Source organism: Crinia signifera, chromosome 1 (genome assembly GCF_055691185.1).
Source record: "Crinia signifera chromosome 1, ASM5569118v1, whole genome shotgun sequence".
In the NCBI taxonomy this organism is placed as follows: Eukaryota; Metazoa; Chordata; class Amphibia; order Anura; family Myobatrachidae; genus Crinia; species Crinia signifera.
The window spans coordinates 13,195,859-13,267,947 of record NC_139217.1 but is presented as its reverse complement, the minus strand read 5'-3'; the positions used below and the strand labels follow the sequence as shown (position 1 = coordinate 13,267,947).

The window sequence follows — 72,089 nt, the reverse complement described above, 5'->3', positions numbered from 1 at the left end:
CAGAGAAGCTACTATTTTGTTTAGCTCCTCACCGAACAGAACCTCCTCTGCAAAGGGTAAGATCTCCAGGACCTTTTTTGATTTGGTGTCCAGCTTCCAGGAACGCAACCAGAGTATGCGTCTTGCCAGCACTGATACTGGCCAGACGCATACAAACACCAGTGAATTATTGTAGTTCCAGAAAAGGGGGCAGTTATAGGCCAAGGACTCAGCTAGGGGTCTCTGTAAGCTTAAGATCGCAGAAGGCAATTAGACTAATGGGATGTTGGCTAAAGAGAATAGGTTACTGCAGGAAACCCGGGTATATGATGGACAGGGTTGTGTTTCTGCTTTACCACATACAGCATGATGGGCAGACACCAGCTCTGCGTTTGTCGATCACATGGACCCATATATAATCATTTCATTTGGTCTGGTCCACCAACCCACAGCACCCCTGCAGATGCCCCAGTATGCCAAGGCAGCCAGTTTTGGGATGTCTGATTGATGGCACTCTGAGTTACTGAACCTCATGTAGAAAACCAGAGCCTGCAGCCAGGACATAGCATCCATCCTGGGATAGAGGAAACCAGAGCCTGCAGCCAGGACATAGCATCCATCCCAGGATAGAGGAAACCAGAGCCTGCAGCCAGGACATACAGTAGCATCCATCCCGGGATAGAGGAAACCAGAGCCTGCAGCCAGGACATAGCATCCATCCCAGGATAGAGAAAACCAGAGCCTGCAGCCAGGACATAGCATCCATCCCAGGATAGAGAAAACCAGAGCCTGCAGCCAGGACATATCATCCATCCCAGGGTAGAGAAAACCAGAGCCTGCAGCCAGGACATAGCATCCATCCCAGGGTAGAGAAAACCAAAGCCTGCAGCCAGGACATAGCATCCATCCCGGGATAGAGGAAACCAGAGCCTGCAGCCAGGACATAGCATCCATCCCGGGATAGAGGAAACCAGAGCCTGCAGCCAGGACAAAGCATCCATCCCGGGATAGAGGAAACCAGAGCCTGCAGCCAGGACATAGTAGTAGTAGTTTGTTTATTTATAAGGTGCCACAAAGTGTCCGCAGCACCGTGCATAGCAAACAAAAAACTAATTACAAGGTAACGTACAGGGTATGGTGATAAAATACAGCATAAATAGGGATATAGCTGGTAGAACTAAAATCAGCATCAGTTCTGAAGTAGGTGCCGAAATTGTCGAGGAGACTGAAGATGAAGTAGAGGAAGGGAAGAACAGGACAGGAGGACAGGTGAGGTAATGAGGTAGGGTGAGTACGTGAAGAAGGAGGACCCTACTCATAAGAGTTAACATACTAAAAATAGGTGGGTGGACGAACGAAAAACAATAGGATAAGTAGGAACGGATGGAGGGGTAGGGTAGGCAGGATAGGAGGAGCGAAAGAGGTTAGGAGGAGGAGGAGGGATAGGCGAGTCGGAAGAATTGGGTTTTGAGGGAGCGCTTGAAGGAGGTAAGGGAATCAGAAAGCCTGATGGGTGGCGGGAGGTTGTTCCAGTGCAGGGGGGCAGCGCGAGAGAAGTCTAGGTCACGGGAGTGGGAGGAGGTGATTAGGTGAGAGGTCAGGCGGTGGTCATAGCATCCTTCCCGGTTTAGAGGAAACCAGAGCCTGCAGCCAGGACGTAGCATCCATCCCGGTTTAGAGGAAACCAGAGCCTGCAGCCAGGACGTAGCATCCATCCCGGGATAGAGGAAACCAGAGCCTGCAGCCAGGACATGGCATCCATCCCGGGATAGAAGCAACCAGAGCCTGCAGCCAGGACATGGCATATATCCCGGAATAGAAGCAACCAGAGCCTGCAGCCAGGACATGGCATCCATCCCGGAATAGAAGCAACTAGAGCCTGCAGCGAAAACATAGCATCCATCCCGGGATAGAAGCAACCACCAGGACATGGCATCTTCTGAACTTCACTGTCTTTCCACCCTGGAGCTTTTTGTGTGGTCCAAAGAGACTGAAATCAGTTGGTGCCAGGTCAGGGCCATAAGTCGGATGGTCCAGCACCTCCAAATGGTATTGCTGGAAAAACCCAATGATCACCCTGTACACCCAGATTCAAGCACTAAGATTTATACATGTTGATTTCGTTGTTAGAAGTCACACTCACTACAAGAATGGCACATCTACAAATAAATACACAATGACATGGTTTTATTCTATCATCTGCACAACTTAGCAGTTAGTGAGCTGAGGTCACATCACTAGAGCAGAATGACATCACACCCTAGTATGACATCAGCCGGAGGTCACATCACACCCTAGTGCAGCATGACATCAGCCAAAAGGTCACGTCACTAATGCATGACATCAGCCTGAGGTCACGTGCAGCAGTGAGCAGTGGACCAGGAATGAAGGCAGCTATCCAGTGGCACAGGTGGCACAGTACATGAAGACGCTCCTAGCTGTATCACAGTGCTGTGTGTTCTAACATCCAGGCCAGGGGTCCTGCCGGTTCTTCCGGCTTAGGAAGGAGATCTTCCGTGCCATCTCCGAGTTATAGATGCGCTTACACGTCTCATATTTTATCCTCCTTTTCTTGACACAGGGCTTCTCATAGTAACGTCTCTGCTTGACTTCTTCTATGATCCCATCAGTGGTAAGGATCCTGTGTGTAAGACAGATATGATCAGCCTATTACAGCTGATCTCCACGATAGCATACGTCACAGGACCTATAGTACAATACATTATATATAGGGCCAGTGACTTCCCGTAACTATAGCACTAACCCCGCAGGAGGGTGTGGGATATGGTCCTGAAAGTCATTAGTCCGACGTCGGGATCCCGACTGGCCGGACTCAGACAGCGGGGCAAGCGAGACAAAGCCCCTTGCAGCCAACTATTCTATTCTCCCTCTATGGGAGTCAGGGTATTGACTGTCAGGATCCCGACGTCGGGGTAATGACTGTTGCGATCCCGACTGTCGGAAAAGTGTCCGGCACCACCGCAGGACACCCCTCTCCTGGCCACAGATGGGACGCTCCCTGAAACCATTCATCTGGCTGTGTGACTAGCTTTCCTCTAACTATTCATGTCACTGGCATGGAGGAGACTACATAGACGGCATTCCGTTACCCTGAGAGAGGGCTGGGGGCCCCCACAGAGCGATACAGATTCCCCCTAGCCCTCTGGGACAGGGTTAATACATTCCCATTCTACTGTATGAGACGTACTGCGTGTGTGGGTCCCTGCTGTCATAGCTCAGTGCTGCATATACATCTGCATAAGGACTACGTTCCTTATTGCATAGTGCCCCGGAGCGGACACCCAGGGTGAGATTTAATAGGAAGAGATATTCAAAAAGTGAGAGATTTGTTAAGAAATTTCCAGGTTTTTTTTTAAAGCGGCAATCATTTACACAGCAAAATTAGTTTGATTTTGCAGTGTAAATGATTGCCGGTGTAAAAAAAACTTCTTACCAAATCTCTAACTTTCTGAATCTCTCATCTTATTAAATTTCACCCCCAGCATTGTTACACTGTATGACTGGGATCCCAGTCCTCAGCACGGAGTACTTAGTCCTACAGCCTGGGGGAGTGCTGTTTGCTCCCCGGTTTAGGTGCCCCTGGTATTATTGTGCACAGATGCACTGCAAAAACCTTCGAGAGGGCCAGATGTGATGTACGGCTACAGCTGGGTATTACTGGTAGGAGAGTGCTGTGTGCACCTCGGTCTATGTGCCCCTGGTATTACTGCGCACAGATGCACTGCAGAAGCCTGCGAGGAGGCCAGATGTGATGTATGGCTACAGCTGGGTATTACTGGTAGGAGAGTGCTGTGTGCGCCCCGGTTTATGTGCCCCTGGTATTATTGTGCACAGATGCACTGCAGAAGCCTGCGAGGAGGCCAGATGTGATGTACGGCTACAGCTGGGTATTACTGGTAGGAGTGCTGTGTGCGCCCCGGTCTATGTGCCCCTGGTATTACTGCGCACAGATGCACTGCAGAAGCCTGCAAGGAGTTCACTACATATCGTACTATGTATGATTTTTGTATGTGACAAATAAAATTTGAATTGAATGGAGTTCCTGGCCGCACGGGATACAGCGGATGGACGCTGCGGTAGGTATATGTCCTACACTAATACCCCTTTCACACTGACATTTCTTGGGGTAATTGAACATGAACGCGCAACAACCTGGGAAATTGGTCAGTGTGAAAAGGTCCTGAAAGATTGTCCCAAGTCCAATATTTGGGATTTCACCATGGGTCTTGAACGGGGCTGGACCCAGAACAGTCACAGGACCAGTGTGAATGGGTAAAGGCACCGCTTGGAGATGCTGCCGCCCTGGCCCTGCTTCCTGATTATGCCACCAGCCAACTTTATGCCGGGTCGGGTGGCTAGTGTAAGAGCGATTGCCAGCCGGGTCGCACCCGGGATTTTGTACCCCGACTTGCAAGCGCTTTCCAGTGTGAATGGGGTATTACATCATCCGCTCATTATTCTGCTGTACAACACTAGGTAACGTTAGAAGCCAGTGCTAATGGATAGAATTAGCCTGAGGTGCCCATTACCCTGTCTTAGGAAGTATAAGATACCCCAGACATGGCAGGGTAACACACATTACCTGTTCAGCGCCTTGTAAGCTGCATCCACATTCCCATTCTGTACCAGCACTGTCCGGGCGATAAATCTCAGATGGTTCGCCATCGCTGACACTGGGGAAACACAAGTAATGTCACCAGCCTTACTGTACAAGCTCCAGCACTGCTGACACTGGGGAAACACATGTAATGTCACTGGTCTTACTGTACGAGCCCCAGCACTGCTGACACTGGGGAAACACAAGAAATGTCACCAGCCTTAATGTACAGGCTCCAGCACTGCTGACACTGGGGAAACACATGTAATGTCACGAGCCTTACTGTACGAGCTCCAGCACTGCTGACACTGGGGAAACATGTAAGGTCACTGGTCTTACTGTACAAGCCCCAGCACTGCTGACACTGGGGAAACACAAGTAATGTCACCAGCCTTAATGTACAGGCTCCAGCACTGCTGACACTGGGGAAACACATGTAATGTCACCAGCCTTACTGTACGAGCTCCAGCACTGCTGACACTGGGGAAACACAAGTAATGTCATCGGCAGTGGCGTGCGGTGGGGTGAGGCAGGTGAGGCACAGCCTTTCCTGTCATACTAGCGTATATGCCGGCATTTTAAATTGATAAAGTATGTAAAAAATTCAAAACTATGGAGTAAAAAGTCTATGGCAGGTGAGGCAGTGCCTCACCTGGCTACCTTTTCTGCATATCTCTTATCAAAAGTCATCGAATCTCCAGCAGTGTATACTGCTGCACATGTGTATAATGCTGGTATGTACCCAATGGCTCATATATTGTGTGCCTATCTGGCTCTGGTACTTAACAGGGACTCTTGAGCAATTTACCTCACCGCACGTCCCTGGTCACCGGCCTTACTGTACAGGCTCCAGCACTGCTGACACTGGGGAAACACATGTAATGTCACCATCCTTACTGTATGAGCTCCAGCACTGCTGACACCGGGGAAACACATGTAATGTCACCGGTCACTACTGACACTGGGGAAACACATGTAATGTCACTGGTCTTACTGTACGAGCTCCAACACTGCTGACACTGGGGAAACACATGTAAGGTCACCGGCCTTACTGTAGGTGCTCCAGCACTGCTAATACTGGGGAAACACATGTAATGTCACCAGCCTTACTGTACAGGCTCCAGCACTGCTGACACTGGGGAAACACATGTAATGTCACCATCCTTACTGTACGAGCTCCAGCACTGCTGACACTGGGGAAACACATGTAAGGTCACCGGCCTTACTGTACACACTGCTGACACTGGGGAAACATGTAATGTCACCAGTCTTACTGTACAAGCACTGCTGAAAGCATTCACAACCACTGTGTAACATATGGAGGAATAGCGTACGCCAGGGTCAACTGCAGAGCGGTCTGTCGACAGAGGAGGGAGGCACTGAAGCCTAGTACACTGACAGCAGAGCAGGACATGTGCTGAGTATCAGACGTCTCACAGGCCAGGCTTTACATAAACAACAGCATATAGACTTGACACAAAAAATCCTGAAAACATGACGTGTTGGTGGCACTGAAGCATTAAGGCTGGGGACCCCTGATACAGATTACTCAGGGTAAATTTACTAAAACTTCTAATAACAAAAAATATTGGCCATAGCAACCAATAACATTCTGTCTATCATGGTCTTGGATGCAATAGAGAAAACAGGATTGTGGTAGTCACCTTTAAATCCATTTCTATGAATCCACAGGGGACAATGGAATGTAGGGTATAGAAGTATAGTAACTGGGAGCGAGCACATTAAATAATTTGGGTAGTGTGTCAGCTCCTCCCCTCTATACAACTACCCCCGCAACTCTTAGTAAACCGTGCTGAGGAGAACTCGAAATTCAAGAGAGGAGCAAAGAGACACAGACAGGTGTAACCAGAACAATGACATGGAAACTGAACAAAAGCACAACCGCAGGGACAAACCCATCCCCCAGACAAGACAGGAAGAACTGCGCTGGCATCCAGTGTCCCCTGTGGCCACATGGGAATGTGCGTCTGATGTCCAAGGACACCAAAAACACGTCCTGCTCCAAATCTGAAATCACGGAGCGTAGGGTTTCCATTTTTAAAGCTTTCAAATATGGGTTGAGATCCTACATATTAAGAATGGCCCGTACCAGACCACCCGGGTTTGGTACCATGAAAAGGCTGAAGTAATACCTGCGAGTACTGGGATCAATACTCCTGCCAGAAGCTGTTTTGCCCCAGCCTCCTTCAGATCAACACACTTGTCATCCAAAAAAACACCTCGGAGGTGGAGGAAAATAAAAATCTAGGGTACTTGTTTCCTTAGAACGGCGCCCAATTTCACTACGTACGGTACAGTAGTGAAATTGCATCGCATTCTGTTTTTGCATGGCATGCAATGCGATTTTCCTATGTAATTTATTCACTGCTCTCTGGCAGTGAATAAATTACATATATCGCATCCGATATAAAATTGGATGCGCTCGCATCAGATATTGGATCCAGTTTTACAGGGTGCAAAGGCATTTTATGTTCTATACAATTAGATGCATACAATGTCATTTATTAATGTGATTTAGGTCCCCCACTATCCGCACCACCCCGAAGCGTGGCGAGCGCAGCGAGCCCCGTGAGGGGCGGCGGAACACGTCCTCCTGACCTTTTGATACCCCCACGTCGGCGTGGAGTTTATTTTATATAATGTGGCGAGCGCAGCGAGCCACCGAGCCCGAAGCTGCGCTCGCCACACTATAGAAAATCAATTCCACTCCAACGTGGATAGTGGGGGTATGAAAAGGTTGGGAGGACGCGTTCTGCCGCCGCTCGCCACGCTTCGGGGTGGCGTGGATAGTGGGGCCTAAATCACATTAATAAATTACATTGTATGTCATTTAATTGTATAGTACATTAAATGCCATCGCAGCCTGTAACATTGGATCTGCTATCGGATACAATATCGGATGCGATGTATGTAATTTATTCACTTCCAGAGAGCAGTGAATAAATTAGATAGGAAAATCGCATCGCATGCCATGCAAAAATGGCATGCGATGCGATTTTCTTACACAGAATAGCCCACTAAGCGATTTGCTTAGTGGGCGCCGTTCTGGGAAACAAGTACCAAATGCAGCTTGTACCTGTGAACGATAAAATCTTGTACCCACGCATCCTGGCAGGATTGTGTCCAGCTAGCGCGATACACCTGCAGATGGGTTCGCACCCTGGGCTTTGTGGCGGACTTAGGGTCCTGTTGTGAAGCTGTTGGCATGGCTCAACCACTGGAATCCACGAGAAGGTGCTAAACTACCACTGGAACGACCTCTAAGCCGGCCCCAGGACCGAAAGGATGCACCTGAAAAGGAGCATCTAGGGGCAGGAGAAGGAAGAAAAGCAGAATCACCCCCCAGTTGCCTGAGATATCCACTTATCCAATTCCTCTCCAAAAATTACTGTTCCAGAAAACGGTAACGCCTCTACACCCTTCTTGTATTCAGCATCTTCCTGTCTGGAAGTCAGAGTACAGACATCTTTAGAAGCCTCCCCTAAGTAAGCTGCTGACTCTTGTATATGTTCAGCCAGGTAAATAAGCTCTTCAACCGACCTTCCACCAATTGAGATGCCTCAACAGCCTTGTACACCCAGCAACCAAGTAGATTAGCGAGAAGGATTGGCACTGGTTTGACGTAATCAATTGAAATTTACTATACCTAAATAATCGAAAAAACCAACATAATTACTGCTTGTTAGAAAAGATTTTTTGCAGTGTTAGGTTGGTGGTGCTCCCAAAAGGATGTTCAGTGATTAGACTGAAAAAAAAAACAGCAACCAACCACAGCTGGACGCAGTCACTCCTTTTACCATATAAATGGATTTCAAGGTACTGTGAAGCTTTCTGTCAGCAACCTCCTTCAAAGAGGTGGCTCTTGGTACAGGAAGTACTGTCCGCTTAGCCAAGCGAGATACAGAAGAGTCCACCGAAGGAGGAGCTTCACAAAACGTTCTGCTACCAGAAGCAAGAGGATAAGTCCTCTAGTACTTCTAACTCAAAAACACAGAAATCCTTTAATCCACCTCAAGCCCGCAGAAATATTAATGATATTAATTTTCAAGTACTCTCCTCCTCACTGCAACAACAGCTTGCTCCTATTTCTGCATTCACTACTCCTGAAATGGCGGTATCACACCTAAACCTAACCCTCAAAACAGCCCTGGATGAAGTGGCTCCAGTTACCCACCACACTCCACGTAGGCCTAGACGCCAACCGTGGCACTCTAAATTAACGAGACACCTACAAAATATCTCACGCAAAGCTGAGCGTAAATGGCGTAAATCTCACAGTCCAATGGATTTCTTTACATATAAGAATATCTACCAGTACTATAGTTATGCCCTGGAAACTGCCAAACAAACATATTTCCAAACTCTGATTTCTGCTCAAGCTTCTAACCCAAAACGTCTTTTTAATACATTTAAATCCCTTCTCAACCCTCCCTCACCCAAGCCACCAACCACTATCCATGCACAAGATCTTGCTTCCTACTTCAGGGATAAGATTGACAAGATCAGAGATGAATTGGTATGCTCCAACTCAGTTGGTGATATGCTCAATTCCATACCTGAGCCCTCTGAAGCATTTGCTTCATTTGATCCCACAAATGAAGATGAAGTATCTTCACTTTTCTCTGCCTCCCACTCTACTACCTCTCCTCTTGACCCTATACCCTCGCAAATAAGTAAATCTCTGTCTCCTGTGCTCATTCCAATGTTAACTAAAATCTGTAACCTCTCTTTCTCTACTGGTGTCTTTCCTTCATTGTTAAAACAAGCAGTTATTACTCCGATTCTGAAAAAACAGAATTCTGATCCAAGCTCTCTCTCAAACTACCGTCCCATTTCTCAACTTCCATGCACCTCCAAACTACTTGAAAGACTTGCTTATACCCGCCTCACACACTTTCTTAACTCGCACAACTTAATGGACCCGCATCAGTCAGGCTTTCGTGCCCAACACTCCACAGAGACAGCACTGACTAAAGTTGTGAATGATCTGGTCACTGCTAAGTCTAAAGGCCACTACTCACTACTAATTCTTCTAGATCTCTCTGCTGCTTTTGACACTGTTGACCACACACTTCTCATACAAACACTACAATCCATAGGTCTTAAAGACACAGCCCTCTCTTGGTTCTCATCCTACCTCTCTAACCGCTCCTTTAGTGTTCGTTTCTCTGATTCTACCTCCTCTTCGCTACCTCTTTCAGTTGGTACCTCAGGGTTCAGTTTTAGGTCCCCTGCTTTTCTCAATCTATACCTCATCTCTTGGCAAACTAATCAGCTCCTTTGGATTTCAGTATCATCTGTATGCGGATGATACTCAGCTCTACCTATCCTCCCCGGACCTGTCCCCATCTGTATTGAGCCGTGTCTCTGAATGCCTTTCTGCTGTTTCATCCTGGATGTCATCTCGCCACCTCAAACTTAATATCTCAAAAACAGAATTAATTATATTTCCGCCAATAAATAGTAGTTACCAACCTGATATCTCTATCGCTGTTGAGAAGATGACAATCACTCCTACCTCTCAAGCTCGCTGCCTAGGTGTTATCCTTGACTCAGAACTTTCCTTTGTACCCCACATTCAATCTGTCTCAAAATCATGCCACATGCACCTAAAAAACATATTTAAAATTCGCCCTTACCTTACACAAGACACTGCAAAAACTCTAATCCATGCTCTCATCATCTCACGCATTGATTATTGCAATAGTCTCCTTATTGGCCTTCCCCAATACAGACTCTCACCACTACAGTCCATTATGAATGCAGCTGCAAGGCTAATCTTCCTAGCCAGACGTTCATCGTCTGCAAAGCTACTCTGTCAGTCACTTCATTGGTTACCTGTATTCTACCGTATTCAATACAAAATTCTTTTACTTACACACAAAGCCATAAACCAAACTACACCAACATACATATCTTCTCTTATCTCAAAATATCATCCAACACGACCTCTACGCTCCTCCCAAGATCTGCGTCTCTCATCCACACTCATTACTCGCTCCCATTCCCGACTGCAGGACTTTCTTCGGGCTGCACCCACTCTGTGGAATGCCCTCCCAAGCACAATAAGACTCTCCTCCAGTCTCCAAACCTATAAGCGTTCCCTTAAAACTCATCTCTTCAGGCAAGCTTATCAAATTCCAGAACCAGTCATAGAACCTTGCGTTCTGGTGGAATCGATGTAATAAAGAATACAGTATCTATCCTTATGTATCAATGCCTATTTCCCTATAGATTGTAAGCTTGCGAGCAGGGCCCTCCTACATTTTGACTGTCTGTAAATACCCTATTTTGTTGTATCACTGTCTGCTATTGTAAAGCGCAACGGAATATGCTGCGCTATATAAGAAACTGTTAATAAATAAATAAATAAATACAGTTATATAAACGGGAAACGGTTACAAAAGGAAAATATTGGCCCACTAAAAAATAAGCAGGGTCCCCTGGTAATAGAAGGAAAAGAGAAAGCGTAATTATTCAATTAATTTTTTGCTTCGGTATTTACATGGGAAGAATCTTCAGAAGATCTCCCCAGGTTAAAAGCTATCCGGGCCAGGAGATTTGTTACTATTTAGGTTCTGTAATCTATTTGTGACTATTTCCTCACTCAAACATACAGTTTGGGAGCAATCAAGAGCCGAGCATTTAATCTGTGGGAGATCTTCTGAATATTCTTCCCGTGTAAATACCGAAGCAAAAAATTGCTAAAAGGATACTAGGATACTAAAAGAATTGAGGGTACTTGTGTATTATCACGGCGCCCGATTTTACTACGTACGCAAATGTAGTGAAATCGCATTGCATGCCATTATTGTATTATTGAAGCGTGGCGAGCGCAGCGTATTATGTTAATTGTATTACGCGTCTGCTCGCCACGCTTCAGGCTCGTTGGCTCGCTGCGCTCGCCACACTATATAAAATCAACTCCACGCCGATGTGGATAGTGGGGAAAAGGTCGGCCGGACGCGCTGCGCTCGCCACGCTTCGAGATGACGTGGATAGTGGTGGAGGGGGGGCCTAAATAAATGACATTATATGTCATTTAATTGTATAGCACATTAAATGCCATTATTATATGTCAAATTGGAAACGATATCTGATCGCATCGCATGCCATACAATAATGGCATGCAATGCGATTTTTTATCAAATCCGATTTTTGTAATGTATTCACTGACAGAGCAGTGAATACATTACATAGGAAAATCGCATCGCATTCCCTACAATAACGGCATGCGATGCGATTTCACTACCCTGAATAGCCCACTACGCAAATGCCGTAGTGAGCGCCGTGATAATACACTAGTACTGAATTAAATTCTGTTATAGCACTACCATAATATCTGATATTAGAGGAATCAATAAACTCGGAGATGGTACCAAGGGACTGGCACATAGCTAACGTAGTACCAATATGAAAGAAAGGTAGCAAAACTAACCCTGAAAATTATAGACCGGTCAGCCTTACATCCATTGTGGGGAAAATATAAGAAGGAATAATAAGAGATAGTATCCAAAATGTCTTAGAACAGGAGAAGGTGATAAGTAAGGCTCAGTATGGGTTTGTCAAAAATAGATTATGTCAGACTAATTTTATTCACTTCTATGAGGAAGTCAGTAGGGGGCTGGACTTAGGGAAATCTGTTGATGTAATACTGCTTGAATTCGCTAAAACTTTTGACACGGTGCCTTATAAAAGGTTATTAATAAAACTAGGCAATTTAGGGTTAGGAGATAAAAAAATTATTGGATTAAAAACTGGTTGCACAATCGGAAACAGACAGTGGTGGTAAATGGCATACATTCCAGCTGGGGTAAGGTCCAAAGTGGAGTCCCGCAAGGTTCAATATTGAGACCCCCCTTGTTTAATACATTCATTAAGGATATTGGAAGTGACATAGTGAGTAAAACTGCAATATTTGCAGAGGACACAAAATTGAGTAAGAAAATTAACTCAGAAGAGGATGTGGAAACACTACAAAGTAATAATAATAATAATAATGATATTTATATAGCACTTTTCTCCCAATAGGACTCAAAGTGCTTCACACATTGTCTTTACAGCTCGAAATACAAAACAAGCTTAACAGTAGATGTCAGTGAAATGCTTGAGTAAATAAGTATGTCTTTAGTCTATTTTTAAAGGATTCTATAGTGGGCGCTTCTCGCACTGTGCGAGGAAGAGAGTTCCACAGAGTTGGAGCAGCAAAGTTGAAAGCTCGACCCCCAGATGAATTCAGGGAGATTCTGGGTACTGTTAGTAGTCCTTCTTCAGTGGATCGTAGTAATCGAGTGGGACAGTAAGGGATCACCAGCTGTTGCAGGTACCTTGGGCCCTGGTCATGTAGGGCTTTGAAAGTGAGTAAGCCAATCTTGAAAACGATTCGCCATTTTACAGGTAGCCAGTGAAGGGCGTAGAGAAAGTGAGGTAATTAAACTGGAAAGGTGGGCGGAAAGGTGGAAAATGCAATTTAACGTTGATAAATGTGAAGTAATTCATTACTGGAATAAAAATAAACAAGCAACTTGTAGGCTAAATGCTGTAGAGAAGGACTTGGGGGTCACCATAGATTAAACATTTGGTAATAGTGCACAGTGCTCAAGTGCAGCAGCAAAAGCAAACCGGACTCTGGCATGCATTAAAAGGAGTATGGATGCCAATGTGATAGTGCCTCTTTACAAGGCATTGGTGAGACCACACTTGGAATGTTGTGTTCAGTTCTGGGCACCGCACCTTAAAAAGGATATAAATGAATTGGAACAGGTACAGAGAAGGGCGACTAGTAAAAGGTCTTAAATCACTAGAATACAAAGATGGGTTAACAAGGCTGAATATGTTTTCACTGGAGAAATGGAGGTTGATATGACTACTATGTCCAAATACAGGATTAGGAATCGTATGGAACTGGGAGATGATTGGTCAGTAACAGGCCTATACTTAGGACATGCGGCATGTACTGAGGCTCGAGGAAAAGAAATTCCATACTGAATTAAGAAGAGGATTCTTCACCATTAGAGCAGTAACATTATGGAACTCATTGTCGGTGGGGTGATTACAGCAACTACTATTAATTAATTTATATCAAAACTGGATGCATTATTGGCCACTAAGGGAATCCTATAGATATGAATTAGTCAAGTCAGTAGTTCAGGGTTGCCTACCCTCCCAGACTGGCCGGGAGGGTCCCGGAAATCGGGTCCCCCTCCCGGCGCCCCGGAAAGGTGGGCAATCCTCCCGGATTCTGTCTCACCCTCCTGATCTCCCCAGCAGTTGCCCAGCCGCATAGTTGTTGAATCACCGCATTTTGCGGCTATTCACCGGAAGGGGTGGGGCTAAATATGCAAATAGCCCAGTTTAGCCCTGCCCCTTCACGAGGTATATAGTGCGGGGGGGGGGGGGGGGTTATAGAGCGCAGGACAGCCCGGGGGGGTATATGGTGCAGGGTAGCCCAGGCAGGGGGTATAGAGCGCAGGACAGCCCAGGGGGGTAGGGTATTTGGTGCAGGGTAGCCCAGGCAGGGGGTATAGAGCGCAGGACAGCCCAGGAAGGGGGGGGGTATATGGTGCAGGATGGCCCAGGTATAGAGCGCAGGACAGCCCGGGACGGGGGGGGGGGGTATATGGTGCAGGGTAGCCCAGGCAGGGGGTATAGAGCGCAGGACAGCCCAGGGGGGGGAGGGTATATGGTGCAGGGTAGCCCAGGCAGGGGGTATAGAGCGCAGGACAGCCCAGGGGGGGAGGGTATATGGTGCAGGGTAGCCCAGGCAGGGGGTATAGAGCGCAGGATAGCCCAGGGGGGGGGAGGGTATATGGTGCAGGGTAGCCCAGGCAGGGGGTATAGAGCGCAGGACAGCCCAGGGAGGGGGGGGGGGGTATATGGTGCAGGGTAGCCCAGGCAGGGGGTATAGAGCGCAGGACAGCCCAGGGGGGGGGGGGGGTATATGGTGCAGGGTTGCCCAGGCAGGGGGTATAGAGCGCAGGACAGCCCAGGGAGGGGGTATATGGTGCAGGGTAGCCCAGGCAGGGGGTATAGAGCGCAGGACAGCCCAGGCGGGGGGTATTGAGCAGTACAGCCCTCACTTACCAGCCCTCAGCTGTCACTAGGCACACACACCATGCTCCGGCTTGCGCCTCAGAAACTGTTCACGATGGGACAAGGTCACGGGGAATAACCGTCCAATCATAGAGCTTTTTTGCGTTGACGTCACCGGGAATGGACAGCACAATGTGTCGCTGTGACAGGAGGCCGCCATGTTGTTGGAGGGAAACAGGCGGCAATGAGTCGGGAGTAACAGGAGAAAGGCGGACACGGTACAATCCCACGGCCAATGAGAGATTGGGGGCGTGGTAATCAGATGCCGCCTTCAGGCGTCCCGACGGCAATATCCGGCCACGTGATTATATGCAGCGCGCTGATTGGCCAATTCATCACCAGGTTTCCTGCACCGCTACAACAAGGTCAGCAGCAGCAGCAGCAGCAGCAGCAGCAATATGGCGGCCTCCTAGTGCCTGGAGTGTGACAGGGGAGAGGAGGCAGCGGTGTGTGATCATCTATATCTCTGTATCTCACTCGTCCTTTATCTGTGTCTATCCATCTATGTATCCTGCTGTAGTATGTGCTGTGTGTATGTGAGATGGGAAGCACAGGGCAGGACCAGCACCAGTGGTACTGTGTGTAAGTTTGGATAAGAGGGGGTCTGTGAGTTTGGTCTATATATTATATTCTGATTGCTGCTAGCATCTGTAAGCTGTACCCAAAGAGCCAGTATCATTTGCCTTTATGACGAATGCTTCTGAAATTCCTGCGAAAAACAGTCATGGAAAAAGCGCAATCCCTGTATCCCTGTGGTCTCTTCCTCCAGCCATGCTGTCTGTCACAGAATAGTACTACATATTACATTGTGCCGGAGCTGACAGCTGGATACAGCAGTGTCCTCCCTGTCACATAACAGTGTGTCTGTGATTTATATAAATAAGGAGATTCCTTCTTCTCCAATCCGACACACAGCGACGCAGGGGAGGCCGTAGTGGGCATTACACGGTGTGGCCACAAAGTGCTCCGTCACACCAGGGGTAGAGAACACAACATCCTATGTGAGTGGCCGTGTACAGTTTGCTGCCGGATGTCTCGGCCTTTTACAGCAGAACACATTTCTCGTGTGGCAGGTGTACCTGTAATATTACTACGTGTGTCTGCTGTGTGTGGCGGGTGTATCTGTGATATTACTACGTGTCTCTGCTGTGTGTGGCGGGTGTACCTGTGATATTACCACGTGTCTCTGCTGTGCGTGGCGGGTGTACCTGTGTGATATTACTACGTGTCTCTGCTGTATGTGGCGGGTGTACCTGTGTGATATTACTACGTGTCTATGCTGTGTGTGGCGGGTGTACCTGTGTGATATTACTACGTGTCTCTGCTGTGTGTGGCGGGTGTACCTGTGATATTACCCCGTGTCTCTGCTGTGTGTGGCGGGTGTACCTGTGTGATATTACCCCGTGTCTCTGCTGTGTGTGGCGGGTGTACCTGTGTGATATTACTACGTGTCTCTGCTGTGTGTGGCGGGTGTACCTGTGTGATATTACTACGCGTCTCTGCTGTGTGTGGTGGGTGTACCTGTGATATTACTACGTGTCTCTGCTGTGTGTGTGGCGGGTGTACCTGTGATATTACTACGTGTCTCTGCTGTGTGTGTGGCGGGTGTACCTGTGTGATATTACCCTGTGTGTGGCGGGTGTACCTGTGATATTACTACGTGTCTCTGCTGTGTGTGGCGGGTGTACCTGTGATATTACTACGCGTCTCTGCTGTGTGTGGCGGGTGTACCTGTGATATTGCTACGCGTCTCTGCTGTGTGTGGCGGGTGTACCTGTGTGATATTACCCCGTGTCTCTGCTGTGTGTGGCGGGTGTACCTGTGATATTACCACGTGTCTCTGCTGTGTGTGGCGGGTGTACCTGTGTGATATTACCCCGTGTCTCTGCTGTGTGTGGTGGGTGTACCTGTGTGATATTGCTACGCGTCTCTTCTGTGTGTGGCGGGTGTACCTGTGATATTGCCACGCGTCTCTGCTGTATGTGGCGGGTGAACCTGTGTGATATTACTACGTGTCTCTGCTGTGTGTGGCGGGTGTACCTGTGTGACATTACCCTGTGTCTCTGCTGTGTGTGGCGGGTGTACCTGTGTGATATTGCTATGCGTCTCTGCTGTGTGTGGCGGGTGTACCTGTGTGATATTGCTACGTGTCTCTGCTGTGTGTGGCGGGTGTACCTGTGTGATATTGCTACGTGTCTCTGCTGTGTGTGGCGGGTGTACCTGTGTGATATTGCTACGTGTCTCTGCTGTGTGTGGCGGGTGTACCTGTGTGATATTGCTACGCGTCTCTTCTGTGTGTGGCGGGTGTACCTGTGATATTGCCACGTGTCTCTGCTGTGTGTGGCGGGTGTACCTGTGATTATTACTAAACGTCTCTGCTGTGTGTGGTGGGTGTACCTGTCTGATATTACTACGCGTCTCTGCTGTGTTTGGTGGGTGTACCTGTGATATTACTACGCGTCTCTGCTGTGTGTGGCGGGTGTACCTGTGTGATATTGCTACGCGTCTCTGCTGTGTGTGGCGGGTGTACCTGTGTGATATTGCCACGTGTCTCTGTTGTGTGTGGCGGGTGTACCTGTGTGATATTACCACGTGTCTCTGTTGTGTGTGGCGGGTGTACCTGTGATATTACTACGTGTCTCTGCTGTGTGTGGCGGGTGTACCTGTGATATTACCACGTGTCTCTGCTGTGTGTGGCGGGTGTACCTGTGTGATATTACTACGTGTCTCTGCTGTGTGTGGCGGGTGTACCTGTGATATTTATTACACACTGCGTATTTTGCTGAATGTTTTCAGTATTTGACCATAATAATACTTTGTTTGTATCTGCAGGTTCCGCGCTGTATACATATACATTACCTTCTCATTGTGAGCCGGTATCATTATGCTCCAGCTCCCTCGCACCCCTCTCCTCATCCGTGTCTCCTGCATCCCATGTATAACGTCATCCCGAGGCCGGAAGTCTCGGACTGATCCACCCGCAAAGTCCAAGCTCTCTCGTATCCACTATCCCCCTATGGTCGATGTGGAGGAGCTGATCAATGTGCGACAGCGGTATCAGGCGTACACCAGCATAATATCCGCCCTGAGGTACAGGTTATACGCATACGCCCAGAGTGGGGAGGAGAGGTAGTGATAGTTGGATACTCCCAGGCTAGGGACACAGGGGGGGGGGGGGGGGGGTATAGTGATAGTTGGATACTCCCAGGCCAGGGACACAGGGGGGGGGGGGGTGTGGGGTGGGGTGGTATAGTGATAGTTGGATACTCCCAGGCTAGGGACACTAGGGGGGGGGGGGGGGGTATAGTGATAGTTGGATACACCCAGGCTAGGGACATGGGGGGGGGGGGTATAGTGATGGTTGGATACACCCAGGCTAGGGATATGGGGGGAGGGGTATAGTGATAGTTGGATACTCCCAGGCTCGGACTGACTACCCACATGTACCCAAGTGGCAGGATGACTGTATAACGCAGGGATGTAACATGTTGGCGCTGTAGGTGCTCAGTCCCTGAATTTGTGTCCCTCATGTACAGTTATGTCTGAGCTATATCTCTGCATACACAGACAGTGAGAGATGTTGGCGTTCCCCATTGGGTGTATTAGATTTCCCATGATTCCCGTGTGCTTCCTTGTATTTGTGTCCCTCATGTACAGTTATGTCTGAGCTATATATCTGCATACACAGACAGTGAGAGATGTTGGAGTTCCCCATTGGGTGTATTAGATTTCCCATGTGCTTCCTTGTGACCGCAGGGCGGAGTTTAAGGAGGAGATGTTGCGGTCTCGGTATGAGCAGCAGGTTGGGGCATTTGCAGAGAAGCGGATTCAGCAGGAGCGGGATGAGCACCTGGCTCTCATGGCCTGGAATGCGGAGGAGAACAACCGGGCCCTACGCCGGAGGTGAGCCACGGAGGACGTGCTGGTCCCACGTCTGCCCTGTCTATAGACCTCTCCATTGGTGGCGGCAGCGGCTCCATGCTAGGTGCTGAGTCCGTGTATCCTACACCAGAACACCGTCCATCTGCCCCATGCACCCATGGCACAATGGCCTCTGCGCCCTGCATGGACCATGCGGGGTAATCGGTCCTTAGCGAGTGGGATGTCGGTCGGTGCTGGGGCTTATTGCAGCCCTTACATTTCCCTTCTGGCTATGTCCAGGGGTCACATTTGTTGTGTGGTCCTGTGAATGAGGGCAGCACAGATCCTCTGCACAAGCTGGGGGCTCGTTACCTCAGTGGTCCTCCCCGTCTGGCTCCTGGGCTATGATGTCGTGGAGCTGGGAGGGGGAGGAGCTACTATCTTCGTCTCTTACGGTCCCTAAAGCAACCCCATGGTCCCCCAGATGGACTTTCATCTTGAACACCTGAGCGATTAAACTGGGTGTTTAGTTCCCCATGCACTGGTGCAATTTTGGCTGATTTCACCCATTTCTGACAGATCAGGCCGAGATATCGGCCAAAATTGCATGTGCATAACATCCGATCCGATGTGCGGCCCTGTGCGCATCACATAGGGAGTTGGAATCTGCTGACTCCAGCCTGTGCTGCGAAGGCGGCCATGGGGCAGGCTGGAGTCAGAATGGCTTTGGGTGAAGTTGTTTACAGACTGTTAATACGGCGGAAGTAGTTGGGGTAGCTCCCTGCCCGGCATTGTGCTGTTATATCATGGTCATATATCTATAATACACCGCACCACTGACCCCTCTACCACACTGTGCACCTGACTTACTGTGTCCCTCCTGCAGGCTGGAGCGCCTACGGCTGGAGGGTACAGCCTATCACAGGCAGAAGGAAGAAGTCAACCGACTTCATGACGAAGCTGAGCGGAGTCAGATCGAGGAGCGAGAGAAAGAGATACAAATGCTGCAGGTAACGCCTCTTGCCCTTGTTCCCTGTATATGGCTGCTCCACCCTGAACATTGTATTGTCATTATTACTCAAGGTAATAAGAGGGTATGGGGGAAGAGCGGGGTTAATAATCCGCACACAATTGTTTGTAATCCTTTTTGTTTTGGAGGACCACCTATATTGATGATAAGTTGGCAGGGGTGCTATCCGGGCAAACTATGTCAGTAATACTCATCAGGCTGTAGGGAGAGGTAGTGTTCCTGCTATGCTGTTTTAGCGGGGAGCTGCGCCCTGCCCAATTTTTTTAAAGGGCAAAATGCGCCCTGCCCCGCTAGCGCCGTCCCGCTAAAACAGCCTGGTGCCTGCCCCGAGTATTCAATGTTTTTTTTTCTCTATGTGCAGCGAATGCTGTTTAGGATTTGCTGCACATTCGCAGGGTTCAGGAGGGCTGCCTGTCACCCTATTCAATGCAGCAGGGGCTCGCTGTCCCTGCTGGCGAATTTTAACGCCGCAGGGAGCCAGGGGATGGAGGCAGGCAGGGAGATGTAAGCCTCCCCCCCCCCCTCCCTAGAAGGAACACTAAAGAGGGATATACAGGAATCCCTATCTATGTTGGCAGTAGCTGTAACGCCGGTCATGCCACTGGTGAGCAGACCTGTTACATACATGCTGTAGGGAGAGGGATATGCAGGGATCCCTATCCATGCTGGCAGTAGCTGTAATGCTAGTCCTCATGGTGTGGGACTAATTGTCCTACCTTAGTGTGATGTAACAATGTATCACGGTGTAGGACGTACTGTACTGCTGAAGTCTCACATGTGACTGTCTCTGTGTCTGTCCTGCCTGGGTGTGATGTAACAATGTATCACGGTGTGGGGCTGATCTGGGTGTGATGTAACAATGTTTCACAGTGTGGGACGTACTGTACTGCTGAAGTCTCACATGTGACTGTCTCTGTGTCTGTCCTGCCTGGGTGTGATGTAACAATGTATCACGGTGTGGGGCTGATCTGGGTGTGATGTAACAATGTATCACAGTGTAGGACGTACTGTACTGCTGGTGTCTCATATGTGACTGTCTCTGTGTCTGTCCTGCCTGGGTGTGATGTAACAATGTATCACGGTGTGGGGCTGATCTGGGTGTGATGTAACAATGTATCACGGTGTAGGACGTACTGTACTGCTGGTGTCTCATATGTGACTGTCTCTGTGTCTGTCCTGCCTGGGTGTGATGTAACAATGTAGGACGTACTGTACTGCTGGTGTCTCATATGTGACTGTCTCTGTCCTGCCTGGGTGTGATGTAACAATGTAGGACGTACTGTACTGCTGGTGTCTCATATGTGACTGTCTCTGTCCTGTCTGGGTGTGATGTAACAATGTATCACAGTGTGGGACTGATTGTTGCTTTGCCCCTTCAGGAACTCTCGAAGACCTTCATCAATCCTGAGAACCTGACTGAGAGGATTGAGGCCGCTCTGGATAATCCTACATCGTATAACTTCTGCCTGGACCGACAGGGGAGGATTCTGCGCCAGGGAGCGTCTTAATATCATGTGACCCAGACGCGTCTGCATCCTCCCACAGCCCCACGGAGGGAGACAGCGGACAACGTGAGGGGACGGAGCAGATCCACCACAGACCGACCCTCCTATACGTCTGTTCTATAGGGGATGCTTCTGAGGGTTGCACTGAACGCTGAGCTGTTGTTAGTGCTGGCTTATGTTGGTGACACCACTCCCTGTAATGCCAGCTGTGACCAGGCGCTACACAGGGGGCAGACCTGCTTATGTAACAGCCATGGTGGGGGGGCCTAATATCCTGCAGTCCCGTGTACTGTACAGAGACCCAGTGTAAGCCCCTCTCTGTGTCCTCACATAGCTGTCATCCCTGTATGTAACAGTGACCGTGCCAGTCATTACCCACAAGTGATTCAACCGCCAATAAATTCCTGCACCACCGTTACTGTGCACACTACTTGTACGTGCGGAGGGGATACTGTGTTTGTGTGTCTGATGCTGTGTGTACGTGCAGAGGGGATCCTGTGTGATACTGTGTGAGGTGTGTGTGTGTACGTACGTACGTGCGGAGGGGATCCTGTGTGATGGTGTGTGTGTGTGTGTGTCTGATGCTGTGTGAGGGGTGTGTGAGCTGTGTGGGGGGGATGCTGTGTGTCTAATTGTGAGTGTGTGTGTGTGTATACTTCCCGTGCCAGCGCATCACTGCACGGATGTAAGAGGACGTATCTGTACTAATGAAGAATTTGTGGGGGAGGGCTCCCGGGGCACAGGCAGCCCCCCCCCTCCCTAGAAGGAACACTAAAGAGGGATATACAGGAATCCCTATCTATGTTGGCAGTAGCTGTAACGCCGGTCATGCCACTGGTGAGCAGACCTGTTACATACATGCTGTAGGGAGAGGGATATGCAGGGATCCCTATCCATGCTGGCAGTAGCTGTAATGCTAGTCCTCATGGTGTGGGACTAATTGTCCTACCTTAGTGTGATGTAACAATGTTTCACAGTGTGGGACGTACTGTACTGCTGAAGTCTCACATGTGACTGTCTCTGTGTCTGTCCTGCCTGGGTGTGATGTAACAATGTATCACGGTGTGGGATGTACTGTACTGCTGGTGTCTCATGGGACTGTCTCTGTGTAACCGCTCTGTGTCTGTCCTGCCTGGGTGTGATGTAACAATGTATCACGGTGTGGGGCTGATCTGGGTGTGATGTAACAATGTATCACGATGTAGGACGTACTGTACTGCTGGTGTCTCATATGTGACTGTCTCTGTGTCTGTCCTGCCTGGGTGTGATGTAACAATGTATCACGGTGTGGGGATGATCTGTCCTGTCTGGGTGTGATGTAGCAATGTATCACGGTGTGGGGCTGATCTGGGTGTGATGTAACAATGTATCACGGTGTAGGACGTACTGTACTGCTGGTGTCTCATATGTGACTGTCTCTGTGTCTGTCCTGCCTGGGTGTGAGGGGATCCTGTGTGATACTGTGTGAGGTGTGAGGTGTGTGTGTGTGTGTGTGTGTGTACGTACGTACGTACGGGATCCTGTGTGATCCTGTGTGATACTGTGTTTGTGTGTGTGTGTGTGTGTGTGTGTGTGTGTACGTGCGGAGGGGATCCTGTGTGATGCTGTGTGTGTGTGTGTCTGATGCTGTGTGAGGGGTGTGTGTGCTGTGTGGGGGGGATGCTGTGTGTCTAATTGTGAGTGTGTGTGTGTGTGTATGTATACTTCCCGTGCCAGTGCATCACTGCACGGATGTAAGAGGACGTATCTGTACTAATGAAGTCACCTGTGCTCAAGCATAGATGGCAGTAAAACCCTCACTGTTAATGTGCTTGTAGGGTGGTAGTTTGCTGCCTCACCCGCACAGAAACATACACACTTAGGGTGTGATTCTGCCCGATGCTGAGACCTACGACATGGGGCGGATCACCGTGTCATGTGACCATGATAGCAGGAGGTGGCTGCTGCTGCATCACCATACCGCGCTATCACTGCCGCTACCATGGACAGCGCGCACCTGGATGGACCCCATTATGGCCCTGATTCTGGTCTCCTCGCTACTCTGCGCAGGGGAGCGCATCAACATTTATGCGTATGTGCATCCGCTTGGTGCATGGGCGTTCCCATGGAAATTCGGTGGGCGCGGTCAGCTGCCCACCCGCTTCCTGTACAGGGACCTGCAGGTCTAAGACCCCAGAGAGGTGTCTTAGATCTGCGAGCGATGTAGAAATTCTCCGATGGTCTGGGACCATGGAATGATTGTTCCCCTGCACACCAGGCTGTGAATGGATATTTAGGCTGTACATCCAGTGACATGCGTGCTGGGAAATCGGCGTCGGGCGGTTTTTAGAGGATCCACCAGAGTCGCCCCTCTATGTATAACGACCTCGGAGCACAGCCATCCGGACGGCCAGCAGTGTTGGAGCAGATGAGTTCCGCCATCAGTCAGGAATTGATCTGTGTACTGTACATTGTGCCGTCGCCTCTCTATGTATAACGACCTCGGAGCACAGCCATCCGGACGGCCAGCAGTGTTGGAGCAAATGAGTTCCGCCATCAGTCAGGAATTGATCTGTGCGCTGTACATTGTGCCGTCGCCCCCCTATGTATAACGACCTCGGAGCACAGCTATCCGGACGGCCAGCAGTGTTGGAGCAGATGAGTTCCGCCATCAGTCAGGAATTGATCTGTGCGCTGTACATTGTGCCGTCGCCCCTCTATGTATAACGACCTCGGAGCACAGCCATCCGGACATCCAGCAGTGTTGGAGCAGATGAGTTCCGCCATCAGTCAGGAATTGATCTGTGCGCTGTACATTGTGCCGTCGCCCCCCTATGTATAACGACCTCGGAGCACAGCCAGCCGGACGGCCAGCAGTGTTGGAGCAGATGAGTTCCGCCATCAGTCAGGAATTGATCTGTGCGCTGTACATTGTGCCGTCGCCCCTCTATGTATAACGACCTCGGAGCACAGCCATCCGGACGGCCAGCAGTGTTGGAGCAGATGAGTTCCGCCATCAGTCAGGAATTGATCTGTGCGCTGTACATTGTGCCGTCGCCCCTCTATGTATAACGACCTCGAACCACAGCCATCCGGACATCCAGCAGTGTTGGAGCAGATGAGTTCCGCCATCAGTCAGGAATTGATCTGTGCGCTGTACATTGTGCCGTTGCCCCTCTATGTATAACGACCTCGGAGCACAGCCATCCGGACGGCCAGCAGTGTTGGAGCAGATGAGTTCCGCCATCAGTCAGGAATTGATCTGTGCACTGTACATTGTGCCGTCGCCCCTCTATGTATAACGACCTCGGAGCACAGCCATCCGGACGGCCAGCAGTGTTGGAGCAGATGAGTTCCGCCATCAGTCAGGAATTGATCTGTGCACTGTACATTGTGCCGTCGCCCCTCTATGTATAACGACCTCGGAGCACAGCCATCCGGACGGCCAGCAGTGTTGGAGCAGATGAGTTCCGCCATCAGTCAGGAATTGATCTGTGCGCTGTACATTGTGCCGTCGCCCCTCTATGTATAACGACCTCGGAGCACAGCTATCCGGACGGCCAGCAGTGTTGGAGCAGATGAGTTCCGCCATCAGTCAGGAATTGATCTGTGCGCTGTACATTGTGCCGTCGCCCCTCTATGTATAACGACCTCGGACCACAGCCATCCGGACATCCAGCAGTGTTGGAGCAGATGAGTTCCGCCATCAGTCAGGAATTGATCTGTGCGCTGTACATTGTGCCGTCGCCCCTCTATGTATAACGACCTCGGAGCACAGCCATCCGGACGGCCAGCAGTGTTGGAGCAGATGAGTTCCGCCATCAGTCAGGAATTGATCTGTGCGCTGTACATTGTGCCGTCGCCCCTCTATGTATAACGACCTCGGACCACAGCCATCCGGACATCCAGCAGTGTTGGAGCAGATGAGTTCCGCTATCAGTCAGGAATTGATCTGTGCACTGTACATTGTGCCGTAGCCCCTCTATGTATAACGACCTCGGAGCACAGCCATCCGGACGGCCAGCAGTGTTGGAGCAGATGAGTTCCACCATCCGTCAGGAATTGATCTGTGCGCTGTACATTGTGCCGTCGCCCCTCTATGTTTAACTACCTCGGACCACAGCCATCCGGACGTCCAGCAGTGTTGGAGCAGATGAGTTCCGCCATCAGTCAGGAATTGATCTGTGCGCTGTACATTGTGCCGTCGCCCCTCTATGTATAACGACCTCGGAGCACAGCCATCCGGACGGCCAGCAGTGTTGGAGCAGATGAGTTCCGCCATCAGTCAGGAATTGATCTGTGCACTGTACATTGTGCCGTCGCCCCTCTATGTATAACGACCTCGGAGCACAGCCATCCGGACAGCCAGCAGTGTTGGAGCAGATGAGTTCTGCTATCAGTCAGGAATTGATCTGTGCGCTGTACATTGTGCCGTCGCCCCTCTATGTATAACGACCTCGGAGCACAGCCATCCGGACGGCCAGCAGTGTTGGAGCAGATGAGTTCCGCCATCAGTCAGGAATTGATCTGTGCGCTGTACATTTATAAAAGCTCAATATATTGGATGGTGTGAGGGAGAATTAAGATTCCTCCATGTCAGTTTAATTATTTATCGTGGATGCCCAGCAGTGCATGTTTTCCAGATAATCTCATTTGAGGTCTAGTGTGTCCTTTTATACCATGGCCCCTCTGAGTAGTCCTGGCGGCTTATTCACATAAAGAACTGGAGGAGACCAAGCTGCACTTCCAATGTAAGAAACTGAATTTTTGGGCTAGCAGGAACCTTAAGCCCCAACTGTCCCAAGTCACCTGGCGCTTTCCTTCCTGTATTGTGTATATTTATATGTATACGTTGGTGAACACTACCCACATAGGCGGCTAAGGAAAGGACAAAGATGTGTGTACAATGCACTGCTGGGTTTGTGTAGAGCAGGCCCTCCAGCTGTTGTGAAACTACATATCCCAGCATGCCTGGCCATAGTTTTACTTCCCCATTAGCAAAACTGTGGCAAGGCATGATGGGACTTGTAGTTTCACAACAGCTGGAGGGCTGTAGTTTGGACATGCCTGGTGTAGAGAATACTAGAAGTGAATTCTGATCACAAAGACACTGGACACTCTAATGAATAAATTAAATTACTTTAAATCAATAAAAATCTATTTAAAATAAAGAATAAGGAAAACAGTCATTGGGAAATATAATTGAAAATAATTACAAATAACATCCGGATTTGGTGTACTAAAATGCTGGAATCCCAGCTATAAAGAGATATTTCAATGAGAACTGGTAGCCGCTGATTGACAGATGGGAAATAGTCAGCCTTTAGCCCCGTACACACGGGGGAGATATATTGCTCAGTGTCTCCTTTTCATCAGCGACCAGAGATGTGACCAAATCACAGTGAGCGCCTGTATTTCCAATGTACACAGTACTGGGGGTGCAGCATTTTCTCACCTGTACCTGTGTGTGGCTAAAGTCGCAGCCTGGCGTGTCTGGTGCCATGTGAGCTGTTTCTCCTCACCTGTACCTGTGTGTGGCTAAAGTCGCAGCCCGGCGTCTCTGGTGCCCTGTGAGCTGCTTCTCCTCACCTGTACCTGTGTGTGGCTAAAGTCGCAGCCTGGCGTCTCTGGTGCCCTGTGAACTGCTTCTCCTCACCTGTACCAGTGTGTGGCTAAAGTTGCAGCCTGGCGTCTCTGGTGCCATGTAAGCTGTTTCTCCTCACCTGTACCTGTGTGTAGCTAAAGTCGCAGCCCGGCGTCTCTGGTGCCCTGTGAACTGCTTCTCCTCACCTGTACCTGTGTGTAGCTAAAGTCGCAACCCGGCATCTCTGGTGCCATGTGAGCTGTTTCTCCTCACCTGTACCTGTGTGTGGCTAAAGTCGCAGCCCGGCGTCTCTGGTGCCCTGTGAGCTGTTTCTTCTCACCTGTACCTGTGTGTGGCTAAAGTCGCAGCCTGGCGTCTCTGGTGCCATGTGAGCTGCTTCTCCTCACCTGTATCTGTGTGTGGCTAAAGTCGCAGCCCGGCGTCTCTGGTGCCATGTGAGCTGCTTCTCCTCACCTGTATCTGTGTGTGGCTAAAGTCGCAACCCGGCGTCTCAGGTGCAGTGTGAGTGCACAGGGGCAGTTAATGTGTGACACAGGGACGGGAAATAGTGACGGGGGGTAGGTAATAGTGACAAAGGGAGAGGTTATACGAACACAGGGGCAGTTAATAATGAGATGGGCAGGGCAGGGAAGAGCTGTGTAGGAGGCAGCAGGGACAGTGTGTAATTGCACAGGGGGCAGGTAATAGTGACCCGGGCATGTAATATTGACAAGGTGCAGGTGATAGTGTGTAATTGCACAGGGTGGGGGGTGATAGTGATACAGGGAGGGGTAATAGTGACACAGGGAGAGTTAATAGTGACACAGGAGTGTATTCAATGCTGCGGGGAGCGACCAGCGAGGGGGTTAAACAGCGAGGATTGCAGAAAACCAGCGATCTTCGCTGTTTAACCCCCGCGCCGGCCGCTCGCTCTATTAAACGTTCCGGGGAATTCCCCAAAACAGCGAGACCCGCGGCTACTGCAGGAAACTCGCTTTATTTAGCCGCGAGTCTCGCTGGTTCTGGAGCTACATACGCTGATTTCCCCTCGCTCAAAAAATGGAGCGAGGGTAAATTGGCGTATAAGGGGGCTGCGTTGAATACTGTCAGGGTGAGTGGTGACAGCGAGCAGGAAGCTCTGCTCGCTGTCACCACTCACCCACAGCATTGAATACCTGCCAGAGAGGTAATAGTGACAGGGGGGCAGTTAATAGTGAGATGGGCAGGGCAGGGAAGAGCTGTGTTGGAGGCAGCAGGGACAGTGTAATTGCACAGGGGGCAGGTAATAGTGATATGGGCAGGGAAGAGCTGTGTAGGAGGCAGCAGGGACAATGAGCCTTATTCTGCTCGATATGGTGGGACCGTATACGGGCGGATCATGTTTTTTTTTTTTTTTCATTTGCGCATGTGTATCTTTCGCTATGCGCATGTGCGGCGACCGCACATCGCTCAGGGACGGGTCTCTCCGTGCGAAAAAACCTGTCCGCAAGAGTACGGTCATTGTGGGCGGCATGGGGGCGTTTTTATGGGAGCGGCCGGAATAATGAAGAAAACTGGGCGTAAACATGGGCGTACACGGGGGTGTGCACACAAAATATACGGTGCTACAACCACTCGATCAGCGAACGCACCGTGCATTTTGGGCCAAAAACAGGCGGACGCCAAAGATAGCTCCAGACCACCCCTAGAGATACTGTATGAGAGCGGACACCTGGGTCTGCTAATTAACGCTGATTACTACACCTGAATGTAATAAGCAATGCTGCAGCCTATTAAGTCACAACCATGATTTCACTACCTGCAAGCCACACACAGCACTCAAACACATTGGAAGCTTATCTTTCTACATGTAAAGGTTGGTTTCATTTTAGGTAACATTCATTGTTTTATGGCGAGTTTGTGCTGTTTTCGCGCTGGAAGGAGCATTTTGCTCTCCAAAAGTGAACCACCCTATTCAATGTGATATTTTCGCCGTCTTTTTAAGTGATTTTCGCCGTCTCTCTCCGTGTAGCAATTCTCCATCTTTTCATGGAGAACTGGAATGTGAACTTTTAAACTAAAAGGTTTAATCAGGATTTTTTTTTCTGTGAAGGGGCATGTTATTTTTATTCATGTGCTTATAGCACATGAATATATATTTAATAAAAAATATATATATATATTTAAAAAAAAAAAATTTTGTTACACAGAGCAGCCAGCAGGGGGCCGGAGCTCTCGAGCCGCTCATTAGATATTCAGATATTCACTGCATCCGATCATTACATATGCACGATCGGGTGCAGTGAATACTGGGTACCCCGCTGGCTATGGGGGGGGGGGGGGCAGCTTGTTCTGCCTGGGTCCCGGGGAGCCCACCTCCCCTCCACATATGTTCTGGGGCAGCCAGGGAGACTTTAATCTCCCTGGCTGCCACCGTCCCCCGGCTCCCTGCCAGCTCCCTGCCGCGGACGCTCGTCCGCTGCAGGGGTTAAGACTCGCCGCGAGTGGCGGCGAGTCTTAACCACATTGAATAGTGGGAGCAGGAGTGGCAGCGAGCCCTCCGGAACAGGGCGAGTGCATGGCGAGAGAAAAAATCTCTCGCCATGCACGGAGAATTTTTCACATTGAATACTGCCCTAAGACCTGCTTATATATGCCAAGGTAGTTATTTTATAACCATCTACACCCATGCAGTAAGTGTTTTTGTATACTTTAAAAAGCAGGACACTCAATTCACAGAAGTCGACATCTGTCAACTTTTTCACTAACACCAACATAACTTTATTTAAAAGTAAAACCAATGTGGGGACACATAGATAGTGAGTAAAATGCCACATTATAACATAATAAATATACATGTAATGAGGGTTAAAATGTTGTTTTATTAGGGCGTTTATTAAGGTAGACAATTGAGTTAATAGAAAACAATTGAATAACAGTTAGAATAATTAAATGTCTTAATTATAGTTCATAGGCAAGATTTGCAGGTCCATATATGTGAAGGGTATGCCAGCGTGCACGGACGTACGCTCACTTTCGCGATCGGTGACACACGCTGAGCTTTCCATTGAAAAAAAGGCGAGAACCGTCCATGCACTGTGGCGGCGTACGCTCAGATAGCCGCAAGATGTCGGTGGGAAAACGGCCGAGACCCGTCCGTATACGGTGGCGTACGCTCTGTTGTACGCCAGTTATCGGTGTCTAAGAGGAGACCCGTCCGTATACGGTGGCGTACGCTCAAGTGTACGCCACTCCCCATTGTCGGTGTTTGTGCCCGTCCGTATGCGGATGTTTTGTGGGCGGACTTACGGGAAACGTACGGTGAAATGGACCGTACGTACGTTGCACCGCACCAACCAGAATAAGGCCCAATGTGTAATTGCACGGGGCAGGTAATAGTGACAGGGGGCAGGTAATAGTGATATAGGCAGGGAAGAGCTGTGTAGGAGGCAGCAGGGACAGTGTGTAATTACACAGGGGCAGGTGATAGTGAGATGGGCAGGGCAGGGAAGAGCTGTGTAGGAGGCAGCAGGGACAGTGTGTAATTGCACAGGGGCAGGTGATAATGACACTGGGGCAGGTCAGTGTGTAATTGCACAGGGGCAGGTGATAGTGACACAGGGGCAGGGACAGTGTGTAATTGTACAGGGGGCAGGTGATAGTGACACAGGGGGCAGGTAATAGTGAGATGGGCAGGGCAGGGAAGAGCTGTGTAGGAGGCAGCAGGGACAGTGTGTAATTGCACAGGGGCAGGTAACAGTGATATAGGCAGGGCAGGGTAGAGCTGTGTAGGAGGCAGCAGGGACAGTGTGTAATTGCACAGGGGCAGGTAATAGTGAGATGGGCAGGGCAGGGAAGAGCTGTGTAGGAGGCAGCAGGGACAGTGTGTAATTGCACAGGGGCAGGTGATAGTGAGATGGGCAGGGCAGGGAAGAGCTGTGTAGGAGGCAGCAGGGACAGTGTGTAATTGCACAGGGGCAGGTGATAGTGAGATGGGCAGGGAAGAGCTGTGCAGGAGGCAGCAGGGTCAGTGTGTAATTGCACAGGGGCAGGTGATAGTGAGATGGGCAGGGCAGGGAAGAGCTGTGCAGGAGGCAGCAGGGACAGTGTGTAATTGCACAGGGGCAGGTGATAGTGAGATGGGCAGGGAAGAGCTGTGCAGGAGGCAGCAGGGACAGTGTGTAATTGCACAGGGGCAGGTAATAGTGAGATGGGCAGGGCAGGGAAGAGCTGTGTAGGAGGCAGCAGGGACAGTGTGTAATTGCACAGGGGCAGGTAATAGTGACACGGGCAGGTCAGTGTGTAATTGCACAGGGGCAGGTGATAGTGAGATGGGCAGGGCAGGGAAGAGCTGTGTAGGAGGCAGCAGGGACAGTGTGTAATTGCACAGGGGCAGGTGATAGTGAGATGGGCAGGGCAGGGTAGAGCTGTGTAGGAGGCAGCAGGGACAGTGTGTAATTGCACAGGGGCAGGTGATAGTGAGATGGGCAGGGCAGGGAAGAGCTGTGTAGGAGGCAGCAGGGACAGTGTGTAATTGCACAGGGGCAGGTATAGTGAGATGGGCAGGGAAGAGCTGTGCAGGAGGCAGCAGGGTCAGTGTGTAATTGCACAGGGGCAGGTGATAGTGAGATGGGCAGGGCAGGGAAGAGCTGTGTAGGAGGCAGCAGGGACAGTGTGTAATTGCACAGGGGCAGGTGATAGTGAGATGGGCAGGGCAGGGTAGAGCTGTGTAGGAGGCAGCAGGGACAGTGTGTAATTGCACAGGGGCAGGTGATAGTGAGATGGGCAGGGCAGGGAAGAGCTGTGTAGGAGGCAGCAGGGACAGTGTGTAATTGCACAAGGGCAGGTAATAGTGAGATGGGCAGGGCAGGGAAGAGCTGTGTAGGAGGCAGCAGGGACAGTGTGTAATTGCACAGGGGCAGGTAATAGTGAGATGGGCAGGGCAGGGAAGAGCTGTGTAGGAGGCAGCAGGGACAGTGTGTAATTGCACAGGGGCAGGTATAGTGATATGGGCAGGGCAGGGAAGAGCTGTGTAGGAGGCAGCAGGGACAGTGTGTAATTGCACAGGGACAGGTAACAGTGATATAGGCAGGGCAGGGTAGAGCTGTGTAGGAGGCAGCAGGGACAGTGTGTAATTACACAGGGGCAGGTGATAGTGAGATGGGCAGGGCAGGGAAGAGCTGTGTAGGAGGCAGCAGGGACAGTGTGTAATTGCACAGGGGCAGGTGATAGTGAGCTGGGCAGGGCAGGGAAGAGCTGTGTAGGAGGCAGCAGGGACAGTGTGTAATTGCACAGGAAGCTGACACAGGAGGAAGTTAGAGAAAAGCAGAAGGAGGGGGAGGGAGGGAGAACGCTGCATGTAAGTGATACAAACTCTCTGGCTGATGAATGCAGGAATAATGCTGCAAGTTACTAAATGTCTATAGAAATGTCAGCAAAGTTCTGCGCAACGTGTCAGTAAGTCAGGATCCCAGCCCGGATTATAGTGTGGTGTCCCTGCAGTACTGGGATGTCTGCACCGGATAAACCATTAAAGGAGGGACAGCTACATGTGAAGCAGAACAAGTTTGGGAAGGTAAGTTCCCCTATAGTAACAGACCATGTACCTATGTTTGGTATACACCACTCACCCTAAACGTGTTACATGTATGTTATTCACCACTCACCCTATACGTGTTACATGTACGGAATACACCACTCACCCTATACGTGTTACATGTACGCATACCTGACAGTTGGGAGGTATGTGTACGGAATACACCACTCACCCTATACGTGTTACATGTACAGTATACACCACTCACCCTATACGTGTTACATGTACGGTATACACCACTCACCCTATATGTGTTAAATGTATGTTATACACTACTCACCCTATACGTGTTACATGTACAGTATACACCACTCACCCTATACGTGTTACATGTACAGTATACACCACTCACCCTATACGTGTTACATGTACGGTATACACCACTCACCCTTTATGTGTTAAATGTATGTTATACACTACTCACCCTATACGTGTTACATGTACAGTATACACCACTCACCCTATACGTGTTACATGTACAGTATACACCACTCACCCTATACGTGTTACATGTACGGTATACACCACTCACCCTATACGTATTACATGTACGGTATATACCACTCACCCTATACGTGTTACAAGTATGTTATACACTACTCACCCTATACATGTTACATATATGGTATACACCACTCACCCTAAATGTGTTACATGTACAGTATACACCACTCACCCTATACGTGTTACATGTACAGTATACACCACTCACCCTATACGTGTTAGATGTATGGTACATACCACTCACCCTATACATGTCACATGTATGGTATATACCACTCACCCTAAACGTTTTACATGTATGGTATATACCACTCACCCTATACGTGTTACATGTATGGTATATACCAATCACCCTATACGTGTTACATGTACAGTATATACCACTCGCCCTATACGTGTTAAATGTACAGTATATACCACCCACCCTATACGTGTTACATGTACGCTATACACCTCTCACCCTATAGATGTATGGTATACACCTCTCACCCTATACATGTTACATGTACTGTATACACCTCTCACCCTATACATATTACATGTCATGCCCCGTTATGTCACTAGTGACCTGACCTCACGCCTTATGTCACTAGTGATCTGACCTCACGCCTTGTTATGTCACCAGTGACCTGACCTCACGCCCGTTATGTCACTAGCGACTTGACCTTGTGACCCGTTATGTCGCTAGTGACCTGTCCTCACGCCCATTATGTCACTAGTGACCTGTCCTCACGCCCATTATGTCACTAGTGACCTGTCCTCACGCCCATTATGTCACTAGTGACCTGTCCTCACGCCCATTATGTCACTAGTGACCTGTCCTCACGCCCATTATGTCACTAGTGACCTGACCTCACGCCCATTATGTCACTAGTGACCTGACCTCACGCCCATTTTGTCACTCCATTATGTCACTAATGACCTGACCTCACGCCTTATGTCACTAATGACCTGGCCTCATGCCTTCTTATGTCACTAGTGACCTGACCTCACGCCCTGTTATGTCACTAGTGACCTGACCTCACGCCCCGTTACGTCACTAGTGACCTGACCTTGTGACCCATTACGTCACTATTGACCTAACCTCACGCTATGTTAGGTTACTAGTGACCACGACTTGTTATGTCACTAGTGACCTGACCTCATGAACCGTTGTTACTAGTGACCTGACCTCACGACTTGTTATGTCACTAGTGACCTGACCTCGTGACCCATTATGCAACTAGTTACCTGACCTCGCCCGTTATGTCACTAGTGTCCTGACCTTATGACCCATTATTTCACTAATGACCTGACCTCGTGACCCGTTATGTCACTAGTGACCTGACCTCGTGACCCGTTATGTCACTAGTGACCTGACCGCGTGACCCGTTATGTCACTAGTGACCTGCCCTCATGCTCTGTTATGTCACTAGTGACCTGATCTCATGCTCTTTTATGTCACTAGTGACCTGACCTCACGCCCCGTTATGTCACTAGTGACCTGACCTCACGCCCCGTTATGTCACTAGTGACCTGACCTCATGCCCCGTTATGTCACCAGTGACCTGACCTCGCCGGTTATGTCACTAGTGACCTGACCTCACAACTTATGTCACTAGTGACCTGACCTCGCCCGTTATGTCACTAGTGACCTGACCTCGCCCGTTATGTCACTAGTGACCTGACCTTGCCCGTTATGTCACTAGTGTCCTGACCTTGTGACCCATTATGTCACTAGTGACCTGACCTAGTGACCCGTTCTGTCACTAGTGACCTGACCTCGTGACCCGTTATGTCACTAGTGACCTGCCCTCATGCTCTGTTATGTCACTAGTGACCTGCCCTCATGCTCTGTTATGTCACTAGTGACCTGATCTCATGCTCTGTTATGTCACTAGTGACCTGACCTCACGCCCCGTTATGTCACTAGTGACCTGACCTCACGCCCCGTTATGTCACCAGTGACCTGACCTCGCCGGTTATGTCACTAGTGACCTGACCTCACGAACCGTTATGTCACTAGTGACCTGACCTCGCCCGTTATGTCACTAGTGACCTGACCTCACAACTTGTTATGTCACTAGTGACCTGCCCTCATGCTCTGTTATGTCACTAGTGACCTGACCTCGCCCGTTATGTCACTAGTGACCTGACCTCGCCCGTTATGTCACTAGTGACCTGACCTCGTGACCCATTATGCCACTAGTGACCTGACCTTGCCCGTTATGTCACTAGTGTCCTGACCTTGTGACCCATTATGTCACTAGTGACTTAACGGAGCGTGAGGTTATGTCACTAGTGACCTGACCTCGTGACCCATTATGTCACTAGTGACCTGACCTAGTGATCCGTTCTGTCACTAGTGACCTGACCTTGTGACCCGTTATGTCACTAGTGACCTGCCCTCATGCTCTGTTATGTCACTAGTGACCTGCCCTCATGATCTGTTATGTCACTAGTGACCTGATCTCATGCTCTGTTATGTCACTAGTGACCTGACCTCACGCCCCGTTATGTCACTAGTGACCTGACCTCACGCCCCGTTATGTCACCAGTGACCTGACCTCGCCGGTTATGTCACTAGTGACCTGACCTCATGAACCGTTATGTCACTAGTGACCTGACCTCGCCCGTTATGTCACTAGTGACCTGACCTCACAACTTGTTATGTCACTAGTGACCTGACCTCACAACTTGTTATGTCACTAGTGACCTGACCTCGCCCGTTATGTCACTAGTGACCTGACCTCGCCCGTTATGTCACTAGTGACCTGACCTCGTGACCCATTATGCCACTAGTGACCTGACCTTGCCCGTTATGTCACTAGTGTCCTGACCTTGTGACCCATTATGTCACTAGTGACTTAACGGAGCGTGAGGTTATGTCACTAGTGACCTGACCTCGTGACCCATTATGTCACTAGTGACCTGACCTAGTGATCCGTTCTGTCACTAGTGACCTGACCTCGTGACCCGTTATGTCACTAGTGACCTGCCCTCATGCTCTGTTATGTCACTAGTGACCTGCCCTCATGCTCTGTTATGTCACTAGTGACCTGATCTCATGCTCTGTTATGTCACTAGTGACCTGACCTCACGCCCCGTTATGTCACTAGTGACCTGACCTCACGCCCCGTTATGTCACCAGTGACCTTACCTCGCCGGTTATGTCACTAGTGACCTGACCTCATGAACCGTTATGTCACTAGTGACCTGACCTCACAACTTGTTATGTCACTAGTGACCTGACCTCACAACTTGTTATGTCACTAGTGACCTGACCTCGCCCGTTATGTCACTAGTGACCTGACCTCGCCCGTTATTCACTAGTGACCTGACCTCGTGACCCATTATGCCACTAGTGACCTGACCTTGCCTGTGACCTGACCTCGCCGGTTATGTCACTAGTGACCTGACCTCATGAACCGTTATGTCACTAGTGACCTGACCTCACAACTTGTTATGTCACTAGTGACCTGACCTCACAACTTGTTATGTCACTAGTGACCTGACCTCGCCCGTTATGTCACTAGTGACCTGACCTCGCCCGTTATTCACTAGTGACCTGACCTCGTGACCCATTATGCCACTAGTGTCCTGACCTTGTGACCCATTATGTCACTAGTGACTTAACGGAGCGTGAGGTTATGTCACTATTGACCTGACCTAGTGACCCATTATGTCACTAGTGACCTGACCTAGTGACCCATTATGTCACTAGTGACCTGACCTAGTGACCCGTTCTGTCACTAGTGACCTGACCTAGTGACCCGTTATGTCACTAGTGACCTGCCTTCATGCTCTGATATGTCACTAGTGACCTGCCCTCATGCTCTGTTATGTCACTAGTGACCTGACCTCGCCCGTTATGTCACTAGTGACCTGACCTCGCCCGTTATGTCACTAGTGACCTGACCTCGTGACCCATTATGCCACTAGTGACCTGACCTTGCCCGTTATGTCACTAGTGTCCTGACCTTGTGACCCATTATGTCACTAGTGACTTAACGGAGCGTGAGGTTATGTCACTAGTGACCTGACCTCGTGACCCATTATGTCACTAGTGACCTGACCTAGTGATCCGTTCTGTCACTAGTGACCTGACCTCGTGACCCGTTATGTCATTAGTGACCTGCCCTCATGCTCTGTTATGTCACTAGTGACCTGCCCTCATGCTCTGTTATGTCACTAGTGACCTGATCTCATGCTCTGTTATGTCACTAGTGACCTGACCTCACGCCCCGTTATGTCACTAGTGACCTGACCTCACGCCCCGTTATGTCACCAGTGACCTGACCTCGCCGGTTATGTCACTAGTGACCTGACCTCATGAACCGTTATGTCACTAGTGACCTGACCTCGCCCGTTATGTCACTAGTGACCTGACCTCACAACTTGTTATGTCACTAGTGACCTGACCTCACAACTTGTTATGTCACTAGTGACCTGACCTCGCCCGTTATGTCACTAGTGACCTGACCTCGCCCGTTATGTCACTAGTGACCTGACCTCGTGACCCATTATGCCACTAGTGACCTGACCTTGCCCGTTATGTCACTAGTGTCCTGACCTTGTGACCCATTATGTCACTAGTGACTTAACGGAGCGTGAGGTTATGTCACTAGTGACCTGACCTCGTGACCCATTATGTCACTAGTGACCTGACCTAGTGATCCGTTCTGTCACTAGTGACCTGACCTCGTGACCCGTTATGTCACTAGTGACCTGCCCTCATGCTCTGTTATGTCACTAGTGACCTGCCCTCATGCTCTGTTATGTCACTAGTGACCTGATCTCATGCTCTGTTATGTCACTAGTGACCTGACCTCACGCCCCGTTATGTCACTAGTGACCTGACCTCACGCCCCGTTATGTCACCAGTGACCTTACCTCGCCGGTTATGTCACTAGTGACCTGACCTCATGAACCGTTATGTCACTAGTGACCTGACCTCACAACTTGTTATGTCACTAGTGACCTGACCTCACAACTTGTTATGTCACTAGTGACCTGACCTCGCCCGTTATGTCACTAGTGACCTGACCTCGCCCGTTATTCACTAGTGACCTGACCTCGTGACCCATTATGCCACTAGTGACCTGACCTTGCCTGTGACCTGACCTCGCCGGTTATGTCACTAGTGACCTGACCTCATGAACCGTTATGTCACTAGTGACTTAACGGAGCGTGAGGTTATGTCACTATTGACCTGACCTAGTGACCCATTATGTCACTAGTGACCTGACCTAGTGACCCATTATGTCACTAGTGACCTGACCTAGTGACCCGTTCTGTCACTAGTGACCTGACCTAGTGACCCGTTATGTCACTAGTGACCTGCCTTCATGCTCTGATATGTCACTAGTGACCTGCCCTCATGCTCTGTTATGTCACTAGTGACCTGACCTCGCCCGTTATGTCACTAGTGACCTGACCTCGCCCGTTATGTCACTAGTGACCTGACCTCGTGACCCATTATGCCACTAGTGACCTGACCTTGCCCGTTATGTCACTAGTGTCCTGACCTTGTGACCCATTATGTCACTAGTGACTTAACGGAGCGTGAGGTTATGTCACTAGTGACCTGACCTCGTGACCCATTATGTCACTAGTGACCTGACCTAGTGATCCGTTCTGTCACTAGTGACCTGACCTCGTGACCCGTTATGTCACTAGTGACCTGCCCTCATGCTCTGTTATGTCACTAGTGACCTGCCCTCATGCTCTGTTATGTCACTAGTGACCTGATCTCATGCTCTGTTATGTCACTAGTGACCTGACCTCACGCCCCGTTATGTCACTAGTGACCTGACCTCACGCCCCGTTATGTCACCAGTGACCTGACCTCGCCGGTTATGTCACTAGTGACCTGACCTCATGAACCGTTATGTCACTAGTGACCTGACCTCGCCCGTTATGTCACTAGTGACCTGACCTAGTGACCCGTTATGTCACTAGTGACCTGCCTTCATGCTCTGATATGTCACTAGTGACCTGCCCTCATGCTCTGTTATGTCACTAGTGACCTGACCTCGCCCGTTATGTCACTAGTGACCTGACCTCGCCCGTTATGTCACTAGTGACCTGACCTCGTGACCCATTATGCCACTAGTGACCTGACCTTGCCCGTTATGTCACTAGTGTCCTGACCTTGTGACCCATTATGTCACTAGTGACTTAACGGAGCGTGAGGTTATGTCACTAGTGACCTGACCTCGTGACCCATTATTTCACTAGTGACCTGACCTCGCCCGTTAAGTCACGAGTGACCTGACCTCATGCTCTGTTATGTCACTAGTGACCTGACCTCGTCCATTATGTCACTAGTGACCTGCCCTCATGCTCGGTTATGTCACTAGTGACCTGCCCTCATGCTCGGTTATGTCACTAGTGACCTGACCTTGTGACCCGTTATGTCACTAGTGACCTGCCCTCATGCTCTGTTATGTCACTAGTGACCTGACCTCACACCTTATGTCACTAGTGACCTGCCATCGTGACCCATTATGCCACTAGTGACCTGACCTCGCCCGTTATGTCACGAGTGACCTGCCCTCATGCTCTGTTATGTCACGAGTGACCTGCCCTCATGCTCTGTTATGTCACTAGTGACCTGACCTCACGCCTTGTTATGTCACTAGTGACCTGACCTCACGCCTTATGTCACTAGTGACCTGCCATCGTGACCCATTATGCCACGAGTGACCTGACCTCGCCCGTTATGTCACGAGTGACCTGACCTCATGCTCTTTTATGTCACTAGTGACCTGACCTCGGCCATTATGTCACTAGTGACCTGCCCTCATGCTCGGTTATGTCACTAGTGACCTGCCCTCATGCTCGGTTATGTCACTAGTGACCTGACCTCGTGACCCGTTATGTCACTAGTGACCTGACCTCGTGACCCGTTATGTCACTAGTGAACTGACCTCACGCTCTGTTATGTCACTAGTGACCTGATCTCACGGCTTGTTATGTCACTAGTGACCTGATCTCACGGCTTGTTATGTCACTAGTGACCTGACCTTGTGACCCGTTATGTCACTAGTGACCTGCCCTCACACCCCGTTATGTCACTAGTGACCTGCCCTCACACCCCGTATTGTCACTAGTGACCTGCCCTCATGCTCTGTTATGTCACTAGTGAGCTGACCTTGCGACAAATAGTGGTTGACCTATTTACTGTCGACCTTAATTTGGATTGACCCTATGACCCATACCCACTATATGAACACGGATGTGTAATGGTTAGAGTTACTGCCTCACAGCACTGAGGTCATGGGTTCTATCCCCACCATGTGTTATATATATATACAAGGCAGTACGGATGGTGTAATGGTTACATTACTGCCTCACAGCGCTGAGGTCATGGGTTCTCTCCCCACCATGTGTTATATATACGGGGCAGTACGAACGGTGTAATGGTTACATTACTGCCTCACAGCGCTGAGGTCATGGGTTCTATCCCCACCATGTGTTATATATACGGGGCAGTACGGATGGTGTAATGGTTACATTACTGCCTCACAGCACTGAGGTCATGGGTTCTATCCCCACCATGTGTTATATATACGGGGCAGCACGGACGGTGTGATGGTTAGCATTACTGCCTCACAGCACTGAGGTCATGGGTTCTATCCCAACCATGTGTTATATATACGGGGCAGTACGGACGTTGTAATGGTTAGCATTACTACCTCACAGCGCTGAGGTCATGGGTTCTATCACCACCATGTGTTATATATACGGGGCAGTATGGATGGTGTAATGGTTACATTACTGCCTCACAGCGCTGAGGTCATGGGTTCTATCCCCACCATGTGTTATATATACGGGGCAGTACGGATGGTGTAATGGTTATATTACTGCCTCACAGCACTGAGGTCATGGGTTCTATCCCCACCATGTGTTATATATACAGGGCAGTACGGACGGTGTAATGGTTAGCATTACTGCCTCACAGCACTGAGGTCATGGGTTCTATCCCCACCATGTGTTATACTGTACATACGGGGCAGTACGGACGGTGTAATGGTTATAGCATTACTGCCTCACAGCACTAAGGTCATGGGTTCTATCCCCACCATCTCTTATATATTTGGCTACATCTGTCACTCAAAGTGTGTCTGGAGCTATAACGCTGGGTGGAGCCTCTGACTCACATGACAGAGAACCAGCCCAGTGAGCCCACAGACAGTGCCAGACACCCTCTGCCTCTCCATGTTACACAGCAAAGACACAGCTACTCACCAGACACACCAGGTGAGCGCCCCACACCTCCATACCTCCCAACATGACCCTCTCCAGGAGGTACAGAATGCTCTGTTTGTGGACTTCCATCTTAATTTATGATTGTCATCACCTGTTTTAAACAGGGTAATTGATAAGAAAGGTGTTTAAGCACAGGTGATGGTAATCCATAAATTAAGAAGAAAGTCCAGAAACAGAGCAATGTGTCCCTCCTGGAGAGGGTCATGTTGGGAGGTATGCACCTCCCCCCCCCCCCCCCCTCATTCACGGCATCCCCACGATTAAATGGCACATGTAAAACACTGACATGGCTATGGTCGACAATGAAAAAGGTTGACATGAGTTTTAGAAGATTTATTTTTCACTTTTTCAATGTTTTCATATTCATTCTAATGTGTCGACATGGACACCAATGAAGTGCCACACTTATGTCAACATTTACATGTGTTGACCTTTCTGTGTTGATTTTTTTCTTGTGATTCGCGGCACCCCCCGCGACCCCACTCCCGCGATTTGCAGCACACCCCCCGCAATTCGCGGCACCCCCGGTCACTCCCGCGATTTGCGGCCCCACCCCGTGACCCCCCCTCCTGCCATTAGCGGCACCCCGCGACCCCCCTCCCACGATTCGCGCCAACCCCCCGGGCCCCCCCTCCCACGGTTCACGGTGCCCCCCACGACCCCCCTTACCGTGATTCCCCACCCCTGACCCCCCTCCTGTCATTGCGGCAACCCCCCGCCCCCGCGACCCCCCCTCCCGCGATTCACTACAACCCCCCGCGCCCCCTCCCACGATTCGCCGCACCCACACACCCCCCCCTCCCGCAATTCACGGCATCCAACCACGACCCCTCCTCACGTGATTCGCGGACACCCCTCACCTCCTCCCCCCCCAGCCCCGCGTGCGATTCACGACAACCCCAGGATTAAGTGGCACATGCAAAACACTGGCACGGCTATGGTCGACAATGAAAAAGGTTGACATGAGTTTTTGAAGATTTATTTTTCTTTTTTTGAATGTTTTCATATTCATTCTCATGTGTCGACATGGACACCGATGAAGTGCCACACTTATGTCAACATTTACATGTGTTGAACTTTCTGTTCAATTTTTTTACAGTGACAATTATGTGCACGTCAACCTACACATCATCAACCAATTCTTTGTATAATATATAACACCTGTTCTGTTTTACTGTAGGTGTTTTAAGGGGATGCGGTCATCTATTAGAATGAACTTAGGTCTACAGTCATTAGGTCTACCCCACTAGGTCGACTGGCAGGAAGGTCGACCTGACTTAAGGTCGACATGGGCCAAGGTCGACACGACTTAAGGTCGAATTTGCATAAAGGTCGACATGAGGAAGGTCGACTGGTAATAAGGTCGACATGGGTTTTTCACTGTTTTTTGAGCTGACATGTGCCGACAGGCGGTATTTCATGCCCTACCATCCACTAGGGCGAGGTGGGAGAATAAAATAGTGTGCCGAGCGCAGCGAGGCACCGTGCCCGAAGCATTACGAGCGAAGCGAGCGATGCGAGGGTCCGATTCTCATTGCCAACTGTGTCCATGTCGACTGTGTCGACATTCGGATCGAAAAAAAACAGTGAAAAACCCATGTCGACCTTATGACCAGTCGACCTTCCTCATGTCGACCTTTATGCAAATTCGACCTTAAGTCATGTCGACCTTGGCCCATGTCGACCTTAAGTCAGGTCGACCTTCCTGCAAGTTGACCTAGTGGGGTAGACCTAATGACTGTAGACCTAAATGCAGTCTGACGAATGATCCCATTCCGTTTTAAGTCAGACCTTTTACTGCTACTATTACTGTTTATGTAAATGCATTCTGAATGACAGCAACATCCTACCATCCTTCTACAATAATATATAACCAACTAGGTGATTCATCGCGGCCCGTGCCCCCCCCCCCCTCCCGCAATTCATGGACCCCCCGCGCACCCCCCCTCCCGCGATTCGCAACCCCCCCCTCGCGCAATTCAAGCCCCCTCCCACGCTTTGCGGACCCCCGCCCTCTCCAGCGATTCGCCGACACCTGCGCCCCCTCCCTCCCTTGATTCACGGCACCCCCCGCGCCCCTCCCGCAATTCACGGCACCCCTAAGCCCCTCTTTAGTCCCCCGTATACTCACACACCCCTATCACTACCCAGCTTCCTGCTCTCCTGAACCGTAACTTCCACCACTGGGCAGTCGCTGACGCTGTTTTGCCCACATGCCCCTATCATGCCTCATAGCCCAGCCTCCTGCTCTCATGCTCCCGAACTCCCACCCAGTAGGAGAAGACACTGACTAAGGGCCACCATCCTGTACTGCCACGCTGGACCCTCACCCACTGGCAGAAGCTGCAGAGTATCTCCCATCCTCCTCTTTAGTCCCCCTTATGCCCACACACCCCTATCACTAACCAGCCTCCTGTTTTCCTGTGTCGTGACCTCCGCCAGTGGGGAGCCGCTGACTCAGAAACACCCTACTATACTATTGCAGACACACACCTAAACAACATGCACACACAGCCCCCCCACACCCAAAAATGTCACTGTACCCTCCACACTATCAATGTACATCTTACTCTGTAACTGCTTTTTAATTAAACAAAACAATACACACCCCCTTCCACATCATATGCTCTCTATTTAACACATTTCACCTATAACTCAAGTTGCAATACAGGCATCTGTCATACAATTCTAACCATATTTCTCATATACAAATGTTCACAAATTAAGGGGGCGCAGCCCCTTACGACGGTGTGAAGAGCGCCCGTAGGGCACGATGAATCACCTAGTGTGTTATATATACAGGGCAGTACGGATGGTGTAATGGTTACATTACTGCCTCACAGCACTGAGGTCAGGGCCGGCGTTACCCACTCAGCAGCTCCTGCAAAGCAGGGAGGCGCCATGCTGAAAAGGCGCTGTCTCCCTCCCTGCTCTGCTAAAGCTGCCTCAGCCCTCACTGTCACTGCCTACTGCACGACGCCCGTAGCGCCTGTCTGACAGCGGGTGGCAGTATGGAGAGGCTGAGCAGCTCCCTGCACCGCGCACACACTGTCCTCCTCCTGCGACCTGCCCCCTCTTCCTCAGGGACACTTGCACTGAGGCATGTAGCGCTGTCTGTGAATGCCTGGATGACATGTCATGTCCGGATCCGCCCACTACACATTGCTCCCTGCACCTGTCAGCTGACAATCAAATGACAAACCGGCAGCAGTGCCACCTCCCCTTCCTTCCCTCTTCTCAGTGTGCTGTGCCAGTGCCGCTGCCAGTCCTCAACACTCCGCCCCCTCTATCTCCTCCCGTCTTCTTCCATCTCCCCCTTCTCTCCCCTCCTTTCCCCCTCAGTCATGAGTGCTGCACATACTTTTTGTACTGCTTTCGGATCGCATCGCACACACATTGCATGCATGCCGTGCGATGCGATGTGATCTAGCCCATAATGTATGCGATTCTCGCAGCGTGTATGGGCACCTTTAGTGCCTCCAACATTTTGCGGACACAGCACTGAGATGGTGTATGCATACATGTACATGCACCTGAGATCCTCCATAGGATTGCATGTTGCATACACTCCCACAATCGGGCTGCAGCTTGTTGCAATGGCAATGTGAAAGGGCGCAAAATGTATGGTTTGCAGGAGGGCGCCGGACACCCTAGCACCGGCCCTGACTGAGGTCATGGGTTCTATCCCACCATGTGTTATAAATACAGGGCAGTACGGATGGTGTAATAGTTAGCATTACTGCCTCACAGCACTGAGGTCATGGGTTCTATCCCCACCATGTGTTATATATACAGGGCAGTACGGATGGTGTAATGGTTACATTACTGCCTCACAGCACTGAGGTCATGGGTTCTATCCCCACCATGTGTTATATATACGGGGCAGTACGGATGGTGTACTGGTTAGCATTACTGCCTCACAGCACTGAGGTCATGGGTTCTATCCCCACCATGTGTTATATATACAGGGCAGTATGGATGGTGTAATGGTTACATTACTGCCTCACAGCGCTGAGGTCATGGGTTCTATCCCACCATATATATATATATATATATATATATATATATATATATATATATATATATATATACGGGGCAGTATGGACGGTGTAATGGTTAGCATTACTGCCTCACAGCACTGAGGTCATGGGTTCTATCCCCACCATGTGTTATATATACTGGGCAGTACGGATGGTGTAATGGTTAGCATTACTGCCTCACAGCACTAAGGTCATGGGTTCTATCCCCACCATCTCTTATATATTTGGCTACATCTGTCACTCAAAGTGTGTCTGGAGCTATAACGCTGGGTGGAGCCTCTGACTCACATGACAGAGAACCAGCCCAGTGAGCCCACAGACAGTGCCAGACACCCTCTGCCTCTCCATGTTACACAGCAAAGACACAGCTACTCACCAGACACACCAGGTGAGCGCCCCACACCTCCATACCTCCCAACATGACCCTCTCCAGGAGGTACAGAATGCTCTGTTTGTGGACTTCCATCTTAATTTATGATTGTCATCACCTGTTTTAAACAGGGTAATTGATAAGAAAGGTGTTTAAGCACAGGTGATGGTAATCCATAAATTAAGAAGAAAGTCCAGAAACAGAGCAATGTGTCCCTCCTGGAGAGGGTCATGTTGGGAGGTATGCACCTCCCCCCCCCCCCCCCTCATTCACGGCATCCCCACGATTAAATGGCACATGTAAAACACTGACATGGCTATGGTCGACAATGAAAAAGGTTGACATGAGTTTTAGAAGATTTATTTTTCACTTTTTCAATGTTTTCATATTCATTCTAATGTGTCGACATGGACACCAATGAAGTGCCACACTTATGTCAACATTTACATGTGTTGACCTTTCTGTGTTGATTTTTTTCTTGTGATTCGCGGCACCCCCCGCGACCCCACTCCCGCGATTTGCAGCACACCCCCCGCAATTCGCGGCACCCCCGGTCACTCCCGCGATTTGCGGCCCCACCCCGTGACCCCCCCTCCTGCCATTAGCGGCACCCCGCGACCCCCCTCCCACGATTCGCGCCAACCCCCCGGGCGGGCCCCCCCTCCCACGGTTCACGGTGCCCCCCACGACCCCCCTTACCGTGATTCCCCACCCCTGACCCCCCTCCTGTCATTGCGGCAACCCCCCGCCCCCGCGACCCCCCCTCCCGCGATTCACTACAACCCCCCGCGCCCCCTCCCACGATTCGCCGCACCCACACACCCCCCCCCTCCCGCAATTCACGGCATCCAACCACGACCCCTCCTCACGTGATTCGCGGACACCCCTCACCTCCTCCCCCCCCAGCTCCGCGTGCGATTCACGACAACCCCAGGATTAAGTGGCACATGCAAAACACTGGCACGGCTATGGTCGACAATGAAAAAGGTTGACATGAGTTTTTGAAGATTTATTTTTCTTTTTTTGAATGTTTTCATATTCATTCTCATGTGTCGACATGGACACCGATGAAGTGCCACACTTATGTCAACATTTACATGTGTTGAACTTTCTGTTCAATTTTTTTACAGTGACAATTATGTGCACGTCAACCTACACATCATCAACCAATTCTTTGTATAATATATAACACCTGTTCTGTTTTACTGTAGGTGTTTTAAGGGGATGCGGTCATCTATTAGAATGAACTTAGGTCTACAGTCATTAGGTCTACCCCACTAGGTCGACTGGCAGGAAGGTCGACCTGACTTAAGGTCGACATGGGCCAAGGTCGACACGACTTAAGGTCGAATTTGCATAAAGGTCGACATGAGGAAGGTCGACTGGTAATAATGTCGACATGGGTTTTTCACTGTTTTTTGAGCTGACATGTGCCGACAGGCGGTATTTCATGCCCTACCATCCACTAGGGCGAGGTGGGAGAATAAAATAGTGTGCCGAGCGCAGCGAGGCACCGTGCCCGAAGCATTACGAGCGAAGCGAGCGATGCGAGGGTCCGATTCTCATTGCCAACTGTGTCCATGTCGACTGTGTCGACATTCGGATCGAAAAAAACAGTAAAAAACCCATGTCGACCTTATGACCAGTCGACCTTCCTCATGTCGACCTTTATGCAAATTCGACCTTAAGTCATGTCGACCTTGGCCCATGTCGACCTTAAGTCAGGTCGACCTTCCTGCAAGTTGACCTAGTGGGGTAGACCTAATGACTGTAGACCTAAATGCAGTCTGACGAATGATCCCATTCCGTTTTAAGTCAGACCTTTTACTGCTACTATTACTGTTTATGTAAATGCATTCTGAATGACAGCAACATCCTACCATCCTTCTACAATAATATATAACCAACTAGGTGATTCATCGCGGCCCGTGCCCCCCCCCCCTCCCGCAATTCATGGACCCCCCGCGCACCCCCCCTCCCGCGATTCGCAACCCCCCCCTCGCGCAATTCAAGCCCCCTCCCACGCTTTGCGGACCCCCGCCCTCTCCAGCGATTCGCCGACACCTGCGCCCCCTCCCTCCCTTGATTCACGGCACCCCCCGCGCCCCTCCCGCAATTCACGGCACCCCTAAGCCCCTCTTTAGTCCCCTGTATACTCACACACCCCTATCACTACCCAGCTTCCTGCTCTCCTGAACCGTAACTTCCACCACTGGGCAGTCGCTGACGCTGTTTTGCCCACATGCCCCTATCATGCCTCATAGCCCAGCCTCCTGCTCTCATGCTCCCGAACTCCCACCCAGTAGGAGAAGACACTGACTAAGGGCCACCATCCTGTACTGCCACGCTGGACCCTCACCCACTGGCAGAAGCTGCAGAGTATCTCCCATCCTCCTCTTTAGTCCCCCTTATGCCCACACACCCCTATCACTAACCAGCCTCCTGTTTTCCTGTGTCGTGACCTCCGCCAGTGGGGAGCCGCTGACTCAGAAACACCCTACTATACTATTGCAGACACACACCTAAACAACATGCACACACAGCCCCCCCACACCCAAAAATGTCACTGTACCCTCCACACTATCAATGTACATCTTACTCTGTAACTGCTTTTTAATTAAACAAAACAATACACACCCCCTTCCACATCATATGCTCTCTATTTAACACATTTCACCTATAACTCAAGTTGCAATACAGGCATCTGTCATACAATTCTAACCATATTTCTCATATACAAATGTTCACAAATTAAGGGGGCGCAGCCCCTTACGACGGTGTGAAGAGCGCCCGTAGGGCGCGATGAATCACCTAGTGTGTTATATATACGGGCAGTACGGATGGTGTAATGGTTATAGCATTACTGCCTCACAGCACTGAGGTCATGGGTTCTATCCCCACCATGTGTTATATATACAGGGCAGTACGGATGGTGTAATGATTACATTACTGCCTCACAGCGCTGAGGTCATGGGTTCTATCCCACCATGTGTTATATATACGGGGCAGTACGGATGGTGTAATGGTTAGCATTACTGCCTCACAGCACTGAGGTCATGGGTTCTATCCCCACCATGTGTTATATATACAGGGCAGTATGGATGGTGTAATGGTTACATTACTGCCTCACAGCGCTGAGGTCATGGGTTCTATCCCACCATGTGTTATATATATACGGGGCAGTATGGACGGTGTAATGGTTAGCATTACTGCCTCACAGCACTGAGGTCATGGGTTCTATCCCCACCATGTATTATATATACTGGGCAGTACGGATGGTGTAATGGTTAGCATTACTGCCTCACAGCACTGAGGTCATGGGTTCTATCCCCACCATGTGTTATATATACGGGGCAGTACGGATGGTGTAATGGTTATAGCATTTCTGCCTCACAGCACTGAGGTCATGGGTTCTATCCCCACCATGTGTTATATATACGGGGCAGTATGGATGGTATAATGGTTACGTTACTGCCTCACAGCACTGAGGTCATGGGTTCTATCCCCACCATGTGTTATATATACAGGGCAGTACGGATGGTGTAATGGTTACATTACTGCCTCACAGCACTGAGGTCATGGGTTCTATCCCCACCATGTGTTATGTATACGGGGCAGTACGGATGGTGTAATGGGTTCTATTCCCACCATGTGTTATATATATACGGGGCAGTACGGATGGTGTAATGGTTACATTACTACCTCACAGCACTGAGGTCATGGGTTCTATCCCCACCATGTGTTATATATATGGGCAGTACGGACGGTGTAATGGTTACATTACTGCCTCACAGCACTGAGGTCATGGGTTCTATCCCCACCATGTGTTATATATATGGGCAGTACGGACGGTGTAATGGTTACATTACTGCCTCACAGCACTGAGGTCATGGGTTCTATCCCCACCATGTGTTATATATACGGGGCAGTACGGATGGTGTAATGGTTAGAATTACTGCCTCACAGCACTGAGGTCATGGGTTCTATTCCCACCATGTGTTATATGTACGGGGCAGTACGGACGGTGTAATGGTTAGCATTACTGCCTCACAGCACTGAGGTCATGGGTTCTATCCCACCATGTGTTATATATACGGGGCAGTACGGACGGTGTAATGGTTACATTACTGCCTCACAGCGCTGAGGTCATGGGTTCTATCCCCACCATGTGTTATATATACGGGGCAGTACGGACGGTGTAATGGTTAGCATTACTGCCTCACAGCACTGAGGTCATGGGTTCTATCCCTATACCTCCCAACTTTATTAATGTCAGAATAGGAACACTCGCAAGCACCCGAAAGGGGGTGTGGCATATGTAAATTAGGGTCCAGCTTATGCTAATTAGACCGCGCCCTGTTTTCGGCTGAGAATAGATGCTGTGCGCATGCGCACTGAGTCTATTTTGTCAAATTAGGACACTGACGGCCGCGGGAGGGACGCAGGTACGTCCCCAAAAACCGGGATGGTCCCGCGTTTAGCGGGACAGTTGGGAGGTATGTATCCCCGCCGTGTGTGTGTGTGTATGTATGTGTGCATATATATATATATATATATATATATATATATATATATTACATACATACATACATACATACAATGTGTGATGGTTTGCATTACTGCCTCACAGCACTGAGGTTATGGGTTCGATTCTCACCACGCCCTTTTGGCTAAGATCAAGTGTGGTATCTGTTCTTATCAGTGGGTATGGACTGGCCTCTGGCAGAGAATAGAGAAAGGCTGGAATGAGTAGCTGCTCTGATGGGCGGAGGGTTTGGGACCCCTCATGCCTGGGAGTGGTGAAAATTAACCTTAACCTTGGGATCGGAGAAACACTGAGACTGAGTAGATTGCTCTTCCGAGGAGCCTCAACCCCTAAGGGAGTCATTTGAAAAGCCCAGTGGAGTACCCATTCCCATGCCAGGGGCTGGAAAGTGCCCTATGATGGGAGCAGAGAAACACTTGGTCGGACGCTGATCGGTCGGCTGCCTGGAGTCCGAGGCTGCACTATGCCCCCGGGGAAACTCGGGGGTGCCGAACATGCACGGGTAATCCCAAAAATCACCTTGCACTTGTAAGCACTAGCACTGCGCACTTCCCCTCTAGGTTAGGCTGCACGTCCTTACCTCATCCTTTTGGATGGGGTAGGACAATTTTTCACACCCCCACCCTGGCCTTCTGACTGAGGTCCTCTTTATTTATTTATTTATTTTCCTCTCTTCACGTTCGTCACTTTTCATGTTTTCTGTAGTGTCACATTTTTGTTGGGTTGTGTGGTTGACCCTTATGGGCCTACCATTCCCTAATGTACCGAAGCTCTCATCCTTTTGGGGAGAGCTTCGGTACCCTCGAGGGTGACCCCGAGCCGCAAGGCGGAGGGAAGCCTAATGCGGGTCTCTCCAAACCTTCGGGTGCAGAGGACCCACCGTCTTGACCCTTCCGGGGGTTGAGGAAAGAGGGTCCCTCTGAGCTCTGGCGAAGAGGACCCACCGATCCCTTTTTTCCCCTCTTCGACCTTATGGCTGAGGTGGGTTAGGGGAAAAACGGGGCCCTTCTTCTTTGGGAGAGGGTCCATTTCGATCGCATGCCCCTATGCATGGCTTTAGTCACTGCACTGGTGGTGGGAGCACACCTCGGGCTCCCTGAGTTTCTTCAAACCATGGCTCTAACTGTGCGGAGTTTGTATATTCTTCCCATACTTGCATGGGTTTCCTCCGGGTACTCCGGTTTCCTCCCACAATCCAAAAATATACTGGTAGGCTAATTGGCTCCCAACAAATGAACCCTAGAATGTCTGTGTGTGTGATTGTAAGTGCCACTGGGGCAGGGACTGATGTGAATGTTCAACTATACTCTGTACAGGGCTGTGGAATATGTAGTGCGCTATATAAATAACTATGTAGTGCAGTATATAAATAACTATGTAGTGCGGTATATAAATAACTATGTAGTGCGGTATATAAATAACTATGTAGTGCGGTATATAAATAACTATGTAGTGCGGTATACATGGTTAGAGAATCGCACGTATATGAGAAATGTGTTCTGCTGTAAAAGGCAGAGACATCTGGCAGCAAACTGTACACGGCCACTCACATAGGATGTGGTGTTCTCTTCCCCTGGTGTGACCGGGTATCCGCACTCATCATAGATTGACAGTCATAAGGTTCACTACTGGTCAACATGTGCCGACAGGCGGTATTTCATACCCTACCATTCAACACAGCATGGAGGGAGAATATAGCCGTGAGCCGAGCCTGAAGCATGGTGAGCGGACGCGGAACACTTAGACAGTGTCCAGGCCGACCTATGTCAACATAGGCACAAAAAAACAATGAAAACTCATGTCAACCTTTTGGCCCTGTCAACCTTTTCACTGTTAACCATTTGTAGTCGACCATATGACTGTAGATCTAATATACCATAACTGTGTGACACACCCCCGGAGCCCTTTGTGGACACACAATGGAATGTGCACTATGGCCTCCCCTGTGTCGCTGTGTGTAACATGTCCCAGCAGGATTGGAGAAGAAGGTGGTTGTGATTTACATATACATGAGATTCCTAACAGACAGACACTCTGGTATATGACCGGGAGGAGGACACTGCTGTATCCAGTGCTTAGCTCCCCCCTACCCCTTCGTTCTGTGTGTAAGAACAGGATAAAATCAGGGCCTGCAGAGACAGATCGCTGCGTAGTTAGTGGGTAACCCCTGGACTGATACGGCACACACAATGGCATCCCCAGGTCTGACTGGGCACACATGGCAGCACACGGAATTGTACAGCACACATGGCGGAACTGCAGTAAAAAAAAAAAAAGGGAAAATCTTTAGTGAATCTTCTTATAAATAAAAGGGTAGTTTCCCTGACGTAATACGGGACATTTGCAGTAAAAAAAAAAAAAAAATCCTTATTTTTCTTTTAACCAAAATAAATGGGCAGCTTCCCTGAACTGATACGGGACACATGGCGGAACCCTTGGGGGCACATTTATCAAGATCGCATTTACGATGCGATATGGGCGGAAAATTGTAAAATGCCTACTGGTCACCCACCAAGTACCTGCAATGGTAGCTAGTAGAAGGTGGGCTTTGAAAACACTGGGCTCAACCTAGGACAGCTGGAAAAAAGAATAGCGTTTGTCGCAATTCTATTGTCCTAGGATACAGATGCAGTCTTAAAGGCAAGATGTTCATTGCTCAAAAACTCTTCCCCTTGCAGATATTGCATGGGTGTATTGCAGCATACAGAGGTCCATTAAAAGTACAATCCTCCTTCTCGTCACAGAAGATCTACACAAAACAAGGCTTGTGGGCCCTTTTTATCGAAAATTACCACAGGGGGTAGTTCCGCCCTGTGGTTTATACTTGTGGTCAAATAGCCCCGATCCATGTGGCTAATGGCGTCCGCGGCATTGGAGGGGTTACCCCCTATTCTGTGGTACCCTATATAAAAGGACAATAGGCACCATTATAAACTGTACTAATGGTGCTATGTGCCTAGTGTTGATAATGTATTGTTGTTTTATATTAAGTGTGCACCGCGGTCCCAGAGATTGCTGTGGCATTGAGCATGTAGGAGGGAGCAATCCAGGTACAGGGTGGTGGCAGCAACAAAATACCTGGCCACAGCGCAGTGGGTGGAGTCATTAACAGGTGGTTACTGACAGAGCAAATTCCTTATTGACGCAGGTCCTGGGAGATCTGAAGCCAATCTGTGATCACTTGGTGTGGGCTGCTTATGCCACCTGTACTGTCCTGGTAGATGGAGTAGTGCCTCAGTGCACATCAGATAAAAGCACCTTCCTAAGTTCTATACTAATGCTGTGCCATCATATACAGTAGCTGTGAGCCGATTACCTGCACAGCGCTACAGGTGTTCTGCATGGCACCTTGTCACTTAATGGTGTGTGTGTGTGTGGGGGGGGGAACTGAGGTTACAGTGCTGCTTTGGGGCTTTAAGTAAGCTCTGGCATGCGCTACCCGCAATCTATGGATGGCCATCGATGGTGATAGTGCAAGCAATCATCAATGGTTGTTATGGGCTGGAGCTATGCTCTACTGTATGTCCCTGCACCTTGGGAAATATTAAATGAAAAAAACTATTTTTTATGTTGTGCCATCGATGGAGGTCCGATGGAACCTTCTGGTTCTCCCCCATCGATGGCAAAGCTATTCTACATTGACCATAAACCATCAATGATTATGAATTTATCTGCTCTGCTGCATCTGCCCAATACCGAGAAAAGGGGGTTTTCGTTGTCAATCGCACAAGACAAAAATGGAGAACAATAGGACCCCTAAAATGTATAGTCTACAGTTTATTTGTGGGACAGGGGTGTGCTACCTATGGACATATATTTGAGAACAGTAACTGGAAAGAGAAGAAATGTCCTTGATAAGGTGCACCTTAAGAGAGTACAATAAAATTTAACCTTTATTCATAAACCATTTAAAAGGCTGCGAAAATTTAAAAAAACATTGACATACAACATAAATGGGGTTAACACAGTTTAAAACTAAGGTGGCAGGCAGAAACTGCTGTTCAAATGAGAAATTTTTATTAATTTTTAATGCATATATGTCCTTTACAATGTGGTCTGGACCTCCTTATGTTGGTAAGTCCGCACTCAAGTTGTACAGTGTGTAAACACCCAGAGGCGGTGCAACTAGCGCAGGTCCACTGGACTTTCTGCAGTATTGCCACACGCTCAAATCGGGTGTTTATGTAATAAGAGTGGGTAAGTACCTCTTATAACTCTTAGTTAGAAATCTAAAGACCTGTAGCTAGTGTCGACACTTGGCCCGTCGGCTAAACCCTTATGTGAGTGTAACGAAAAGGTAAGCATTGGAAACTTGCGCTATATGAAAGTATAACACATCTCTCTATGTAGCATTCCAAAAATCCTCATAAGTTATATCTGGATACCCTCTTGATACACATGAGCTATGAGGGGGTGAATTACCAGAGAGGATTATTTCTCTGCATAGATACCACGTCTATAGTATGCGCTAATTGCGCTAATCTGGTCCCTAATTATTTAACCTGGGTACCCCTCGATGTACTGTAGCTGTGGGGAAATAAATAACCAGGGAGCACCAGATGCGCTTTATAAATAAATTGCGCTAGTCTGGCCCTCACTAATATGACCTGGATACCCCTAGATATATTACAGCTGTGGGGGAATAAATCACCAGAAAGCACCAGATGCGCTTTGTAAATAAATTGCGCTACTCTGGCCCTCACTTATACAGACTAGATATCCCTAGATGTATTGAGGCTGTGGGGTAATAAATAACCAGGAAGGACCAGTACTGAGGTGTGTAGTATAAACACTCTCAGAATGGCGTGGTAGCGTCTGAACCTATGGATCAGGGTGCATAGAGAGGGGTTAGGGAGAAGGTTGGCACTCTCCCAATGTAGCTGTCGCGCAAGGCACACGGGCACAAGTCTCAATCTCAGCTCAGGACCGGAAACATATAATAGGACATACACATAAATCAAAATGCATTAGTATGAAAAATAATAAACAGCTGTCTGCCTGCACACCGCTAGCCGGCACGCGCTTCGCAGTACAGCTTCCTCAGGGCCCAATACCGTACAGATCAGAATGGGTATGTCCCTCTGATGATGGGTATATCCAGGCTTCTGTCTGGCATGGTGGAATATTTCTCATGCCCGACAGGCCAATGATTGGTGCTTTATCATGCCCCTGAACAGTCTAGTTATCAATCAGCTGCTGTCTGCACCATTACGACCACCGTGAGGAATGCTACTGCTGGTGTAAATGACTAGTAATTGTGTACAGTGCTGAGCACACAGGTTTGTGTTATTTGTTCTATGACATGGTATGGCGAGTTTCCAGCTGATAACGTTGTGTTCGGTTGCAGAAGTGGAAGAGATGCTACGTCCTCCTGTATCCTGACTCCCCGTTCGGCGTGGCAAGGCTAGAGTTTTATGACTGGAAGGAGGGCACACTGGCTGGAGAGAAAGTACTCACTCGCAGAGCTGCCGACCGGAAAGTCATACGATTGGCAGAATGTATCCACGTGGCCCCTGCGCCAGCAGAGAGCGGGCACAAGGAAAACATGGCGACTTTCATCATTGGTACCAGTGACAAGACGATGCTGCTGTCCGCAGAGCGGGCGTTGTGCGATGAATGGGTACAGAGACTGAGCGAAGTGGCTTTCCAGGTTAGTACCCTTCTGATTCTGTACAGGGAAAGCGCTAAGCCACACTCGAAGAGAGTGTAAGTTCTTCAGGGCAGGAACGTTCTATGCAGGAGGCTGCAACGCTTGATGGTGAGGTTGCTTAGTACATGGTGATGGAATTTTCTGATCGTACAACTATGGCAGGCATCTATGGAAATGGGGCGTGGAGGGGACACCAGAGAGGCAACATAGGGGTGTATGCCCTCTCATAGGTCACTCCCCTCATGGGTCACTGGACCTCCCCTATGCAACCACACCAAGCCAGTCTACTGTAAGTGGTGTAGGGCGCATATGGTGGAGGGAGCGGGAGGGGGGGGGGGGGTGTTCTGCCTGTCGCTATTGAAGCTAAATTATTTTATTTTTTTTGTAATGTTTGTATTTATTTCACTTATTGAACGATTTTTACACTGGTCACTACTTATTGCAAGTGCTGCATAGCCAGAAATGTACTCGGCAGCTTGGATGAAATAAGGCTGATAGAGGCTGGAGCTGACATCACTCTCCCCTAAAATGCTTGGGCACGCCTGCGTTCCCCTAAGAACGCTTAACATTTTCAGTCACACCGAGCGTCTTTGTTGGTACTCCCATGAAACGTCTGGTTACCACCCCTACTTCCTGGTAATCTCCATGCAAATGGCTAACGAAGTAAAATAGTAGCCGGCATCACGCACGTGCATTGCGGCCCATACGCATGTGCAGTATACCAATAATCGTCCGCCGAGCGAATTTGCACAGCAGCATTCAGGCCTGAATTGGGCTCTTAGATTCTTCCTCCAGCCAAGATCTCATTTTTGCAGGAAGCCCTCTCAGGACTGTTTGGATCAAGCGGCGGCTGTGGGCCCATTTATGCATCATCACAAGAAAGTCATTACTTTTCTATCTTCATCTGGTCTTTCCAATCTCATTGAGAAGACCTGGAAGGTGCCCAATAAAAAGTTCTCCATCCCTCATAAAGGTGCCTTACTTTATCCATTTCCAGCAGATCATGTAAGAAATGCCTTCAAAAGCTTACACTGCAGTAGGGTGTTGGCTAAACACATGACTCTTCCTGTTCAGGGCTCCGTATCCTTTAAAGATCCAGTAGATAAAAAGTTGGAAGGTTGTCTCAAGTCCATTCTTATAGGCGCTGGGGTCATTATCCAACTTTTATTCACCTGGGTTTTGTTGGTTTGCACCATGAAGGCTTGAGTTGACAAACTCCCTGAGGCCTTCACAAAGATTGTTCTAGATTTGGTGGAACAGCTCGAAGTGCTCCCCTTTGATCATTAATTCCAGATCCTTCGCTGGGGTTTTATTCCAACCTATTTCTTGTTCGGGAACCAAACAGCTCATTCATACCATCTAGTAATGTTCATGCCCTGAGCACCAGAGTGTGGCTAGATTATTTTTGATTGAATCTCTTCGATCAATGATCCACAGCATTAGAGGCCAACAAATCATTTGGCCTCACTGGATGCCAGGGAAATGTATATTGATGTAATAGAGAGTCTTATTGAGAAATGCAGATGAAAATATGTGACGTATAGGTCACCCTGATTGGCAGCCACCACCTCTGGTTAGCCAATCACATTCAGCATAAATAACTTGATTTGGTCCTGGACCACCGACCTGAGGCAGAGGCTCCCCTTCATGTGCCCTATGCTATACGCTACAACTCGCTATGTGTCTCCATGTTGGGTCAGAATCAGCCACAGATGCAGTTTCAGCTGTCTAGCGAGTATTACAGGAGTCTGGGTTGCTGGCAACGGTATCTGCGAGTCGACCACTAGAGGTCGATGGCGTCTAGTTAGAAGTCTATATGTGGTAGATCAGGTATGCATAGACAGTGACGATGGATTGATGGGAGGCAAGCATTGATGGTAACCTGGTTGACAGTAGCAAGGTCGACATGGGTTTTTCGTCTTTGTTTGGTCCCGATCCACTAGGTTTCTACTCTACTATCCAACTAGACATAGGGTACGAATATACAGTGTCCACGGGCACCCCTCTGATATTCGGCACCAAAAAAAGACGTACAATCCATGTCGTCCAGGTTCCCGCCAATGCTTACCTACCGTCGATCCAGCAAAACTCTCTGTGTAAACAAGGTCGACCACGTATAGACATCGAACATGTAGATGTCCTGCAACCAGTGCCGGATCAGTAGTCATATAATGTATGGAAGGTCTGGTCATGAACGCTAGTCAGATACTGCAGATGATTGTAGCTGGGGACCATGGACTGATCAGACCGCTTAATACATTTGGTGACCCTCATTACTAGGATGTCGCTGCCATATACTGTATCTACCGTTGAATTGTAACTTGCTGTAAGATGTTACATTATTACAATACATATGACCCAATGACCGTGTCAGCTCTTCTGATTTATTGACTTTATATATACTGACCTTAGTTCTTTGTCTGTGTACACCCAGGGGAAAGTCACTGAGAGCAAATGTTGCCCGGAGAAGGCACCAGACACCGGTGATAGCGCATCCCTGGAGATGGCCGTCAACAGCATCTACTTCTCTCGGGAAGAAGGTGAGAGGATCTCATCGGCCAACAGTTATGTACACTGTATAATCCTAAGGGTTTAGGGGTTAAAGTAGTCCTGGAGCACTGGAACAACCTCCCGCCACCCATCAGGTTCTCTGATTCCCTTACCTCCTTCAATCGCTCCCTCAAAACCCACTTCTTCCGACTAGCCAATCCCTCCTCCTCCTAACCTCTTTCGCTCCTCCTATCCTGCCTACCCTACCCCTCCATCCGTTACTACTTATCCTATTGTTTTTCATTCGTCCACCCACCTCCTTTTAGTCTGTTATCTCTTATGAGTAGGGCCCTCCTTCCTCACGTACTCACCCTATCTCTTTACCTTACCAGTGCTCCTGCCCTGTTCTTCCCCTCCTCTACTTCATCTTCAATCTCCACGTCAATTTTGACGCCTATGTTACCTTGTAATTAGTTTTTTTTTTGTTTGCTATGTACGGCGATGCGGACACTTTGTGGTGCCTTATAAATAAACATACTACTACTACTATTGGAGAGGTGGTGGAACTCATTTCCCTCTGCCACCTAATTACCCCTCCCCCCATTAAGCAGAGCCAGGGCCAGTGGTGTTTGGCACCGCCTGTATACTATAAAGCTCTTCTGTTAGAATTACTGTGCAGAGCCAAGGTGGAGGTTTAACTAGTTCCATCTCACCACTGCAGGTGGTGGGACTCAGTTCCACTCCGCACCCCCGTCCCCCCACCCTTTAACCCCTGGGTTTAGGACATGGGTCTCCAGTAGCTGGATTCTTAAACGCCACCCCATCTGGTCATCCCCGACTCCCTTCTCCCATCTCTGCTCTCTTCCATTCCCACATTTTCCCATCCCTTCTCTCAACTGTGCCCTTTCCCGTTCCCTCCTCCTCCCGTCCCTGCCTTCTCCCATCTCGCCCTCTCCCATCACCACTTTCTCCCATCTCCCCATCCCTGCCTTCTCCCATCTCTGCTCTCTTCCATTCCCACCTTTTCCCATCCCTTCTATCTCTCAACTGTGCCCTCACCCATCCCCACCTTCTCCCTTTCACGCCTTATTCCCATCTCTGCCCTCTTCCATTCCCACCTTTTCCCATCCCTTCCATCTCTCAACTCTGCCTTCTCCCCATCCCCGCCTTCTCCCATCCTGCCTTCTCCCATCCCTGCCTTATTCCCATCTCTGCCCTCTTCCATCCCCATCTTCTCCTATCTCCGCCTTCTCCCATCCCCACCTTCTCCCATCTCACCATCCCTGCCTTCTCACATCTCTGCTCTCTTTCATTCCCACCTTTTCCCATCCCTTCTATCTCTCAACTCTGCCCTTTCCCATTCCCTCCTCCTCCCGTCCATGACTTCTCCCATCTCCCCATCCCTGCGTTCTCTTTTCCTTGCCTTCTCCCATCTCTGCTCTCTTCCATTTCCACCTTTTCCCATCCCTTCTATCTCTCAACTGTGCCCTCACCCATCCCCACCTTCTCCCATCTCCACCTTCTCCCTTCCACACCTTATTCTCATCTCTGCCCTCTTACATTCCCACCTTTTACCATCCCTTCCATCTCTCAACTCTGCCCTCTTCCATTCCCACCTTTTCCCACCCCTTCCATCTCTCAACTTAGCTTTCTAACATCCCTTCCTTCTCCCGTCCCTGCCTTCTCCTGAAACAGTGATAGTATTAGAATGGGGTGAGTTACCGGGAGAGAGTTGCATGATGAGGTGAGATACCACAAGAGTCACATGATGGGGGTCACAAGTGGTGGGATGTGGACACAAGTCTCACGATGCGTTGTATTATGTTATCAGTGTCAGAGTTTCGGGTCACCGTGCAGAGGACAGAAGCTGCGGAGCGCTGCTCATTGCGAGGTTCATATATACTGAGAGCGGCAGAAGATTGCCTTATACTGAAAGATGCAAACACGAAGGATACTCTGTTCTCCTGGCCATATAAACTTCTGCGGAGATACGGAAGAGACAAGGTGAGCAAGTGTGTGTCTCCTTATCATAGAGTGTGTGTGGTATCGGAGTATAGGATGGTGGTCATGGAGTGGGAAGGTGGTGGGATCTGTAGAACACTAGTGTACAATGACACTGTGGTATTGGAGTATAGGATGGTGGTGATGGGATCTGTAGAACACTAGTGCACAATGAGTGTGTGTGGTATCGGAGTATAGGATGGTGGGGATGGAGTGGGAATGTGGTGGGATCTGTAGAACACTAGTGTACAATGACACTGTGGTATTGGAGTATAGGATGGTGGTGATGGGATCTGTAGAACACTAGTGCACAATGAGTGTGTGTGGTATCGGCGTATAGGATGGTGGGGATGGAGTGGGAATGTGGTGGGATCTGTAGAACACTAGTGTACAATGAGTGTGTGTGGTATCGGAGTATAAGATGGTGGGGATGGAGTGGGAAGGTGGTGGGATCTGTATAACACTAGTGTACAATGAGTGTGTGTGGTATAGGATGGTGGGGATGGAGTGGGAAGGTGGAGGGATCTGTATGACCCTAGTGTACAATGACTGTGTGTGGTATCGGAGTCAGTATAGGATGGTGGGGATGGAGTGGGAAGATGGTGGAATCTGTATAACACTAGTGTACAATGAGTGTGTGTGGTATAGGAGTATAGGATGGTGAGTATGGAGTGGGAAGGTGGTGGGATCTGTATAACACTAGTGTACAATGAGTGTGTGTGGTATAGGAGTATAGGATGGTGAGTATGGAGTGGGAAGGTGGTGGGATCAGTATAACACTAGTGTACAATGAGTGTGTGTGGTATAGGAGTATAGGATGGTGAGGATGGAATGGGAAGGTGGTGGGATTTTATTTATTTATTTATTTATTAACAGTTTCTTATATAGCGCATACAGATTCCGCAGCGCTTTACAGAGCATAGTTATAATCAAAAACACATAACAAATTACAGTACAAGACAGTTTAGGACAAGCACATGGTTAATATGGATAGTTGCATCAGGGGACAGGACACTGACACAATCATCAGGGTGGCAGAGGTTTATATATTCTAAGAAAGGCACATGAGGAGAGAGGGCCCTGCCCGTGAGAGCTTACATTCTAAAGGGGAGGGATAGACAGACAGGGGTGACACAAAAGGTAAAGAAGTGAGCATAAACAGGTTGGGATGAGAGATGGTCAGGTTTTATGCAGGAGGGTGGGAAGAGGACAGCTTAGTCTTTGATATTTTAAGTTTAAAAAAGCGCTGGGTCATCCAAGAGTAGACAGCAGAGAGACAGTTGGTGATATGAGTGAGGATAGAGGGAGAGAGATCAGGAGAGGAGAGGTAGATGTCAGTGTTTTCAGCATAGATGTGATAGTGGAAGTCGAGTGAGCACATAAGCTCACCCAGAGAGGATGTATAGAGAAAGAGGACACCTACTATCAATGGAAGAGCAGGAGAGGTGAGGTCATTAGAGGTACAGCTGGTCATTTTCCAAACAGACAGTGCAAGTACAAGCTTTAACAGTGATAGTAAAAGTTGTTTGCAGATGTAAAATGCTGATGTTATGGTTGAATTGCCAGATTAAGCAGCCAGGAGTAGTATGTTGTGTGAATGAATTTAACTCACTCAAAGCAGACTTTGGTTTTCTCCGTTGTTGTTTTGTCCTTCAGTTTCACTTCGGTTTAACGCTGGTATAACGCTGTAGTTATGAATCAGTTCAGGGATCTGTATAACACTAGTGTACAATGAGTGTGTGTGGTATAGGAGTATAGGGTGGTGGTTATGGAGTGGGAAGGTGGTGGGATCTGTATAACACTAGTGTACAATGAGTGTGTGTGGTATAGGAGTATAGGATGGTGGTTATGGAGTGGGAAGGTGGTGGGATCTGTATAACACTAGTGTACAATGACTGTGTGGTATCGGAGTATAGGATGGTGGTTATGGAGTGGGAATGTGGTGGGATCTGTATAACACTAGTGTACAATGACTCTGTGGTATCGGAGTATAGGATGGTGGTTATGGAGTGGGAAGGTGGTGGGATCTGTATAACACTAGTGTACAATGAGTGTGTGTGGTATCGGAGTATAGGATGGAGTGGGAAGGTGGAGGGATCTGTATGACACTAGTGTACAATGAGTGTGTGTGTTGTATCAGAGTATAGGGTGGTGAGTATGGAGTGGGACGGTGGTGGGATCTCTATAACACTAGTGTACAATGACTGTGTGTGGTATAGGATGGTGAGGATGGAGTGGGAAGGTGGTGGGATCTCTAGAACACTTGTGTACAATGAGTGTGTGTGGTATCAGAGCATAGGGTGGCGAGTATGGAGTGGGAAGGTGGTGGGATCTGTATTACACTGGCATTACATCACATTAGAAACGGCTGCTTCACGTGCCTTACTCTCTCCACCCAAAAACGAGTTGCTACATGCACACACATACATGCATACATGTGATCACAGGCTGCACAACTCAGACACGTGTGCCACTGCAGTCACCCCTATATATATTGTTACACTAAACAATAATGATATCCTGGAATGTCACCAATATAGGCAATTATGGGGAAAACATTAGGAATGGTTGAGGGTAGATGGGGAGAACATGTAGGAGCAGAGGAGGGGGGAATAGGGTGCAGACAGAGGTATAATGTAGATTGAATCTGGAAGATCATGTAGTTGTACTCTGTTCTCCCATTTCTCTGCAGTTTGATATATATCTGCTTGTCGCTGTTGTAGTTTCATATGCTTCCACTCTAATAGACAGTTTTCCTTGTCACAATACAGAAAATACCGACAGTTCCTTGGCGCTGACTGGGATTTTTCACCTATTCTCATTTCAGTTGGGTTTCATCTACCTCAGAATTTCCATTGAATTCATTTTTGATGATATTTACAAATATCATATTACACTGTTTTTATATCTCTTTATTTTGGGTAACTGAAATGAGAATAAGTGAAAAATCCCTGTCAGCGCCAAGGAACTGTCGGTATTTTCTGTATTGTGTTAATGTTTTTGTATGCTAGGTGATTCATACAAACAGACAGAGTCCTAGGCAGCGACAAGTGCAAGGTTAATCCCAAAAAAATATTTTCAATTGTTTACCTTGCCAGGTTATGTTTTCCTTTGAAGCCGGGAGAAGATGTTCCTCAGGTCCTGGAAATTTTACATTTGAGACATCCCAAGGTCATGAGATTTTCCAGAAAGTGGAATCTTCCATTCGGGCTCAGCAAGGTCCAGAGAAACGTCTGAGTTTTCCCACAGCAGACACAGAGTCTACCACAGACAACACATCACTGGGAACGGACCCTGGTGGATCTGAAGTCCAGGTTATAAGCGGTACAGTCAAGAAGGATGCAGATGATAAAGCACTTAAAAGTAGAGTTCTTCCAAACCTCCCATTGGCTAAACCTACTCAGCCCCAGCACCTTTTGGACCCCAGTTGTCTGGCCTCCATGCCTGGGAAGTCCAGCACTCCACCACGTTCTCCAGTTGGCCATTCTTTGAGCCACCACTGCATGGATAGTGAGCAGCTTGGGGTGTATTCAGAGCCTAAGGATTCAGTCAAGGGTGTGAAACCTTATTTTGATCCACTGTACTCTGATCCTGTGGACAGCGTAGCCAGAAAAGATATCAGGTCAAATAAAGATATGAGTGTGACCTCGCCCCTCTATTCAGATCTATATGACAAGGTTGGCTATGACGTTATGGGAGGAAATATCTCTTCCAAAGCGTTGAGCCTTTCTGCATCTCCCCAAGGAAGTGAGGAGCATATCTACGATGAGCCGGAGGGGATAGCACACATTGGTGTTTCTCCGCAGCTATACTCAGAGGTACGACTGGAAGCGGCAGCCTGGAAAAAGCAGGCTAATGATGTGAAGCTTGGCTATGAGTACCCATACAACCCAACCACCGATGTTTACTCTGTACCAAACTTCCAGGGCACCCGAAGTCAGCCGCGTAATAGACCAGGTCCCAAACCTGTTCCAGCTCCAAAGCCTCAAGGAAAGCTTCTACCAAAGCCACTGGGGAATGATGGCGACCCGGAGAAGATACCAGTACACACTCACATCATCCAGTCAAACAGCAATAATAACAATGGCAACATAGAAGCCGTGTATAGTCAGGTGCAAAAACCACATATCAAGGAAGCCAAACTAAAATCGGCGCCACCCTTGCCACTGCCAGCTAAACCACAGTTTGTACCACCACTGCCACTGACAGCCAAACCACCATCTGAGCCATCTCTGTATAAGTCAAGTAAACTGCCGATGTCCATCACACCACATCCATCTCCGGTACCAGCCAAGCCTCAGACTGAGCAAGTCAGATCTACACTTGAGACTCAGCCTTGTATAGACACAGAAACTGGTGTCCCACCACCGTCAGGGTGCAAGACTGATCGCTTTCCACCGGTTTCAGCAAATGATGACAATCTGTCTTTGATCTATGAGGATATGGGTATTTTGTGACTGGTCCATTGATATGTCCACCTGTCCTTCCCACTCACCTAGGTTATGTCTGAGACTATTAGAGACATAAATACCAGTTCTCTCAGACAGCTCTATGTCCTGTAGTGGTGTAAGGAGACAATCCAAACGCAGTGTTAGATGGTCCTCTCCTATTTTCTGGTGAATGTAGCTCTTTGTACCCATCCTATGTGACACTTGGCTCCTATGTGACACTTGGCTCCTCTGTCTACCAAGAACTGAGTAGGAATCCAGATCCCATCTTCTCCCCACCCTGAGGTCGGATCCTCTTGGGCGCAAGGTGGTTTATTGTCTCCCTTGCAGTCAGTGCCTCTGCCAACTGTTATACAGCATAATGTTTACACTGTCCACTGAATTACATATGTGAATGACTTTATGTCTCATGTACAGAGATAAAGGGGCGTATTGCATGTAATGAAAGCAGGCCAGCTGCAGATCCGCCGTGTATATACAGTGACAGATATGCACACGATGTGGATTTTAGGAATTGCAGAGGGTAAAAGTACAAAGCACATAAAGCATTTACACCTGACGCCCCTCATCAAACACAAAGGTCTCTGTGCACAATGTGACCGATCTCAGCGCTTCTTCATAGCAGTCTGACCCGCTGACATTGCTACTAATCACCCAGCCTTTCTCCTATGCGCCGGCAACAGACCTCTTACAGTACGGCGCACTCGTATCAATGCAATAACAATGTGAAATTCTACATATATGAATGTGTACAATTGTTTATCATTATAAATAAATGACAGACTGCCCTGCTTATGAAATGTTTCCCTGCCGACATGTGTACGTCTCATACAGTACATAGTTTGTCATGGTTACAGGTGCGGAGATTCCTCAGATACGCCAATCTCAGAATCGCTGCCTGTGGCACCTTTACTGATTACCTCAATGCGTGCTGAAAATCAATGCGGGTACTGGCACCAGCCAGAGTACCAAGTATAGGGCCACGCCCATGGTAAGCTCTGTCACCTAGACAGGGCTGAACAATGGCGGAAGTGAGGTCACTTCCTGTAGATATGGTGCATTCGGACTCTCTGATCTCCTCACAAAAATGAGGCAGCATGGACAATGTGGTACTTGTGGATTATCACGGCTCCCACGATGGCCATCGTATATGAAAAAATCGCATCGCATGCAATTTTTCACTGAAAAGCATCAAAATGCATTGGAATTAGTATGAAACATGTTCAATGGCCCCCAAATGGCATTTCTGAGGCTGTACCACCCCCACTATCAATGCGAACCCGAAGCGTGGCGAGCGCAGCGTGCCCGCAAGGGGTGGCGGTACGCGTCCTACGACCTTTTCATACCACCACTATCCACGTCGGCGTGGAGTTGAGAATAGAAAGTGTGGCGAGCACAGCCCGCCACCGAGCCCGAAGTGTGGCGAGCACAGCGAGCCACTGAGCCCGAAGCGTGGCGAGCGCACGCGGATACCTTCACAGGTATACGCGTCCCCTCACGGGCTTCACAGTTGTCCGCGTCCCCTCACGGGGCTCGCTGCGCTCGCCACGCTTCGGGCTCGGTGGCTCGCCACACTTTCTATTCTCAACTCCACGCCGACGTGGATAGTGGGGGTATGAAAAGATCGTAGGACGCGTACCGCTGCGCTCGCCACGCTTCGGGTTCACGTTGATAGTGGGGGTGGTACAGCCTCAAAAATGCTATTTGGGGGCCATTGAACATGTTTTATACTAATTCCAATGCATTTGGATGCTTTTCAGTGAAAACTCGCATGCGATTTTGAAAAAAAAAAAAAAAACTGCAAAAATCGCATCGCATGCCACTATGGCCTTTATTCTGATCTGTGCGGAAATTCCCGCATTCTTACGGAGCGGTCCGCACGCCACGGTGTTTTGCCGCATGCGGCCATCGTCCGTAGAAACGCCCACGTGTCCTCCGCATTCGGACGGACTCACTCTTTAAGAACAGGGCGTGTTTACGGACGACATACAAATCATGCGTGTGCGGGAGAAACACTCCGATTCGGCACGGTATTACAGAGTATTACAGAGTATGCTCGGGAATACCGCATCCGACCGGGAGCCAAGCGGTGCTACCGCACGTAAGCGGAGGATTTACGCCAAACAACCCACTATGAAGTATCTTCTGCAAGACATCACATGACCCACTTATTCAATTACCTATCCTCATAAAAAACTGCTTATTTGGAATTGGAATCAATTAGATTCCAATATATCCTTACAAGCATGCCTAACACATGCATTGCACACATTAACCCTTACAGCAATGTAAGTGCAATGCTTTGTATTACACCCTGTGTAAAAGATTATAAACAATCTACACATATACTATTTAAAGTGCAAATAAAACCAACAACTGTGAACTTGCATAAAGATTTTTATTAACGAGACAAATAACATAATGAAAAAAATATAAAATTAGAAATTAAAGAAGCAGGTCCTTCAGGTCCTGCAGGTCTGCTTGCGCCAGCCGCAGATGGTGCTCCAGTCGCCGGAGGGCCCCATGCACACCCTCATCTGCCGGTGTGGTGTCATCTGTGGGCATGTCAAAGGGGCAACAATTAGTCATGTTATTCTTGCATACATTTCACATACTGCGACAGAAATTGCACAAATGCTAGGTGACATGTGTGTATATATATATATATATATATCTATGTAGAGCATGGGTCCTCAAACTGCGGCCCTCCAGATGTTGTGAAACTACAAATCCCAGCATGCCTTGCCACAGTTTTGCTATAAGGAAGTGTTAAAACTGTGGCAAGGCATGGCGGGATTTGTAGTTTCACAACATCTGGAGGGCCGCACTTTGAGGACCCATGATGTAGAGAGATAGAGACACACATAGATAAATAGATATGACACATATATACATACATGCTAAGTTATTTACTACATACTGTATTTTTTGGCCTATACACTTTACTCTGCAGAAGACATAACAGTCATATTGTTTCTTCTCAGTCACAACCCACCCATGACTAACCAATGACAAGCAGGTCATGGGCTCCGTCAATAAGAACTTGTCACAATCTGCTCAGTCTATAAGTTCAGTGATGGTTCGTGGCATGGGAGTTATGCAAATGTAAGGAATGCACAGTACACATCCTCAAAATCATAATTCTGTCTAAACCAACCTACAATTCTGTGACGGCCAAAAAAAAAACTGAAGTACAGGGGGTGTTTAGGTAGAGGAGGCTCCTGGGACACTGGCAACTTCTGACTCCATTCCAAGGTAGGCCGGGCCATACTCCATTTATAGCATACATCCTAGAGTTTATAAATAACATTCACCAACAATATAGATTCCACTATTTGATGGGTCATAATCCACGCTTGCAGCAGGTGAATTTAAGCCACAAATGATCCACTCATCCCTTTACTCCAGGATCCAGTTTAACTACAACGGTTATGTGGCAGTCAAAATGGACCTCCAACACATCCCACAAACCTGTGTAATTCAGAGGTGTCCTGGATGAAAGGGATGCCTTGGACACCCCATCTAACCCGTACCTGTATCTGTAGCTACCCACTTTGGGGTCTATATGATTAGTATGGGCCCAAAATTTGTAATCACCAGTGCTAAAAAACAAATACCAGTACAACTACTTCATGAATTATGCATTATGTCAACATACCGATCTGCGCCGACTCCGGTGCCTGGCACGCCTCCTCCCCCTCTGAATTGGAGGTGTCCGGTGCAACTGTGGCCTCCTCAGCCCCCTCCTCCGCCATCTCCTCGGGCACAACATCCTCCTCCTGCAACTCCTCCTCCACCTCCTCCTCCAACTCCTCCTCCACCTCCTCCTCCAACTCCTCCTCCACCTCCTCCTCCACCACCACCACCACCTCCTCCTCCTCCTCCTCCTCCTCCGCCACCAACACCTCCTCCTCCGCCACAAACTCCTCTTCCACCTCCTCACGCAACTCCTCCTCCTCCACCTCCTCCTCCACCATTTGCTCCTGGCCAACTTCCTCCTCCTCCACCCTTGCCGGCACGTCCTCCTCGGGGTGTTGGCCCTCGTCCTGGGCCAGGCCTGCCTCCGCCTCTTGACGGGCCTGTCGGGCTCGGGCTCGTGCTGTGTGGTAGAAAAAAACATCATGGTCAATGTTGGCTCATTGGGGCACATTTATTAATCCAAAACAAGACATACATGGAAGGGTGATAATGATGGCAAACGATGCAGGAAAGTAGCTCCTTACTGTTAATGGATTCCAAATAGTGACATTTAAATTAGTATGTGATTGGTAGTAATTTGTTCACACATTACAACCCAGCCATTTATCAATGTGTAACACATATTAGATCTGGCACATTGTATGCATCAGAATCCTCAATGCTATGCCATTACATATAAAAGCCACATGACTGCATGTTAACCAGGAAGAAGCACACATAACAGTCTATGGACTTTTAAACCCATGGACACCCACTTATCATGAGACACATTTTATTGTTTATATATGCTATGTTGTAAGTGCGAAATTTCATAGCTAAAATACTCACACTCAGCTATTTCGCCCCTGAGTTGGTGAAGCAGCTGGGGCTGGCGCCTGCGGAGGTCCGACCACCGCCTCTCCAGCTGCCCGAGGGACCTCCGCACCCGAGTGCGGGCGTAAATTCGGCGCCCTGCCGCAGCATAGGCCCTCCGCTTGTGCCTGTTGGTTATAAAGGGCCCTGCACGGCCCAGCCTTGTCTCCATGACGGAGACAAGAACTCGCAGCTCCTCATGCGTGAAGGGTTCTGCCCTTCGTGTCTCCGCCATGTTGACAATGGCATCTATCAACCAATCAGGTGGTGGCATTGGTTGATCACAGTTATTTGTGATAATAACTTTATTGTTCATTTTGACATTAACAGCGTCTCTGCGCCAACACAAATGGTGACAAATTCGCATGCCTTCCAAACCGTAGTGTTGATGTATGGCAATGAACAAATCTGATATATATAAAACACAGTGTGTATGCCCTTAGCAAATCCAATAAGGCCGCGCTCCGCCAAGCAACGCGTGCTATAGCTTAGCAACGCATAGCTGTAGTTAGCATTAATTACTCTATGCATCTATGTGTATGCGTACATTTATGTGTAAAAGACACATACACACACTTGCAGGTATCCTGAAACCAGCATTATACACCAGCCCTGCCTGCCTGCCTGCCTGCCTGCCTGCCTGCATGCTCCTTGAAATGTTGAAACATGTGAATAAATTCCAACATCATATATAGATATATATCTATATATGCAAACAAATCATACATCAACACAGGAAATAATCCCCAACACATGATAGAATAAATCAATGTACTCACCAGTCATCAGGGATAGTATCAACTACAATAATGAAGATATAACAAACACATAAGATCCCTTGTCCAAGGTATAATAATTAGCACCTATATTGAACTTCCCCCCAAACTAAGCACATATGATAAATATCTCCTATTTCTTTGCCATTAGGAGGGCAGGCTGGCTAATTTTCGTGTTGTAACACTGACAACTAACACACTGTACTTATTTGAAGGGGTGATTTGTACATTAATTGGTGTGTTCTGTCAACTCAATAACATGTACCTGAAGTATCTTTGCGCCACAGAGTCCCGCAGCTGGTATCCCCTCCGGCATTCAGGGGCGCGGGATGGGCGCATGGGCGGATCTTGCGGCTCAGATGGTACCTCCCACTCATCAAAGGGTATCTCACGCCGCACAGCAATGTTGTGGAAAAATATACACAGGCCCACGATCCTCGACACCATTTCAGGCGCATATTGTAAGTCACCACCAGTGCGGTGGAGCACTCTAAATCGACCTTTTAAAAGCCCAATTGAGCGCTCCACCACTTGCCTGGTGGCAACATGCGCCCGATTGAATGCCTCCTGTGGGCCCGGTGCTGGGTAGCTGTACGGCGTAAGTAGCCAGGGCGTACATGGGTAACCGGAGTCACCCAGAACCCACGCATCACGGCCTTCCAGCTCTTGGAGTCTATGCCATATCCCGGTTTGTCGGATGACATGAGAGTCATGGGCACTTCCGGGAAACTTCGAGTTGAAGGCGAGAATCTCCATGGATGGGCCACATACCACCATCACGTTCAGTGAGTGGAACAATTTGCGGTTCCTATATATCTTCTCACTTCGAGATGGAGGCACAAATGGTACATGGGTGCCATCCACAGCCCCTATCACATTAGGGAAGCCAGCAATTTGATGGAAGGCCTGCTGGCTTCTGCGCAGGGTCTCGGTGGCAAATGTCATGGCCATGAAGTGCCCCTTGCGCCTGAACATGGCCGACGTCACACGCCTCAGGATTCGGCAGAAGGCCGGCTGAGATATTCCAGCAAGTACTGCCACTACTTGTTGGAATGATCCTGAGGCGCAGAAATGCAACACCGCCAGCAGCTGTGTGTGAGGCGGAATTGCTGTCGTGATCCCGTGTAGAGGTTCCAGATCGCTCTGAATTAAGGTGAGCAGATCCAGAATGACATGTGGCGGTAACCGGTACCTAGTAAGTACCTCATCATCGGGCATAGCAAACAGAGTCACCCGTGTGCGATAGATTCTAGCACGTCCTGGCCTCCTTGGCCGACGAGTGGGGAGAGCCGCAAGTGCCCTTAGCCTCCTCTCCATGTAGCGCATAATAGCTTCTGCAACCTATAAAGAAATGAACATAAATACTGATGCACCTATGCACATAATGGCCATATCCCACTACAAATAGATTTGTAGCCTTCAATACGTACAATAGATGGCCGCCCCATGAAATCCCGCAGATCCATTTGACTCTCTAATGATGACACAATAATATGAACTCAATACACACCGTCCAAAACACACAGATAAAGGTGTCAGCATTTTTTGCAGACATCATGTACTATGACACATTTCATCTATTGCTGGGACATGTTGTCCTGCAATAGATGAACCCACACAGGTTTAAGCCCTGTGAGTGAAATAGTGAACATGTGACATGTTGCAATAATAATACACCACTTTGCTGGCCCAACAATCTGTAGTCAGTGAGGCAATAGTGCATACATTCATACACTTACATTGTTAATGGATATCATATCTACAAGGAGCATGGAAGAGCTTACCTTAGACCCTGACAAGTCCAGATCTGAAGACAAATGATTCTAGCAGGAAGACATTATTTATAGGGCTCTCACATGTGTGGTCTATAACAGTAGAGATGAGTATTGCATGACTTGTGGCCTGGATTCTCTAAGGGAATGGGCTACTTTTAGCTTGCACTAAAACGCCACAATACCACAGTAGTCATGAATGAAATGTCATGTCATGCTAGCAAATAGCATGTGTATTGAGCAATAGTCACAGGTGTATCAGAAGATTCGATGCAATGTTAGCATTGGTGACCAGTATTTCATGTCGAACTTTCGCCAGGTTTTACACAATGGAATTTCCGCCACCGTATGCGGCGCGAAAAACCAGCGACGTACGCTCACGCACGGAACGCAGCTGCCGCTGATGTCCGCCAAACAGATTACACAAACAGTATATAAAGGTGT

General features: G+C 49.0%; 3 protein-coding genes across 4 annotated transcripts; 2 read left to right on the top strand and 1 right to left on the bottom strand.

The window, feature by feature from the left end:
* Positions 1–2,149: 2,149 nt before the first annotated feature.
* On the bottom strand, positions 2,150–14,854 carry MRPS21 (mitochondrial ribosomal protein S21). Its single transcript, XM_083179140.1, has 3 exons — positions 14,702–14,854; positions 4,583–4,673; positions 2,150–2,620 (listed from the first exon to the last, which is right to left on the bottom strand). The coding sequence occupies exons 2-3, from the start codon at positions 4,663–4,665 to the stop codon at positions 2,440–2,442; spliced, it is 264 nt and encodes an 87-aa protein (XP_083035266.1). The 5' UTR covers positions 4,666–4,673; positions 14,702–14,854; the 3' UTR covers positions 2,150–2,439.
* A 94-nt stretch (positions 14,855–14,948) lies between these two features.
* Positions 14,949–21,524, top strand: MRPS26 (mitochondrial ribosomal protein S26). 2 transcript variants are annotated; one of them, XM_083179129.1, is made up of 5 exons: positions 14,949–15,075; positions 17,543–17,800; positions 18,467–18,613; positions 19,458–19,581; positions 20,981–21,524. In XM_083179129.1, exons 2-5 carry the CDS (start codon positions 17,595–17,597, stop codon positions 21,107–21,109), a joined length of 606 nt encoding a protein of 201 aa, XP_083035255.1. In that variant the 5' UTR covers positions 14,949–15,075; positions 17,543–17,594; the 3' UTR covers positions 21,110–21,524. The 2 variants fall into 2 exon arrangements, with proteins under 2 accessions (XP_083035255.1, XP_083035247.1); XM_083179121.1 differs by having other exon boundaries at positions 15,032–15,156.
* A 10,454-nt stretch (positions 21,525–31,978) lies between these two features.
* DOK1 (docking protein 1) lies at positions 31,979–65,435 on the top strand. Its single transcript, XM_083179110.1, has 5 exons — positions 31,979–32,223; positions 55,305–55,607; positions 58,042–58,147; positions 59,929–60,101; positions 63,197–65,435. Exons 1-5 carry the CDS (start codon positions 32,158–32,160, stop codon positions 64,553–64,555), a joined length of 2,007 nt encoding a protein of 668 aa, XP_083035236.1. The 5' UTR covers positions 31,979–32,157; the 3' UTR covers positions 64,556–65,435.
* The last annotated feature ends 6,654 nt before the right edge of the window (positions 65,436–72,089 follow it).

Excerpts from the sequence above, each read along its gene's own strand:
- DOK1 (XM_083179110.1), top strand. The coding sequence starts at position 32,158 with ATGTCTGCACCGGATAAACCATTAAAGGAGGGACAGCTACATGTGAAG. Across the intron at positions 32,224-55,304 it reads AGCAGAACAAGTTTGGGAAG|AAGTGGAAGAGATGCTACGT; the intron begins GTAAGTTCCCCT and ends GTTCGGTTGCAG. Across the intron at positions 58,148-59,928 it reads CTACTTCTCTCGGGAAGAAG|TGTCAGAGTTTCGGGTCACC; the intron begins GTGAGAGGATCT and ends TTATGTTATCAG.
- MRPS26 (XM_083179129.1), top strand. The coding sequence starts at position 17,595 with ATGCTCCAGCTCCCTCGCACCCCTCTCCTCATCCGTGTCTCCTGCATC. Across the intron at positions 18,614-19,457 it reads AACCGGGCCCTACGCCGGAG|GCTGGAGCGCCTACGGCTGG; the intron begins GTGAGCCACGGA and ends TCCCTCCTGCAG. Across the intron at positions 19,582-20,980 it reads AAGAGATACAAATGCTGCAG|GAACTCTCGAAGACCTTCAT; the intron begins GTAACGCCTCTT and ends TTGCCCCTTCAG.
- MRPS21 (XM_083179140.1), bottom strand. The coding sequence starts at position 4,665 with ATGGCGAACCATCTGAGATTTATCGCCCGGACAGTGCTGGTACAGAAT. Across the intron at positions 2,621-4,582 it reads GCTTACAAGGCGCTGAACAG|GATCCTTACCACTGATGGGA; the intron begins GTAATGTGTGTT and ends TCTTACACACAG.